At 40.2% G+C, this 57,488-nt stretch overlaps 10 protein-coding genes across 17 annotated transcripts; 7 read left to right on the plus strand and 3 right to left on the minus strand.

Annotated features, from left to right (window-relative positions):
• The first annotated feature begins 2,012 nt into the window (after nucleotides 1–2,012).
• On the plus strand, nucleotides 2,013–5,672 carry LOC103989097 (carboxyvinyl-carboxyphosphonate phosphorylmutase, chloroplastic). Its single transcript, XM_009407856.3, has 7 exons — nucleotides 2,013–2,323; nucleotides 2,415–2,488; nucleotides 3,913–3,995; nucleotides 4,094–4,118; nucleotides 4,250–4,269; nucleotides 4,370–4,519; nucleotides 5,104–5,672. The coding sequence occupies exons 1-7, from the start codon at nucleotides 2,094–2,096 to the stop codon at nucleotides 5,458–5,460; spliced, it is 939 nt and encodes a 312-aa protein (XP_009406131.1). The 5' UTR covers nucleotides 2,013–2,093; the 3' UTR covers nucleotides 5,461–5,672.
• Nucleotides 5,673–6,451: 779 nt separating this feature from the next.
• LOC103989098 (photosystem I reaction center subunit N, chloroplastic) lies at nucleotides 6,452–9,050 on the plus strand. Its single transcript, XM_009407857.3, has 3 exons — nucleotides 6,452–6,914; nucleotides 7,924–8,049; nucleotides 8,860–9,050. The coding sequence occupies exons 1-3, from the start codon at nucleotides 6,615–6,617 to the stop codon at nucleotides 8,953–8,955; spliced, it is 522 nt and encodes a 173-aa protein (XP_009406132.2). The 5' UTR covers nucleotides 6,452–6,614; the 3' UTR covers nucleotides 8,956–9,050.
• Nucleotides 9,051–10,831: 1,781 nt separating this feature from the next.
• Nucleotides 10,832–12,067, minus strand: LOC103989099 (NAC domain-containing protein 104). Its single transcript, XM_009407858.3, has 3 exons — nucleotides 11,761–12,067; nucleotides 11,360–11,640; nucleotides 10,832–11,272 (listed from the first exon to the last, which is right to left on the minus strand). The coding sequence occupies exons 1-3, from the start codon at nucleotides 11,921–11,923 to the stop codon at nucleotides 11,120–11,122; spliced, it is 597 nt and encodes a 198-aa protein (XP_009406133.2). The 5' UTR covers nucleotides 11,924–12,067; the 3' UTR covers nucleotides 10,832–11,119.
• An 881-nt stretch (nucleotides 12,068–12,948) lies between these two features.
• LOC135640259 (pentatricopeptide repeat-containing protein At2g13600-like) lies at nucleotides 12,949–18,819 on the minus strand. 2 transcript variants are annotated; one of them, XR_010497239.1, is made up of 4 exons: nucleotides 18,582–18,819; nucleotides 15,643–17,363; nucleotides 14,139–14,202; nucleotides 13,839–13,975 (listed from the first exon to the last, which is right to left on the minus strand). XR_010497239.1 is itself a non-coding variant. In XM_065154534.1 (3 exons), the coding sequence occupies exons 2-3, from the start codon at nucleotides 17,344–17,346 to the stop codon at nucleotides 13,838–13,840; spliced, it is 1,842 nt and encodes a 613-aa protein (XP_065010606.1). In that variant the 5' UTR covers nucleotides 17,347–17,363; nucleotides 18,582–18,819; the 3' UTR covers nucleotides 12,949–13,837. The 2 variants fall into 2 exon arrangements, 1 of the variants encoding a protein (XP_065010606.1); XM_065154534.1 differs by lacking the exon at nucleotides 14,139–14,202 and having other exon boundaries at nucleotides 12,949–13,975.
• Nucleotides 18,820–20,892: 2,073 nt separating this feature from the next.
• On the plus strand, nucleotides 20,893–23,084 carry LOC103989101 (U-box domain-containing protein 26). Of its 2 annotated transcripts, none has more exons than XM_065155292.1 (2): nucleotides 20,893–22,073; nucleotides 22,152–23,084. In XM_065155292.1, the coding sequence occupies exons 1-2, from the start codon at nucleotides 21,720–21,722 to the stop codon at nucleotides 22,911–22,913; spliced, it is 1,116 nt and encodes a 371-aa protein (XP_065011364.1). In that variant the 5' UTR covers nucleotides 20,893–21,719; the 3' UTR covers nucleotides 22,914–23,084. The 2 variants fall into 2 exon arrangements, with proteins under 2 accessions (XP_065011364.1, XP_009406135.2); XM_009407860.3 differs by having other exon boundaries at nucleotides 20,894–21,501; nucleotides 21,614–23,084.
• A 4,878-nt stretch (nucleotides 23,085–27,962) lies between these two features.
• LOC135639514 (uncharacterized) lies at nucleotides 27,963–33,303 on the minus strand. Its single transcript, XM_065153287.1, has 7 exons — nucleotides 33,067–33,303; nucleotides 32,279–32,989; nucleotides 31,121–31,476; nucleotides 29,399–29,607; nucleotides 28,927–29,183; nucleotides 28,661–28,839; nucleotides 27,963–28,552 (listed from the first exon to the last, which is right to left on the minus strand). Exons 1-7 carry the CDS (start codon nucleotides 33,275–33,277, stop codon nucleotides 28,481–28,483), a joined length of 1,995 nt encoding a protein of 664 aa, XP_065009359.1. The 5' UTR covers nucleotides 33,278–33,303; the 3' UTR covers nucleotides 27,963–28,480.
• Nucleotides 33,304–33,980: 677 nt separating this feature from the next.
• Nucleotides 33,981–34,593, plus strand: LOC135641086 (uncharacterized). The gene has a single exon (XM_065156120.1). It carries the CDS (start codon nucleotides 33,993–33,995, stop codon nucleotides 34,590–34,592), a length of 600 nt encoding a protein of 199 aa, XP_065012192.1. The 5' UTR covers nucleotides 33,981–33,992; the 3' UTR covers nucleotide 34,593.
• A 320-nt stretch (nucleotides 34,594–34,913) lies between these two features.
• LOC135640757 (uncharacterized) lies at nucleotides 34,914–35,593 on the plus strand. Its single transcript, XM_065155493.1, has one exon. It carries the CDS (start codon nucleotides 35,048–35,050, stop codon nucleotides 35,591–35,593), a length of 546 nt encoding a protein of 181 aa, XP_065011565.1. The 5' UTR covers nucleotides 34,914–35,047.
• Nucleotides 35,594–37,577: 1,984 nt separating this feature from the next.
• On the plus strand, nucleotides 37,578–41,557 carry LOC103989104 (glutathione S-transferase TCHQD). 5 transcript variants are annotated; one of them, XM_018827994.2, is made up of 4 exons: nucleotides 37,578–37,652; nucleotides 39,446–39,491; nucleotides 40,336–40,558; nucleotides 40,645–41,557. In XM_018827994.2, the coding sequence occupies exons 2-4, from the start codon at nucleotides 39,476–39,478 to the stop codon at nucleotides 41,231–41,233; spliced, it is 828 nt and encodes a 275-aa protein (XP_018683539.2). In that variant the 5' UTR covers nucleotides 37,578–37,652; nucleotides 39,446–39,475; the 3' UTR covers nucleotides 41,234–41,557. The 5 variants fall into 5 exon arrangements, with proteins under 5 accessions (XP_018683539.2, XP_018683540.2, XP_009406137.2 ...); XM_018827995.2 differs by having other exon boundaries at nucleotides 40,348–40,558; XM_009407862.3 differs by lacking the exon at nucleotides 39,446–39,491 and having other exon boundaries at nucleotides 37,584–37,652; nucleotides 40,348–40,558.
• Nucleotides 41,558–48,098: 6,541 nt separating this feature from the next.
• LOC103989106 (protein kinase STUNTED) lies at nucleotides 48,099–52,052 on the plus strand. 2 transcript variants are annotated; one of them, XM_018827857.2, is made up of 11 exons: nucleotides 48,099–48,659; nucleotides 48,731–48,831; nucleotides 48,919–49,040; nucleotides 49,112–49,236; nucleotides 49,333–50,004; nucleotides 50,087–50,335; nucleotides 50,416–50,585; nucleotides 50,675–50,754; nucleotides 50,834–50,981; nucleotides 51,264–51,413; nucleotides 51,502–52,052. In XM_018827857.2, exons 1-11 carry the CDS (start codon nucleotides 48,467–48,469, stop codon nucleotides 51,757–51,759), a joined length of 2,268 nt encoding a protein of 755 aa, XP_018683402.2. In that variant the 5' UTR covers nucleotides 48,099–48,466; the 3' UTR covers nucleotides 51,760–52,052. The 2 variants fall into 2 exon arrangements, with proteins under 2 accessions (XP_018683402.2, XP_018683403.2); XM_018827858.2 differs by having other exon boundaries at nucleotides 48,642–48,659; nucleotides 48,915–49,040.
• Nucleotides 52,053–57,488: the final 5,436 nt, after the last annotated feature.

The raw sequence follows: 57,488 nt of genomic DNA on the forward strand, positions 1-57,488 counted from the left end.
AATATAACCTCTCTAATTTGCCAACGTATAATGATGATAAGATCAAATCTAACAACGAGGCTCAAAATTAAATATGAGATTTTCAAGATTTTATCTACATTTTTTTTTGTAATAATTAAATAAAAAGAATTCTTTTTAAAATTTAATTATATGAATGATACTTCATTAATTCTTTTATTCTCCAAAAATCGGCATCCAAGTTGGATCCTACTGCTCCCATGTGGCATTCCTGACACGCCACGCCTCAAAGACCGTACGGACCAGCTCACACCCGGTCGTACCCACTTGCGGTAGAGTCGTGTTTGACGTACTCGCAGCCCACGTGGCTCACCGCTCCCTCCGGGCCCCACCTGTCAGGTAAGCTTTCGGGGCCATATTAAATCCAAGATCTATACATCATTCATTTGGTACATTGTACCTGGTCGCGTCCTTGCGAATTATTGGATCCGGTCCCACAAAGCACGTGCTCCACGAGGGAGGCAAGACACAGATCTATCTGATTTGGTGAGCTGGCACAACAATGGCGTCGAACATGATGTCTTTTGTCCATTATAATGATTGCATTGTGTGTATCTTCGCAATTATGCCTCCAAATTTAAGTGGCAATCGTAAATTTCCCACTTCGATTTCTCGATAGCCAAACGCCACACCACGCAATTTATTTTCCTATTTTAGAATTCATATTCTCCCGATTTATGTGATGAGTCATTCGTTCCCCGCAATAATTGACCGATGTGAAAGGTGATAGGCGGTCAATAATGATAGGACGTCGGACTTATCTGCACAGGTGGGGCTCGTCGTGGCATGTGAAGCAGCAGCAGAGTTGAGAGCGCAGCCCACTTATCTCCAACGAATTAGGCAAATCAAAAGCCATCTCCTGCCACAGACATTTAGTTCGTGACGGCTCTTCCAACCCACCCACAGGGATTAATCACCGTGCGCAATTCTTAAACGCCATGTGTCGCCAGACTGTGAGCACTCGTAGGAACGTGCGTTGACGACAATAGAGGGTTCAATTAAGATAAGGATGACACGTCGTCCACGCTGGCCGGCCAGATCACATCCTCCTGAATCAGCCCTTCCAATTATACCCTCCTTATCGACCGAAGTAACTCAACGATGGGGTTTTTAGATTTTGAGAGACAGGGAGGGAAATTATCTTTTATTGTGATCGCTCGTGGAATCTTGTGGCGGCGATTCGCCGGTCCACCGTTTCAATCGCTTATCAGCCACGGCGTCGATACACGCATTATCTTATTGGACGGACGAGACGTGACGACAAGATAAGGTGCGGTCAAGTGTGCCACCCGAGTTGGCGAGCTGGCGAGGCGCAATAATGGAGGTTCGTGTCTGCCGGATTTGCAACGATTCCTGGCACGACTCTCGTCATAGAAGGCATCATGTGCGTGGTCGTAAAGGGCGTCGTGAAAAAGTTGGGACGGGTGTGCGTCAGTGTCGGGCCCCTCCCCCATGTGTCTACCGCCTAATCATAGCTACGGAATTGAGACTGACACTCACGATGGGCCCCGCCGGGCTCCGGTGTTCTCTCTCATCAGAAGGTAGGTAGCTGAGCTGGTGGCTCATAAACGAGTATTAATATGCCTTTTCACGCCGGTAAACTCACGTCCACCGGCGGTAACTTTAGCAGAAGAGTATTGTGTATGTCCCATGAAGCTTTATTTTTGGAATTTTTATATAAAAAGGTAATAAAATGATCAATTGGTCGATTAAGTTTTGTAAAATCAACTAAATATGATCAATATTGATAGAGGGGATGTTTGTAATAGGTTAAATAGTCAATTACCTATTTTATATAGAGGAGAGATACACCTAACCAATGCCTTCCTTACGGGCTCTCTCTACTGCATCGGACGGCTACGATTAGATCCTCTTGGACAATGGAACGATCTCAGCCCTTGGCGTGGGGCCATAAGGAAGTTGACGGTCCTCCCCGGTGAGCTAACGCACACCTAATCTGAGCCTTGCGCGCGCTATATAATAACGTCTCTCCACTCCCTCTATTCTCCGTCTTCGCTCCCTCTTCTCCAAGTCTGAGTTCCGAGCCTCCTCCCCATTTGCGCGTGAGAAGAGAGATGGCCGACTCCTCCGTCGCCATTACGCTGAGGCCTCCCACCGCCGCCGCCGGGCCTAGGAAGACGCGCATGCACCGCCTCATCGAGGAGGAGGGCATCGTGCTGATGCCGGGGATCTACGACGCGCTCTCCGCGGCCGTCCTCCAGAGCTTGGGCTTCCGCGCCGGTTTCGTCTCCGGCTACGCCGTCTCCGCCTCCCGCCTCGGCATGCCAGACATCGGCCTCCTCACGTATCTCCCTCTTACCCCCATCTCCCCAGCCTCTCTCTTGCTCGGCTGGTTTCTTTCATCCATATATGACTCTTTTCTTCTGGAACGTTAGGCCGCCGGAGATGGCCGACGCAGCTCGAGCAATCTGTGCTGCTGCTCCTAATGTTGCATTCATCGTCGACGCTGGTAACGATCTTTTCCCACTGGGGTGTTAAATTGCTTGCTTCGATTGCATTGCTTCAGTTTTTTGTCAATCCATGGTCTGCTCTGTTAGTGTTGGAGTAGAATCGAACGCTTGTGGGTGTGAAGACCAGAATCACTCTTAAATGGAGTTGTTTTGTCTTTGAATTTGAAGACGATTGGCCATGATTTGAAGAGACCAGTAAGTATTCGATGTGATTGGGCATGATTTATGGTGCTCAATGAGAACTCCTAAATCAACAAGTTCAGCATAATGTCAAAATTCATGATTTTGACATGATAAACTTGTTTGGGGATATCGTGAAAGGTAGCTTTGATATGAGCAGAAATTTGTGGACAAATGCATCGAATGGTAAGTTTTATGTGCTATTCTATGCATCCTTCAGAGTGTTAGACTGCTCCACTTTAGCATGGAACAGCTTTAGGTTGGTCAATTGACTGCAGCTAATCTTTTGCCATTTTGTGGCTCTGAGTCAGGTTTTGATGTTTTCTGTTTGGATCATATTGAAAATTTTTAGAAAGTTGGAGAAAAGGAAGAATCAAGAGAAGGAAAGTTTAGCATTGGTAATAGGGAAACAATGTTAACTTCATAATTATGCTATTCATGTCCTTGAGGACCACATTAATCTCCATAGTACTATTTCAACTAGTTCTTCAATTGTTTATAGATAGATGGGACCAGTGCTAGGATGTGACAGATTATGGTCCAACAAGTGGCTGCAAAATATTAAATAAGATGGACAGAATGTATCTTGGGGATTACACTTTGTAGTTAATGTCCACCACAATTTATTCTCACTCCTCGAATTCCAGAGTGATGAGATCTTGTCAGGATTTAAATAGACCTACTGATCTGATAGATCCAATGCTACTTCAAGCTACTAATCCGTATTTCTATATGTTGCATAGAGCATGAATTTAAAAGATGAGAGTACGGTTCCACTATTCCCAAGCAACCTATGCCTGCAATGGATACTCACTGTAAAGTCAGAATGGAAAAGGGTTATGGTGCAATGGAAGAAGACAAGAAGGCTGTGTTTCAGGATATAAGGCATTCATGGTCCATTATCTGTGGTGGAATCCAATTTATCACAAGAAGAAATTGTTATGAGCCTCTTATCCTCATTTGAATGCAAACTTATCATATCTGACACATGTAATTGATTGTCATCCTCATGTTGAGAAATCCTTCATCTATCACAACTGCAACCTCTGATTATGTATATGTAATTAGCCATTTGAAAGCTCGATCATTCTGCTTCTGTCCAAATTTAACCTACACTAACTTGCTGAGAAACATTTCAATCAGATCGGCTATGTCATTGTCTTTTTCATATATTTTGCTCAGAAAATGTCTACTTGGTATATGCCACTTGGTTTATAATTTGTTTTCTAATGAAATATAACAGATACCGGAGGTGGCAATGCTCTCAATGTCCAAAGGACCGTCAAAGATATAATTGCTACTGGTGCTGCTGGCCTGTTTCTTGAGGTACCATGATGACTTGCCTTCATGCTTGGAATTGCAGTCTATTCTGATTTGGTCCTAACTTTGAGAGCTAACTTTTTCTTCTTCCACATTGATTCCAGGATCAAGTTTGGCCAAAGAAGTGTGGTAAGAGAACATTAACCTTTTCTTATAGATTGCAGTTGTATTCAACTTTGGTTTCTATATGCTACTCTTTCACAGTAGTTTCTTATGGAACCTCTCTGACGAGTTCTTCATTTTTTATCTTCGGCAACAAGGACACATGCAGGGTAAACAGGTAACAAGCTGGAACATACATATTTGTTTTCTTTCACCAACACTTATCGTGTAATGGAAATGAATGGGCACTGAACCTTGCTTTGTGTTGCTTGTCTTAGGTGATACCAGCTGAGGATCATGCTGCAAAAATAGCAGCTGCAAGAGAAGCCATTGGCGATGCCGACTTTTTTCTTATTGCTCGGACTGATGCTCGTGCAACCGCAGGTGGCCTACCTGACGCAATCGCTCGGGCTAACCTCTACATGGAGGTATCAGATCGATAAATTACTGGGTTTATGAAATCTTATTTGGCAACAAGAAATATCTCTGTTTTCCACCGTCGATCTTGCCTCACATATTAATCGAATGAAGTTACATTATAGTCCTACAGAAGTTTCATCTCTGTATGCTCGATAGGCTTAGAATTATATCATGCCTTGAGGCTTGGAAGCAGCTTCGAATGCTTTCCTTGTTTTCTGGGGACAAAAGTTAGTAGGCACAACATGTTAGTAGACCAGAAAGGAGGGTCACTGCACCTTGCTGAGCAAAACCTTAGATGCAGTAGCTAATTTCTGATAATTTCTCATTTATCATCGTCTTGATCTTTCACGTTGTAAAGATCAAAATTCATACTCTCATGCTTCCTTAGCAACATGAGTTGTAGAATCTTAACAACTTACCGACTAAAGCAGTCAGCGAGACTGTTAACACAGTGCCTTGATCAGTGTATGAATCAAGCAGCAAGGTACAAGATGAGTGAAATCTCTAGTACTTGATACGTGCACAGTCCACCCTGTTGATGTGTGTGTAGAGAAAGCGGCTACTTAGCCATTGGCTCTTTGACTTGATGCAGGCAGGAGCAGATGCCTGCTTCGTAGAGGCACCAAGGAGTGACGACGAGCTGAGAGAAGTCTGCAAGAAGACCAACGGGTTCAGAGCTGCCAACATGCTCGAAGGCGGGTTCACGCCCCTGCACACGCCGCAGGAGCTCAAAGAGTTGGGCTTCCATCTCATCGTGCACTCCACCACAGCCGTCTATGCATCTGCTCGTGCCTTGATCGACGTACTCAAAGTAATGAAGGAAGAGGGTACCAGCAGAGGCCAACTCGACAAGCTCACCACATTTGAGGAGTTCAACAGCTTGATCGGATTGAAGACTTACAATGAGACCGGAGCTCGATTTGAGAAGTTTCGAGTTCCCTCCAACTAAACATTGGAAGGAATTCGTCAGTGATGGATGTGATGTCATCATCTCCATGAAGCATAGCTATTAAGTAGGTTTATTGTGTCTGTGCTCTTGTTTAGCTTCTAGATTTGATATTCTTGTGAGGACTTGAGCTACTACTGTGAGCTTTCTCTTTCAATAAGATCGAATGAATATTAATAAGATGAGACAATAATTAAACCAGTTCTTCCTAAAAAGTCTGCTTGCTACTTTACTAGTTGATGGCCATTGCTCTCCATCTCCAATGAGTCGATTCCTCTTTTGTAGTTTTGCTATGAATAACTCAATGATCACTCAGGCTATGATTCTTTCCCCCTAAATCTGCAGAAATGATATGGTTGGATAATCTATATGAGGCACCTGTGAGATCAGCCAGAAGCAGGAGTTGCAATTGATCTCAGCATCTGTGCTATCTATATATGCAGCATGGTTCTTCTTATGTTTGATTTCATTGCCAGTGTCATGAGAAATCATTATTTGGTTTCCTTAACCTGAATCATGTCAGATTCTGGAGTAACAGTACACAGCCTGGATTACTTACTTGATGAGCTGATCCTTCTTGTGGATTACTTGACAAAGTATCAGGTCTGAGCATTTGGTGCCACAGAAGAAGAAGAAGATGATGAGAACAATATGTTGAGCATCACAGAAATTGGGGGCAAGAATCAGAAACCAATCAAACCTGACCAAAAGCAGAGGCACTAATTAATTCCCTCCCCGAAGTCATTTTTCTCTCACCATATCCAGCTGACAATATCTTATCCAGTAAAAGATTAATTTCTTCTGGTGATTGTTCATCAGAGTTCAGTGCATCTGATTGATTTAGTTTGTGGCCTTTCTATCCTTGTTTGTGAGGATGAGATGCTTCGAAGATTCAGAGGTCCACATCAGCGTGTGACCATTTTCCAGGGGCCCCACCATCCCTCCTCTCCACCAGCCAATCAAATTGGTGGGTCCGAGAGCGAGGAGATGTGCCAATAGGGCGCGAGGCAATCTCACCTTATCCACACTCCCACCACAATCCCCTCTTCCCTCCCATCTCCTCCTCCTACGCTCACCCGCCGCACCGACTCGGGCACACACCCTTAAAGCCACCGCCGCTTCCATCTCCTACGGTAGTTGCATCCCGACGAGCAGAGATGGCAGCCATCAACTCCAGCGTGCTGGCGTGCAACTATGCGCTCTCCGGCGCGTCTGATTCGAGCTCGAAGCTCATCTTCGCGCCGTCTTCGCGAGCGCAGGCTTCGGCTTCATCCCCCAAGATGCCGGTGATCAGAGCCCAGCATGCTCGTGCAGGCGAACGAGAGGAAGCGACGAGGGAGGGAAGGAGAGCTGCACTTGTTGGCCTCGCTGCTGCCCTCTTCGCTACGGCGGCTGCCACCTCACCGGCCGATGCTGGCATCATCGAGGAGTACCTCGAGAAGAGCAAAGCTAATAAGGTTTATTACTGATGCTTATGTTATGGTGTCTCTCTTTCGTGTTTTGGATGAAAGAAATAGGATTTGGTCATGCATTTAATGTTCTACAGTTTCAGGTAATCAAAAGTTGATATCGAAGCACAGAATTTGATTGCTCTTAGCACCAATAAGCATAAATAGATCTTCGATTAATGAATGTTAACAACAGCTAAGTGCAACTAGTGCATCTATCTACTGATCTTTAGAGAAACATCTTTTGTATGCTAATCCTAGTAAAATCATTTGTGTGAAACATCTTCGAACTTGTTGATGGAGGTAAAAGCATTGCGAGTTGCAAGATTTATGAACTACTTTGGGAAGTAGCATCTAAGATGGGGTAAATAACTAGGGGGTTGTAATTGGATCTTTCTGGATTAAAAAGGATCGGAGAGGAAATCATGCATGAGATATCTTTTTAGTAGCATGATGGTTCGGAATCTTCAATGCTGAACAGGCTTGATCCTGTCTCTCCCTCTCAAAAAGAGAAAGAAATTGAGAGTAGAAACTGATCACTCTGAAGTTTTGTCTGTTTGGAGTAGTCGCTATAAACAGTAATCAATGGATGAATTAATTTGTTATTTAATTCTTAGTAATTTGTATTCGAATAAGGATTTATAGCAGAATTCTGCAATCGAACTTAATGCATTATCATTCCATGTCTTCAAGTGAATGAGTTGTTAGAGAAAGCTTTTCTATGACATGGCAACCAAATGTTGGTTAAGACTATGTTTGTGTATGAATTGTTGCAGAGTATCATACTTCTTGACTATGATTGACTATCAAAATGAAATCAAGAAAAACATTTTTACGCCAAACTTGGAATCGTCGGCATTAAAGTCATAACTGCAATTTGTAGCTGGTTCTTTAATAAAGAGTATCATCCTGAATTTTACTAACTCTTAAAGTTTATCGTTCATGTCTTTTAAACAGAGCTTGGAATGCTCTTAGAAATTCAGTTTTGCCTTGAAGCCACTGATGAAATCTTCTGCAGGAGCTCAATGACAAGAAGAGGTTGGCTACTAGCGGTGCAAATTTTGCACGCGCATACACAGTGGAGTTCGGCACATGCAAGTTCCCTGAGAACTTCACTGGTTGCCAAGACTTGGCAAAGCAAAAGGTAGTGAGCACTTCTAACACTCTCAATTTGCCTATTTGCAACTTTCACTTGATTTTTCATGCAAGTAGAACATTTTGCCAGTGACAGAATCTGGAACGTTTAGACATTTATAAGGCTTGTTACCCCAGACTCTTTTATGATGTGTTATCTATATCAGGCACAAGTTATTAAGACCTTGTAATAATTATTTTCAGATTTTCTATCATCAACTATGTTAACCTTACCATTTCTTCTTTACTTATTCAAGGCTTACCTTACTTCCAGTATACTTATTTGCATATCATTCTGGTTTAGAATTGTGAGTATACATATAGACTAATTGAATCATTGTTTGCATAACGTGATCGCTTATGCCTGAACTTTTATGGCACTTCCATTAAGACTGCTGCTCTGTGTTCCATCATAGCTTATTCATTGATTTGATTTCTCCTTTTACTACAATAGGTGGCGAAGAAAACACTCGTCTATCTGAAACTTTTTTATTTTTATCTGCTAGATATATTCTTTTTTCTCTTTTCTTGATGCAAGATAGTGATCATTGTCTAACTAGGACAGTTCTTTGTTAGAAATCTTAATTTTAGTTCTCTAGCTGTCGGCGTGCCACTTAGACTTAATTAGCAGCTTCACGCGTGCCAAGATGAGACCACTTGACATCATGCAATTGCTTGAATATGAAAGCCAATTCTCTTTTATTCTTGGTGATGAATTTTCTTTTCGACATGGAAAGTCTGTGAAGCTAAAATTCTTTTACATCTTCTATTTTGTATTGTGTTTCTTATCATTCTATTCCTCTTGTTCTTGGAAATGCAGAAAGTGCCCTTTCTCAGTGATGATCTGGAGATCGAGTGTGAAGGCAAGGACAAGTTCAAGTGTGGATCCAATGTCTTCTGGAAATGGTCAAAATAGAAGAAAAAGTGCATGTAATCCTCGCTCTATGTACCTTAATGACTCTCTGAACAATTTATTTTTATTGTATCTCATCAATCTCTGTCCGTTCTCTCTGCCGTTTTTCTCCAACTTTGTGTCCTTGTTTAAATTTTTTTTCTAGCACTTTCAAGTTCTTTATGAACTATTGTCATAGATCAAATTTCAGAAACAATTAACATGGAACATTGGGATGGCTAAGTACTTCAATAAACACTATATATGGGAGGAGAGCCAACAATGATTCATGCTTAAGGCCTTGAACATGATTCTACAAAAGCTGCCATGATGTGTTGTTGGAATTGTAAGGACATGTTATCATCATCCAATTGTACTATTACAAGTATTTTCATCCCTTTTTGTTGCTGGTTTAATCTAAATGTCAATTATGCATGCAGCTAGCAAATAAGGATGTAAATACTTTGCAACTTTGATGTTAAATGAAGATTAGATTTTTGACTTTGATCCGATCTTACATGGCATCATCATACAAACTAGACCTTTAGTTGTTGTGCAAAGCCAAATCCCCAAATCATCTCAAGTACTTTTCAACCTAATGTTTGCTCTTCAGAGGGAGACCCTTTCTAACTCTTTGCATTGGCTGATCCACATCATGTTGGACATGAGTTTAGGACATAAATCCTAATTAGTTACGTAGCTTGTCTTTCTGTGATGGAATGTTGTCTCCCACTAATCACTCTCATTGCTCGCGTAATCCGCATCTTAGAATGATTAGGCGCAAAGTCGAAAAGAAGATCCTCAAGTGTCATTCTCCTTCCTTGCTTTGTAATCCACATTGTTAGAATGATTAAACACAAAGAAGATACTTAATCGTCACTCACACTTTTTGCAATCCACATCATTAGCAGGATAATTAGATGCCAACCTAAAAGAAGTTTCCTTGTGTCGATCTCAAGCCCATAGCTTTCATGAACACACACATTGCTCTCATGAAAGCTAAAGCGAGAGCAGCAAGGCCCCATGCCAATCATCACGGCAACAAACCCTACTCCGGAACTCTCATGTCCATGTCTAACCCAAACCTAATTCTCTGATCTTAAGTGAGACCAAGAAAATATTTTACGGTATGAAAATTATTATACACAGCATATTATGCGATTGGGTCGCGTTAGGATTAGACTAGGTTAGGTCACGAGATGGTTAGACTCAAAGTTGGATTTGAATTATAACATGATCAGTTTAGTCGTCAATCCAAATCATGACTTTGATCATACTCGACCCATTTTTCGCATGTAGGTCATATATAAGAAGGAGAATTTTAAGAAAGATAATATTTATATCTCATAAATTATATATCATTCCACCTTGTTCCTTAGAAAAAGATTATATTACAATGCATCTAATGAGACCCCTTTGATGGTTATGTCAACTTTGACTTCTTTATATGGGTGACAAATACTTAGTAAATAGTTTAATAGCTGATGGTCAACATAGTTGACAAATGTTCATAAGCAGTTTAAGAAGCTAAAATAGTTTTAGGAAGCTAAAATAGCATATACAGTAATTTAGTGAAGATCAAACTCCATATACTATCTAGTCTCGATTGATCGAAAATAATAATCATATAAAATCTATTTGTTAGGTATGATCTCGTCAAGATAGCCTTCTATTTTGGTGCGCCGTCACAAACAATTCTACTATTTTATCCCATCCAACGCGAATCTTTCCCTCACACTAATTATTGGGAAATCTAACACTTGGATTGGATGAACTCAAGTCCAATCATACTGGTGTGTGTGTTTGGTTCCATCCATGTATACGTAGGAGTTTGGTAGTCCAAAGCTTATCACATTGACGACATAGACAGCGACATGCTTGCGTGAGCTCCACCCTCCTCTCACAACAATAAGCGAAGCCAACTCCATTGCTTTTGTCGCACAAGATTGCCATCATACACTTTAAAGTCTACAAACGTATCATGAATGCCAAGGAAACACCATTGACGATCGATACACAGTGCAGTAGAGTTAGAGGAAATGGGGGAAGAGCGCCTCATCATCACTTGGGCGAGCTCTGTGTTATTGGAAGCGACAGATGTGAGAAGAGTGAGTACGGCATATACGTGCATGGTGTGGTGGCGTGGTTTCGAGGACTCTCTGGTCGGCCTTTGGGGGTTGCCATGATCTCAGTTCGGCAAGCTCACTTCGTCGAGATCATCCAGGGATAAGAACACCTCGTCGAGGCACGACAGCTCGGTGCCGCCGCCGCCGCCGTCGTCGTGCGCGCTCGCCTGCGAGCAGCACTCCTGTACGCGGCATATCACCCATTTGTTGAACTCCTGGGTGGTGTAATGGAAGAAGCTCGTGTTAGCTACGAGAGCCGAAGAAGAAGAGGGGGAGGAGGAGGAGGAAGAAGAAATGGTTACTGGTTGTCCTCTCTTCCTTCTGGTGCTGCTGCAGGTTGAGCTCCCACCATGAACAGTATCATTCAGCAAACGGTACTCATGCATGAGCCAGTTGGTTCTGATGCCGTCGGGAGGTTGGCCGATGTAGTATTTGAGCGTCGTCTTCACACCGACATCCTTATTGCCGCTGGTTACGACCTCGTCGGTGCCCACTGGATTCCAGTATCCACTGACCGATGCTCTGTCTTCGCTTCTGCTCGTGAAGAAGTACCAACACCTGTTACCTCCTTGAAACGCTTTACCTAACAGGACACACACCACGTACATCAGAGAGAGAGAGAGAGAGAGAAAGAGCGACAGAGAGAGAGAGAGAGAGAGAGAGAGAGAGGGGGGGGGGGGGGGGGGGGGGGGTGGGGGATCACCATGGAAGTTCGATGGATCACAACGATGGAGATCGAGAGTGGGGATGATGTCGGGATGGAAAGGGAGGAGAGCGGTCTTGGGGTAGAGGAAATGGACGACGAGCTCTTCGTCGGAGGGGAAGAAACGGAAACCAGGCGGGAGATCCACAGCTCCTTCTCCCATGGCTGGTCTGGTACAAGAGAGAGCAAGGAAAAGCAGTGAGCAGGAGAACGAAGAGAAGATGCGGAGGCAAGCATTTATAGGCGATCGAGCAATTGGCGTTTGGCAGTCGGTGTGATTCTAATGGCGTTGGAGAGACGTGCAAGCGAAGAAGACCACATCACAGCAATGGAAAGCATTTTTATGGTTTATTGCAAAGTTGAAGCTTATTAGAAACCCAAAAAATATTATATATATATATATATATATATATATATATATATATATATATATATATATATAATTATATATATATATATATATATATAAGGATAATTTTCTTCTTTAGGTTGTAAATATGGATGTACAATAATTAAGTATCAAAAGATAAATGAAATATATTTTCAAATCTCGAGACACTCAAAACATAAAAATACTCATAATTAATCAATCATTTTTACAAATAAAAGCTAAAGGACATTTTACTCATATTAACTGACATTTAGATATATGTCGTCTTACTTTGTCTTTGCCAATATGGTCTCTTTGTCTTAATCTTTCCGATGTTTACTCACCACTAACCTTTTTTTTCATTATTTATATATATATATATGTTATTATTAATCGAGGATTAGGTAATTAACACAATTCATTTATTGGTCTCACATTTATGTGCCATCAAATGGCATTACGACAAGTCACAAACAAACTTCAATGCACTTCGCTTTCTTCAGATGGATACAGTTCGTCGTGTTCATCTCTCTCTCTCTCTCTCTCTCTCTCAAACTCCATTCTATATCAGCTTTAATGTCAGCTGTGTGATCGATGATGCACCGGAGATTTTATACACGAGTGTCGGCACTCGAAGCCAATGAAAGCTAGTGAGATGTGCACTCAACAAGGAACAAGAGCGAGAGCACCATGAAGCTGGTGAGACGTCGCTTCCAGATGTTACTAGTTACTACCACACGAACAAGGAGACATGAGAAAGGACGGTAGAGATGGGGATGTAACTCAACTACACTGGAACAGACCGAACCCGTTTCGGCATCCGATAACCGACCGACAAATATAATATTTTCAATCCAATGCAATTTCGATAGATTAGACCTCTCTCTCTCTCTCTCTCTCTCTCTCTCTCTCTCTCTCTCTTTCAATCCAATGACATAGAGAGAGAAGCAAGTTATGAACTCCAAATAAATCTCACTCGGTAACTACTAACATCAACATATGCTGGTATGACCAGAAGAGGATGCCCATGTCATGCCACCCCAACAAGCACGTCACCACTTTCCCCGTCACTTTCCACTCTTTTCACCATGAACAGCATTGCTGAGATGGTGACCAATGTTGAGAGCATCACTTGAAAAAGAAACCACCATCTTTGCCCATTCATATATATAATACACCCTACAGAATAGTGTGTACCTCTTTGTTGCTTCTGCTTCGTGTCCCAAAACCAGGCAATGATTGCCAGGGCTACATACTTTGTGCTCCTCTACGCCGTGCTCTCCTCATTAGGAAATGTGCTGCTTCTTTTATCACCACCACGGAAGAAGGGATGGCATCAAAGATAAAAAGCTCGAGTCCACCACCCTTTTAGTGGTTGGTTGGTACACCATTGCACGTTCGCACCAAAATCTCAGGCCACAGAAGACTCGGGAGAGCTCTTCTTCCTCCTCCGGTGACGTCGTAATGATGGGATGTTGCCATCCCAAAGTGATCCTCCCCTCGCAAACAACAACCCTATCATGGTGGGAGGTGACCAAGTCTTGCAGCATGGAGAGGACGTGGTTGCTCGATGCTTTCTGAGGGAAGATGAGGTTGGGTTCTTGCAGGAGAGCATGATGTTTGCACCAATTAAAGGGGGTTGTGAGACCTTCACTTTGATCCGGTTCAGGCTATTTTTGGCGTGTCATCTGAGACCTTGTGAGGAAACTAGAATGGTTGAGCAATGGGTGGCACTGCCATGCCATTAGGACTCGGTGGTGGTCGTGGTTGGAGGCTGCACTCTTGGAACTTGATGATGCAAGGGTGGCAACTCTTGTCACTCTCTTCGTTCACCTGCTCCCAAAGCTGTCATTTGGCAAAGACAATATTAGCTCACATCAAGAGAAGACGTGAATAATAGTGATCGCATGATAACTGGGGAAGTAATTAGCATATGACAAATCAGTTTACTGAGAGGTGACAAATAATCAGTAATCATATGATAGCATAGTTGCTTAGATTGGCTCACATGCTTTGAGAAACACTCGAGTTGCTTTTGAGTCATGAGGCCCATGCTTTATGGATCACAGTATCTAACAGTCACAAAACAATATATTTAAAAGTTTAATATCACTAGAATAAGGATTTAAGATATACACAGGAGGTTAATAGAAAAGATGGAAAAAAAAATAACATTAAATTTTTAAAAGAATATTTATATTCATGAATATCTCATAAATTAGAAGTAACTTCTGAAGAATAAATTACTGTATATGGATTGCACATATCCATACGAATCCATAAATATGCTGATTAGATGGATGAGACAACTTGGATTAGTGATACGAGGACGAAAAAGTTAACAGAACTACAGAAGAGAACTTGAAGAAGATAATAAGTTTCTAACAAAATGGAGTATCCAATCTTGTAGTAGACAAAACAAATAAGAGAATCGTCCAAAGAAGCCGAATCTTACTTGAGAAATGCACCATGAGCAATAAGTTTATAGTTTAATTCCGCAATCAAGGAATACACGAATCCAACTTTCATGATGTAACAATTTAAACCTAAACCTGAAAACTTAATTCTTAAGTTTCATCCTTAACAGAGAACAAAGTACTAGGCAACCTGGTATAGAAATGCTAGAGATATTCTCATAAATCATATTTACTTTATCGCCTCATGCCAAAACATTGTCAAAAAAGTATCAAAGTGATATCCTGCAACCACTTATGGGCACAATATATTGAATTTCTTTGCCAAGAATAAATCAAGTTAATTCATTATGGAAGTAAACCGATCAATATGTGAAATCTCAGACAAGGATATTTATTTAGTGATAAGTTCCTAACAAGTTCCTGCTTTGTCGTTTGCCATTTACAAACAAACCAATGATAGATAAAGTGATCTGTGTGAGTTAAACTGGTGGAGATATTGGCAAAAGGCATAGCTGAAAACTCTAGGACAACTAGAACGAAAGAAGTAATCAAAAGTTAAAAAGTTGATTGTTGTTAACAATAGTTTAGCAATTTGGAAAAAAGAGAAAGAAGCCTCATATATGGCAAAGAAAAAAAATAATAAAAACTATTTGGTTGCTAGGAGGAGGCTATCAGAGGAGCTTTAAGAACTTGCAGCATAGGTACATGTCACATTGACTTACTAAGCATCAACCCTCATAAATTTTTCTTACCATTCTTGGACAGAAAGCAACATCTTTTTTACCATCTTCAGTTGATGTTTTCACAGGACTAGTCAGTCAAACCATTAACTTTGACATTTTAACCTTCTGACAACACAAGAAGACCTCCAGTTTTTCAATTGAGAAAGTTTTTGATGAATGAATAAGTTAAGTGATTGGAAAACCAGATTGATACTGTCAGTGCAAAAGCTGATGACTCTTCAGATGGCCTCAATTCATATAGCAGTCCAGGATATAAATGTGACTACCAATTGCTATTGCAAAAATTAATGCAAAGTTTCCTTTCACAAACATCAAGATGATCTATTCCTTAATAATTATCATTGACACTAACCTGACACTGCTTGTATTCTACACTATCTCTTGCATCAATCATGTGATCCACCAGAGTAGCAAGCAAGCTATAGATCTCCTCTGCTTGATAATGTGACTTGTCGTACGCTACAAACATATGTTTTGCACTCCTCACCTCCAACCAACTGTAACCTGGGTCCTTCTGCAATCTTTTTTCCTTCATAAGCAACCTGACGCGTCGAACATCATCCCACAAGCCAGCTGCAGCATAAATGTTGGACAACATAGTATATCTCGCCCCATTTTTAGGATCTAATTTAAATAGGGACTCAGCAGCTATATTAGCAATCTCTAAGTTCCCATGCACCCGGCATGCACCAAGGAGTGCTCCCCATATCCCTACGCTAGCCAAATCTCCTCCAGAAGCCAAACACTCTATAAACTGCATGGCTTCTTTAAGCTGATGTTTCCGCCCAAGGGTATCAATTAATGCACCATAATGCTCAGCCCTAGGGCATATTCCATGTTCTTTCTCCATCACACTAAGCATCCTGCATCCCTCAGAGGCCAGACCTGCATGGCTGCAGGCAGAAAGCACCCCTAAGAATGTGACATGATTTGGTTTGACGCCTGCTTTCACCATCCTTTCAAAGACGTCAAGTGATTGCTTTCCATGTCCATTCTGTGCAAACCCAGAAACAACTGAATTCCAAGACACAAGATCCCGTTCAGGCATTCTATCGAACACTGTAGAAGCGGAGACCATATTGCCACATTTTGCATACATGTCAATCAAGGCATTAAAAATGAAGACATTGAAAGAATCCGAACCAATGAACCTCCTAAAAGTAAACCCGTGCACTTGTTTCCCTCTTTCAATTAGTCCTAAACTTGCACAAGCACTTAAAATGGACACTAATGTGAATGGAGTTGGAATGACTCCTTCAGCCATCATCTGTGTGAAGAGCTCCAGCGCCGCTTCCTCCTCCCCATTCTGCTCATACCCAGAAATCAATGCTGTCCAAGACACAACATTACGCTCGGGCATGCTAGCAAACACCGCTCGAGCTTCTTCAAGTCTACAAGCTGATGCATATGCGCTGACCATTGAGGTCCAAGAAACAACATCTCTCCTTTTCATCCTATTAAATAAGCAACGGGAAGCATCGACATCACCACACTTCCCGTAAGCATCAATCATGACATTGGACATTATTAGATTCAGCTCAAGTCCAGAAACAATGACCGACGCATGTAACTGACGAAGACATCTCAAGGCCAACAAGCTAGCGCAAGCAACTGAAATACCAACTACTGTGAATTTATCCATGATGATGATGTCCTTTCGCATTTGGGAAAAGAGATCAAGTGCTTCCTCATGATGGCCATGGTGTGTGAGACTTGAGATCATGGTGTTATAACTAACAAGGTTTCGACCAGAGATTTGATCAAAAAATCTGTATGCTACGTCAAGACTGCCAGCGCGACAATAGGCAGCAAGCATGGTGTTATGAGATTGGTCATTCTTGAATCGAAGGTCATTGAAGGTTGATTTAGCGCAAGGTAAGGAGCCACACCTGGAGTAGATGTCAATGAGGCAGTTGGCAATGAGGGTGTGTTGGGTGAGCGCAGTCTTGGTGAGGCAAGCATGCAGGCAATGACCAAGCTTAAGATTCTTGGTGGCAAGGCACTGTTCAATGTGGGAGAGGAAGAAAGCGATGGTGTCAGTGGCAGCGATGCACATGGGGCTGGTGGTGATTTCTGCAAGAGCAAGATGTGTCACCGGTTGGCATAGTGCTTATAAAGGTTAAGAAAGCTATGTGAGGATAAAAAAAGTTCTAAGTTTAGAGAGACACTGGAATTAAAAAACTAATCCATCGAAACAAATCATTCATGGGAGAAGAAAACCCATTTATTATGGTGCATAACTGCATATCAATACAGTAGGTCAATAAAGGTAAAAAGGGGAAAGATCATATAACTCCAATTATACAACATTGTTTGTGGAATCTGTCATTCATCTAAAGATCTCTTTGAAACTATGCCGTGATTCATCCATATGAATGTACAGACTATTAAGCTAGTGAAGTCAAAGCAGAATTATGCTTAATGGAGCTGCAGTTAAAAGGCAGATAGCCTATAATAAATTTTCATATGCAGATTCATTATGTATCCGCAAAGATTTGGATCAAGACGAGAGTAATTAATTTTCTCCAAGCTGACAATCATTAGCTGCAACAATGAACAGGGTTCCAATAAGCCAACGCAAACTATTACCGATGGACTAAATATTAGCAAACAACAATACGTATGTGCAAATGTGCAAACATGGCGATAACTAGTCCAATGAGGCATCAATTCACCTAAATGGAAAAGAAAGGCAAGATCTGCAAGCAAGCAATCTCTTACGGCTGTGGATATTTTCATAATGGATTAAAATCTAACTCGTAACAATTATACCATTATGCGAAGGCTCACCCATTCAGTGTTATTTAATACATTAATTAAAAGTTTTGTCATTATTAGTTAATCTTTACAAAAGATGAAAGGCCGAAAAATTTCAAGTCATAATTATCATAATCAGCCGTAAGTGTCATCTATAGGATCTAAACCTCAATGTCGGCTACAAAGGCCACCTTCAGGTCTGTCACTAACTATAAATCACGGCAAACTCATCTTCCTCAAACAAAATACTAGTGATCTTTCAGAAATTAATCAAGCAACTGCATTCGAGTGCTTCTAAAGTTTTTGAGCGTTGTGAACAGTTTAATCGCATATCTAATCAACCCAACGGGACCCCCAATCCAAGCAATTGCTTAAAGCAATAAATTTGACATTGAAGAACCCTAAGTCATAAGTCAAACCAAACAGGATAAACTACCGGCCATTCAACCATTATTCCCAGGCGATTCTCGACAAAGAACATACTTTCAATCGGTCCATTAAAGGGGAAAAAGGGAGGGAAAATAATGATCTTACCACGACGTCGTGGGTGGTGGTAATAACAATGAACTTGCCACCGGGAAGGAAACCGGCGAAGGATACTGCGAGGGTTTTTATCATCTATGAGCAAGTTCCGGCGCAGGAGGCGGCGGCGGCGGCGATGCGGAGGATCCGAAAGCAGGCGATGGCGGACGGGGCTCGGGCGGATTATTCGCCCCAATGGAATCCGAATTGCGCGGAGGTGCGCTCGTTTTGGATCGAACGGTTCACTCGGTTCGATCACCGTTTTCCCATTTCTTAATTACCCGACACGTGCCCTAAAAAGATAAATATGAAGACCATTGGAATACATCACTCAATTATAAAATAAAATATAATGTAATTTATTTTCGTCTTAATAATATAATCGGGCATAATATAATTTATTTATTAGTATAATACCATCAAATTCGATATATTTTTATATTAATTTTATAATTGAATGTAACACACTTCATTTACACATTAGAGATCAATCAAAAGATTGGCCATACTATGATGCTCGAATAGTCCGATGAGCGGAGAATATGATATATATTGAAGAAAGAAGAAACTTTGTTCTGATACTCGCAGCTCAAATCGAAGAAGATGCAGATTCCAATCGAAGACAAGTTTATCATGATGTTTGCTTGCATGTTGGTCCTGAAAGATGCTCTTCTAGAAGAGAAGAGTTCTCATTACATCAAATATCTCTCTCTCTCTCTCTTTCTCCTACACACAAAATGGGATCCAGAAAGACATGGAATTCAACTACCATCACATCAGTCTTTGAAGTATATCTAAAGCAGACGACCATAAATGGTGCTCATACCCACAGGAATTCCAGGCCAGTAAAGAGAGACATGCAGTCAAATGACCAAAGGATGTGAACATGATGCAATGGACGAAAACTCCAACTGCGACACCGGTAAGAATGAGGGTAAGGATTCAGTGACTGTGGACAACCTTTGAACACTACCTTGTCTGCTAATGGAACTCAAGTTCTAGAGAGGATGATGATGGTATTGCCAGTCAAAAGAGTACACTAAATTCTCCTGTCAATAGCATTTGATGCCATGTTGACCAGTCCATTCTTCTCCGGCGCCGGCACTGCAATTTGAAGGCCATGGATTGACTTCCACTTGTAATTTAATGCTCTTCGATTATCATTGATCAAGGCACTTCATTCCATTAATTCTTCACATGCTATGGATCTACTTGCTGCCATGGAATGTGGTCATCCAAAGAACTCTGTTGCAGCCACAGCAGAGTAGGAGCAGGGCATCCAACTTCAATGAATGATGATACCTAGATCACATCCACTACATGCAGTGTTGACTGTTTTCAGGAAATATAATGGAGTCTCCTATTTTTGTATCCTACTGAAAGGTATTAATTATAATCTCTGGTTTTGTTGATCAGACAACTCAAGAAAATATATTCCATAGAAGAATGAACACTTTCAAAAGTGCATGACAACAGCTGTGTAATTTCATTTATCATCTTTGACCTTGTAAATGGGAATGCAGCTGATTAGGGAAAACCAAAATGTTCAGTAGCAATCTCTGACATCACTAAGCTTCCAACTTGTCAACTAAACTTGCATGATTATTAGAAAAGAAAATTTTCATGACTGAGACATGGAATTATTAAGAAGAGATAATGTGTTGCCTTACCATAGTGCTGACAGGGGTTGTGTAGAAGACATGAGATTCTGAACAAGTCAGTAGAAGAATGCATAATTCTTGACAAAAATGCCCATTCTTCCTCACATTTGTTAATTTAATTTATGCTATCATATTATATTCCCATGCTAGAATTGTCCAACCTAACATTCAATCTGCAAGAGTTCCTTAATTCATAGAGGATTTTACCAGCTGCTACTATCTTTTCTGAATTATATAGCCTTTACATCCAACACAAGTTTTGATTTAAATCTAAAATATTTAAGTTTTTGGGCTCCAAGTTAGTAATCACTGGTATAACTGTAGTCTTAACATGTCTAAGAATTCATGAGAGGCATCCTGATAGTATACCTGAGTGGATAGTGCACCTCCAATTGTCTGTTCTTCTGGCTTCTAGGCATTGACTGTCCCACTTGTGAACCCTGTGACCATCATGTAGAAAGAAGAAACAATAGACCAGGGCTGATGGGATCAAAGTCCTTGTTGCAGTAGTCCAAATCTGTGGGTTTGACACTTGGACCAGCTAATGTGGAAGATTGGCAGATTTGAATGTCCATATATCCTGTCATTCAGCACTGTTATAATCTCATATGCCTACTGTCATTCAGCAGTCTAATTATGCAAGTTAGACACTTGGACCAGCTAATGTGGAACTTTGCAAGGTTTGAATGTCCATTTATTATTCAGCACAATTATAATCTCATGTCTTTTTCATTCCAAGAAAAGGGCATCCACTGCATCCAAGTTGGTCACTTTGGACTCTCTCATCTTTGCACCTCTGATGTAAAAGAACATGGATTTCCTCTTCTATTTCATCTTATCATGCAAGGTTTATCTTCCATTATTTCTAGACTTCTGACATAAAGACTTATCTATATCTATTACTAGTGCTATTGCCTCTTCACCAATCTCTTTTGCTTCTGGTCCTATCAGAAGCTTTGCTTTTTTCTGACTGGAAACCAGCCAAAAGTGTCCTGCACTTAAGGCCTACCTCAGCTTCTTGTTTCCTTTGACAGCTCCATTCCCATTTCCCCCAATCCCTGTATGGTGCACTCCAAATCTCTCTGAGACTGTTGTACCAGCTCAGAGGATTTCATGCAAGCAATCAGACTTGCGCCATTGCCTTGCCGTTGTGGTTCTATAGGTTCAGTACTTCTCTCTTCTCTCTCTCTGGTTGGTCTGAGATGTCATCAGAGCTTTGGATTCTGTACCTGAGGAAGAGCCACAATCCTCCATTGCTATACCACATGCGAGTGAGTGCCACTGAACACCAAATTCTCCTTCCCCGCGCACTTTGATTTCAGTGTCAAAGTAGCTGCGCCTTGTCCCTCTCAATCTTGGTAACCTTATCTATCTTTTTTGAAGCTTTTAAGAGGTCAGAGACATAAAAGCAATAGACTTCACCATCTGTTGCTTGTTTATGCCGGGATTCTGGTTTCTCTGATCCTTGAATGTGTTAGAGAAGAAGCAAATGAGCATTCCTTACTTGTTCAGATGCCCGATAAGCCTCGATCTCTTCACTGATCCAGTCACTCTGAGCACAGGTCAAACCTATGACCGGCCGAGCATCGAGAAATGGCTTGCCGATGGCAATTTGACGTGCCCGGTAACAATGCAGAGGCTCACCGACACGACGTTAATCCCCAACCACACCCTTCGCCACCTTATCCACCGGTGGCTCCTCGCCGACCCGGGCGTGAATTGCCGGCACAGGCCCGTGCAGTCTGCCGGCCACATCGACGCTGGCTTCTCGCTCCTCGCACTCAAACAGAAACTTCAGTCGTCGAACACCTCCCGCGCCGACAAGCTTGACTGCCTCGAGAAGGTCAGAGTTCTGTCTGTGGAGTCTGACATAGGACGAGCGTGTTTGATCGAGTTAGGCTTCTTCCCGCTGCTGCTGCAGCTGCTGTTCCAATTCTCGGTGGTGGTCGATTCGGCACTCGCCGAGGCGATGCTCGACTGCGTCCTGAGCTTGTTAGCCTCCGCCCAACTGGATTCTCTCGACATGCTCAAGGAGCACGCCAGGTTGACCTCGTTGGAGCTCCTGTTAGACCAAGGCAACACGAAGACGAAGACGAGCTTATGCCATCTCTTGAAAGTCATAGCTGCTTCTTCAGCAACTCGAGAGCTGTGCCTCGTAGTAGGAGAGTCGCGGCGGGTCTTGCAAGCGCTCGTCTCTCTTCTACATGATAAGTCCAGCATCCGAGCATCGGAGGCAGCAGTTCGAGCGATCTCAGGTATGTGCTCGTTAGAACCCAATCGAAGCCATGCGATCAGAGGAGGTGTGGTGGACGGCCTCGTCTCGCACCTGTCGAGTCCGAACCCAAGAACTGCTGCGCCTGCGCTGGCGACGCTGGAGCTGCTGCTGACACTGGAGGCCGGCAAGAAGGCTCTCGTCGAACATTCCGACGCGATCAAGGTCCTGGTGAAGATGGTGTTCAGGATGTCGACGGCCGATCACGAGGGGAGCGAGCACGCTCTGGGTTCGCTGCTCGCGGTGTGCTGCGAGTCGGAGAAGGCGCGGTCGGAGGCGATGGACGCCGGGGTGATGACGCAGCTGCTGCTGCTGCTCCAGAGCCAGTGCAGCTCCATGGCCAAGGCCAAAGCCAGGGACTTGCTCAAATTAATGAGGTCTCTGTGGACTGAAGAAACCAGGAGGTTGTAATCTCCTGTGCCTCTCATCGTTCTCGACTCAATCTTCTCCATGCAAATAGCCACTGTGTGATGGCTTTACTTTGTTGCACGACTGAAGCCATGCACATTCTTCAAGTTATTTGGCCATTGCATGTCTATTGGAACCTAAGAAGATTAACAACTCCCACTTCTGCATTCACAAGCATTTAGATTAACCTTCTTTGGGGTGCATAAAGGAGTATTTTCTGGTTTCCTGTTCACAAATGTCAGAAGAGAATAACATAAGAATGCTCAAAAGATCAACGTAAAAGCCTCTGATGCATGCATGGCCTCTTTAGGCAAAGCCATCATCACCTATAAAGTTTTATTTTCTGGTCTGATAACTCACGCTAAATAAATATATGATTTGGAAAGGTGGAGATCATCATCATCACCTTTCAAGTAGAATAATTCTTGATAGAAGATTCCAAGAGGCACGATTCAGAGGTTTGAGACAAAATGGGATTGTGAGGAGAATAAGTTTGGGTACACTCCACTGCCTTCATGTCTAAAGCAACTTTGTCATTCCAGAAGCTACAACACTGTTGAAGTAGTGAAGCAGCCAAGAAAAGAATATTTCTAGCCCTTCTAGACTGCACCATCACTGAGGTGGGAGCTCCAACCAATTCATTCTTTCCACTGAATTGAGAGAATAGAGAATGTCTTTATGAAAAAGTATTAAGCTAGAACTGCATGATTATAGCAAACACTCAGATACTAACTGATTTGGAGTAATGTCTCAAAAGAAAAGAAAAAATACTTCCATCAATATAAATGTGAAGATCTCGTCTTATCGACGGAGAGACTATTTCCGTGAGTCGAACATGAGATTTCCAGATGATTTGACTACCATGCAAAATGATATTTTCTCTAGACTAATATACATTCAAAGATAATTAGTCCTGAGAGTGTGGACCTGTTGATGAGCACAGCAGGTAGGACATCATAAAGCAATTAGTGCCATGGACCTTTCAAACCCAAGCTATGAGTTGCATCTTTTCCAGTAATGTCAAAAGCCAAACTTTTCTAGGGTACAGAACCAGTCAATCATGTGTTTGTTGATAAAGCACTTGCTAAAACATTATCCAGAACATCCTACTCAGATGATGTAATTAGACACCATGCAGAGGCATGCTATTTAATATGCTTGTTCAAATCATGCAGATGTAGCATGGTTGATGTAAAAATATGACCATTATATCTTTTTTCCTAGATCAAGTTATAAAGGCACCTATCAACCACCAACCATGATGCCAAGTTGCCACATTCAATAAACAAGGCTTCTAGTGTTTGAACAACCATGCTAAAAGGCACCTTTCAATCACAAAATATGGAAAATGTCAGTCATCTTCACATAAGGGGAAAATAAGTTTTAGTAGAACTCTAGGAACAGAAAATAAAATTATAATAATCACAAATAGTTCTTAGAAGAAATTACTTGGATAATAAAAATACTCTCTTATGTCAGTCTTTGTCCTTCAAAACAATTAGATGATGGAAAGCTTGTGTGTCAAGCTCCCATAGCAGGTAGACTTTCAACAGTCTATGTTGATGAAACGAAAGGAAAACCAAACCATCGTTTATTGTCCAAAAAATACATATACACCCTAATATTCATCATCCTTTGCACCATAAGTTCCAAAAAGGTAACTCTCAAGTCCAATATTGGGGTCACTGCTCCCAACACTAAGTCAACAGAACTGAAGGCTAAGATACATAAAGAAGAGTGTGATTAAAGATGCCCAGGAAATGATCCTACTAGAGACCCAGAAAATGGCTGTGGAACATGCTGTATGTGATACTGGGGTCACAAGGTCATTTATTGAGCCCCATGATGTCAGTCATCAGGAAAAAATGATAGTACAAGGTAGAGCCCCTTGACTGGGGACAATTTTCCACTTCATCTAGTGCTCCATAATACTGGTCAGAGCATATTGCATCCGGTCACAGACATCACACAAATAAATGTCGGCTGAGGACATATGAAAGTCTAGATCAGGATTTGTTTGGACCACATCCAGTCAAAGCAGTATTAAATCAGTCTTTATTCAGTTCACAGTGCAGAGTAAAATAAGTAACACATGTATGGCATGGAATTGACAAACATGCAATTATCTTTGCCAGACCTAAAAAGATCAAAGTAGATGTGCCTGCAAGTAGCTTAATGAACAACACAAATTAGGGTAGATCTTGATCAACACATATCCAACTCAGGGATTAGGTTCTAGCTGCAGGCCTAACTACATGAAATCTGAAAAAACCAACACAAGTAGGTTCTGAAATAACAAGATGAACTTTATTAAAGAAATTAAGGTGCATAAGGAATTAGGTTATAGGTACTCATAAATACCAAAAGGATACCAAAGCAAATGAAAGTGGGGTATGACACGTATATTGCTTAAGGGCCATAATAATGAAAATGAAACAAAATGAAATTTTAACATCATGGATAATTCACAAGGAACCTTGAGTAAATAGTAGAGTATATTACAGGTTATTCACTGAGCAGTCATGGAAAGCTTCCCAGTCCATGTTAATTTCTTGATCAACTAAAAGATGCCACTGAAACTGTCATACAAAGTTCAGGATAGCAACCCAAAACAAATAACCACCTACTTGATAAACATGAAAAGTAATCAGGTCAAGTTGTAAATACATGCAATACAAGCTTCCAAAAATAAAACTTTACAAATTGCTTACAAGTGTAAGGCAACATTAATGTTCCAAGTAAAGAAATTTGAGATCAATGATCAGAAACCAAGCATTTCAAAAAAAAAAATACTGAATATGCTTGATGTTCCTCAGAAGCCCATCTTTTGTTAAGATAACTGAAGGATGAGTTTCGTTTTTCTTTTTCATATCACAGGAAACCGGTAAATAACATACAGCGAATACAATGTTACCGCAGCAGATATATTTGATCTCATTAGATCCAACACTACAAAGTCTGTCATGGGCAATTATAATAAACTCAAGGATTTCAGTATCTTCCTCCTAAACATATAAATGAAATATATCTGTAGATATTTTACATCATTGTCATTATTTAAGGGCAAAAAAAGAAGAAAAATAGAAATGTGAAAAACGAAGAATTTCCAGACTACAAAATCATATAAACATGAATGAATAACCACATATGGATGATAACAAAGAGATTCTTAGAGTTCATTTTTTTTACCACTATTCAATGTCAGATCTAGTAGAAGTCTTTCAATCAGCACACAAAGTAAGCCTTGATTCCATATGAGGACAATTACAAAGGGTATGGTTGGATGTATCCATGTTCACTTAGCTGCAGAGGTCTTTAGATCAGTAACCAAAGTAAGACTGGATTCCATACAAGGACAATTATTAAGGGTATGGTTGGATGTATCCATGTTCATTTAGCACAAAAAGAAAGCACAACAGCACCAACAAATGCAGAGTAGCATAAGTATCATATAATATATGTATGTATAGGTTTAAGCAGCAATGGTTTAATAGGTCGACATGAATTATTCTAGATACAAAAGTGAGGATCCATCACATAGGGTGGTCAATCAGGAAGATCTATTTCTGAATTTCTTGTCTACGAGACTTATGAAAGCATAATAAGATCAAATGACTCCTGGCTGCTGCTTTTGGGCCTAATCTAGATCCAACTGATTTGGTCAAACTTTGGGCTTCGCCAGATTTATGAGCTGGACTTAAAAGGGCAAAACTTTGGCATCATAGTAAGGTTGCCCCTAGAACATAGGTGGCAAGTTCGAGTCTCAAAAATTACCTAGCTTCTTGTTGGTGACAAGAGCCTTGTATACTAGGCCACCACCTTTTGCCTAACATTTCAAACATATGTATGTAGTCATATAGTGATATTTGACTAATTCGAGGCTGAAAGCAAGATTTATCTCATCTCCAAGAATTTATTGCTAATATGTGCATCAAGGGCAATAAATACACCATATATGTACTATACTAAGCACAATCTCCCTTTTCTTCCCTGAAAAGGTGCTTTGATGTTAGCTGGTTGTTTATGAAAACATCTCTAGGTTGCTAACAGCTCAATATTTGTTTTCTCTGCTTGTAGTTGATAAAAGGAGATCATATTAGTTACCTAAATATCTGGATTAGCAACAACAAATGGCTTAAACAATTTATCTCTGAAATCATGAAATACAGCAAAAATACCACCAACCCACCAAATACCTGAATGATTTAATTGCAATTTATTTTATTTCAAATAAATGTGAAACTGCCAAATGAAAAGACAAGCCACAAATACTTTACCTGCCCATGTAATGAATCTTCCTGCATTTTCATTTCTTTGATGCTCATCAGGCCAGTCAGATTTGTGGTCAATAGACAAAGGGATTGCTTCACCATAAAACGATGGTCACAATTTGACAAATAAAAAGCAAGACAGGTTAATGTTTGATACACATCATGGTAAGAATCTACTGAACATATCATACATTATCATAAACAAGCAATTTCAAAGCAAGTTATTAGAATAACTTGCCATAATTGCAATCTAAATTTTTTTAGAAGTATATAAAAGTAAATCAACAAAAAGACTTTGACTTCATTAATTATGACCAAAATGAAACTAATATTATTTCAAAGAGAACTAACATCAACCAGGCAGTCCAATTAGACAGATCTTCATAGCTTACAATGTTTGTTGAACAAGAAAAAGTAATCAAGCATAACCAGAAGAATCATATTGGTGTATGTTAAAGTTGTTTTAATCCTGTTTCTGCAGTTATGAGAAGGATGACAGCTTCCACACTCCAGGTTACTACTGAATCATTCTAAAATTTATTTAAGTACTCACCTGACACAGAAGTTTAGCGTAAAAATTGAAACCAAATGGAGTACCTTATTTGCCACTGCTGAAGATGAAGTTGGGATCTGATGGACCATCACATGCTCGACATCACCACCCGGCACGAAGGATGCAGATGCAAGGGACACACTTTTTGGTTTAACTTTTGCTGAGAGAACTAGTTCTAAATAGGAAAAAGGAAGAGGGTCTTACAGTATTTTTGGCTGAGCTATAGTGTTGGTACAGAAACTAAATTGTAAGGCATTCTTTCATCATACATAACTTATTATTTAATACAAATAATATTTACAGCTCAACAAAAATTAAATAAATCCTGCAGTACATGTATAACAGTATCATCAATGCGGCATGGTGTGACCCGGAAATAAATTAATTGGGTGGTCATACAGAAACTGCCACAATGTGCAGACAAAAATTTGGGCCCACATGAAACCCTAGGGCCCAAAAATTACTGACAATTATAACACACATATCACATGATTAGGAGCTTCAAATCTTCTCCAGCAAATTAGAAATGAAGTCGTCGATGCATAATGGTACAAGGAAAAATGGATACATCTGTGACCTTGGAGAACTTGAGCATAAACTTCGTGTGGAGCAGTCATTTATATCCATGATCACACCATCTTCCTGCACTGCCTGATCTGTCATGCACCAATGAGATGATAAAAGCAGTATGAGCAGCCTCAAATTTGTTTTCCTTCTTTGTTCAAGAAAAACAGTTATCTTGCTGATTATGTCGGATTTTTCCTCTTCTCTTCCGCTCTGTGATGAAAAAGCTTTGCCATAGAACGCCTCTCACAATCCTGGCAATCGAGAATTTTCAGATCTAATAAAAGAAATATAAGAAGAAAAGCCTAATGAAAAATGCTTAATTCATATACTTCTTGGTTTAAGGTAGTGATGGCATGTACCTTGAACATATTTAAGTGAAAAGGTTTTGCAGGATTGGTCCTTCTAAGTTTCAGATATGTGTATGCAAAACTCAGCTGATCTCGGGGAGTAAATCTGTCAACTTCATTGAACCATATACAGGAAAACAAGTTGGACATCGGAGTATGCGCTCTTACGATAAAAGAGCCTTCTGGGACATCTGTTTAAAAGATTTTAAAAGTTAAAACAATAAAACTGAAGACAGCATGTAAAGACAGTCACTGAAAGGTAGAAAAATATTCCATACAGCTAGGAAGCAACTTGTTGGGATCTGAAGGGTCAAATCTCTTCAATCCATCAGACTGGTAAAATTCAAATTGTTGATCAATGACGGTGTGGTTATACTTGTTCAGTTTTTTGTTCTGCAGCACCTCTTCCCAAACACAGTGCCGATCATAGTGATTAGAAATAGCATACTCATAACCTCGTCGCCAAAGAAAATATTCTAAGATGAGGTAAGGATCACTCTGAAGTCGCAACTTGCTGTCAAGCCAAATTGAGTACCTGATCATGCAAATTACAATATTACACAGCAATGACAGACTGACAAGCATATGATTCACATAACCAATGTGAAAAGCTACGTGAAGGGGGCATTAGAATTGAATAGAAAGCATCTCACGAGATGAGAGAGAGAAAATGTCACCTAGAACAAAGACTACCATTTTATTCTCAGTATTAACCAAGCCAAAGTACAATTTAGCTAGTTGCATTCTCACCTGGCAGAAGGGAAGAGCCTATGTGTCAACAACTTGGGAATCTTCCCAACTCTCCGCATGTCTGTATATGGTAAATTTTTTACCACCACTATCTTCCACAGACCAATGACCCCATTTTCCATCTTTTGTCCTTCTGACAACAAAGTCTTAAGCGTGATTTCATCCATGAACATAACAAAGCAAACATTTTTCCTTGACAAAGGTGTGATCTGCAAGTATTAAATTACATCTTTTGAATCATTGTCAGAAGTACGATTGTTCTGCTAAAGATTGTATAACAATAGGCAGTTATACTACTCATTGCACTATTGCAATTCGGTCTAAGCTAGAATCTAGACAACTGTCAAAACACGTATCGTTACAGGAACCAAATAGAATATGTCATGTCAAATTATTATCTCATGTTACAAAATATAAGTTTAGAGCTGTGAACAGAAGAAAATTTCTTGATTTGGCACCAACGTATTTGATGACAGGAAGTGTTATCACTATGATCATCAACTAATATAAAAACTGGCAGAAGCGAAAGCCTCTGAACACCAAACGATATTAAAAACAAATTTTTTTTGTGGCTCAAATAATCAATTCACATGTCTACTAGGCACCTTTACAATGTACTTAATTTTGTTGAGTATGAAGATATTATATATTTTTTTCTTACACTATATCACGATTATTTCTAACCAGTGGAATCAAAGGCAGATACAGCCCTCAAGTACCACTGCGATGCTGGCTATTGGCTACAAAATAGTTCATACAAGTCAAAAGTAACATGATGATAGTATTAGCAAGAATACATTTTCGTGATATTTATCTCATGGTTTATCTTAGGTAATATTGTATATCAACAGGAGGACCTACAGATAATTCAGTATCGACAGAAAAAATATTAGCAAAATCATTTCAAATTACAATCCTGCAATCGTTAGAACATATGTCAAATGATATACCCTTGGATAATGAACTACAATATGCAATTATTTCAATTTAGCAATATCTATTATTTTATAAAAAAAATAAATTCAAAGTAGAGATTAGATTATTAGCCTCATTGCCAAACTTCAACGCAAAGCTGCAACATCCCAAATATGTATAGAACATGAAGAATGCATAAAATAAACAATTATTTTCAATCAAATTATTGCTGAAAGTGTAATAGTTAGGGTTCCAAAAGGAGACATGATCATCCATGCTCTTTCCAAAAATAGGGAATTGGCAATATAACACAACACCAATAAGTTCTCAAGGAAAATTAAATAGATTTTTATAAATGGCTATTAAATTTATGTCAACCCTCCTAAATTAAATAATCTTCCTAACAAAACAGGAGGAGAACAGTGTTTGAAATAAACGAAAAACTAGTTAATTACAGAATTATCTTATCAAGTGTAGATTAAAATTGACCAATCACAGTGCAACTGATTAAAGTTCACTAGACCTTGTATATCTCCATGAAATGTGGACAAGTGACAAACTTTGTTATGTAGACTGCTAGTTCATATTAAATCCAAGATATGCCTAAGAGCCAATGAATCACAGCCATTGAGAGGAGTCATTTTCTAAACATATACACAACCAGCTGAAAGCATGTCCTTGGATCATAGGAGCAAGAACTATCTGAATAATTACAAATCACAGGAATCAAATGAATTAACATGATATGTTGGGTTACAGTTGAATGCGTACATGTCTCTTTATAAACATGAAAGATAAAGCTAGTACCGTTTTGCTAAAAGGTGTTCTCAGACGATCTGAGTTTCCAAAGATGCAAGAAGATACAGCTACATGGCAACTGCTCATAAATTTAACATCATCTTCTGTAATATCAAATCCAGTACTTGGGGAACCAGTGGGGCCTCTAACAAATCCACAGTTTATTGTTTGGTCTTGGGCAATAAACGACATTTCCCTTTCTTCTAAAGTCTGATGACCAGCAAACCTCGGCTCCCAGTTCTCTAATCCATTTGGCCTGTTTTCAATATGTGTATACTGCAAAGAGAAACTTGCAATTTTCTTTCCATGTAAAGGCTCTACGATTTGAGCCGTAGAGTTCAAGAATTTGATCTCACACGATGAACCTGATCGACAGAGAACATTTAGATCAATGATCAGCAAATAAATAATTTAAGGAATAGAGTTGCATAGTGCAATATATACACAGTATCATTGATTCAATTTCATTGGTGACAGAACTTATCTCTTCTTCACGACAAAATAGAAAAAGATTAAGAAACCAAAAAAGTGTTTGTCAAAATTTGTTTTTTTATCTCATTAGAAACTATATCCTTTTGCAGTTTTGACAATATAACCTGACAAATTTGCTGTACAGGTAACTTTACCAATACAATCTCATTCCATGCCAACTTGACACATATAATTAGGGCATTTCTGGTTCTCTGCATCTTTATAATGATAGTTACATATTTATGTATAAATCAAACTATACCTGCACCTAAATGCAAGCTCACTTGTTTGGTTCACCTGCATCAATTGACGCAGCATGTTAAATCCAGTCATTACAATCATGATTCAAACGATCAGTTAAGACAATTTATGTTGGAGTAATAGAAGGATGAAATATTTTAGTAAGCATCTACATTATCTAGTGTTCTCAATTGTGGGGAAGGATCCACATAGATAGGAACAAATAGTTGGCATGATTCCTCTTTCATATCTTTTGCGATCACAGTTTGAATCAAGCAGGCATTTTGTTGGTTGTTTAGAATTACAATAGAGATACTCATTTGTTCTCTTCTTGGGGAATCTGCATTAAGAATAAGCAAAGCAGTAAGTACTGCTATGCTTTAGGCACAGCCACTATCCAAAGGATACGATGACAAATATGAAATTGAAGAAATACATAAAATATCGATAACTCACTAGAAAATTTGTGGTGTTTTGGTTTTCTTTTTGAGCCTGACTTCTTCTCTGAGCTGGAATGTCTCATTGTCTCACCACCCACACGAGCCTGACCCTTCTTTGAGTTTAAGCTGCCACCAGCACCACCCTGTGTCTTGCCAGAATCTTTCTCACGCATACCCAATGATGCATCTTTCTTGACTTCGCCTCCATCACCCTCACCTAGTTCCCGTATCCTATCAGCATTATCGATTTCATTATGCGTGTCCTGCATATCAGTGGCATCATTGTACTCGTCATCAAGATCATCCTCCTTGACCTCAGTATCCTGCTTCAGCTCCTCATCATCTTCTACGGAAACCTCGTTTTTCTCTTCATGAGAATACAGCTCCGCCCGCCCACCCTCATTGGACAATTTGTCCTCGGTCTTCCCACCTCCCTTCTCCTCAACTTTATCCAGGCGATCTTTCATGGACACCTGCTCTTTTCCGCTCGTTCCACTCTCCGAGAACCCTTTTTTTTCCACGCCGTGTTGGTCCTTCGACAAACCCTCCTTGTTGAAATCGTTGTCCCTCCTCCTATCATCCCCATCCCAGTACCTCGAATCGCGGCCGATCTTGCCCGAGCCGCGCCCGAACTTGAGCTCCGTCGAGTGCGCCGACCGATTCACCCGCGGATGGAACTCCAATTCGTCATTCTCGTCGCCATCCTTGGCCAAATCTCTTCGAACATCTGCGAAGATTAAAACTCTGAGGCAACAACCAGATCAATGAAAGTGAGAAGAGTAGGATTCGGGGAAAGCGCCGCACCCTTGCGAGAGGAGGAGAGTCGACCGGAGGTGGCAAAGGTGACGAGGAGGACGACTGCGAGGGCCACGGCGAGGACAGCGGCAGAGGGGCGTCGGTGGGCCTTGCCCAGGCGGCGGATCCGGGCGGGGCGTAGGGGGATCCGGTCGACGGGGTCGTTGTGGACACGAACGGCGAGCCTCTCCGTGCCCGATGGCCGATACTGAGCCATCATCACATTCTGTTTTCTGCGCTCTTCAAAGACAAGATTTTATACTTTCGTCTCCAACACTTCTTTTCTTTATCATATCTTTCCCTTTTTTTTTTTTCTAGGGTTAGGAAGGGGAAGGTATAATTTATTATGCGTTTAATTAATTATTACAATTGATTTATTAATTTTATAAATATAAATCACTCAATCAAAATATTTAAATTCAATTTAAATTATTAATTTGATATTTTTTTTCTTGATTTATTAACTTTATAAATATATCAATTTGAAATATATTGTCAAAGTATAATGGATGGCTATCCCTCTCACCAAATATAATGATATTAAACTTATATATGTCCAGACTCTTCAAAAGATATTTTTATTGAGATAACAGTATTACATATATATATATATATATATATGTATATTTATATATATATATATGTATATATATATATATATTAGCAATTAAAAGTTCGTGTTCTCCTGCGTTGTCTTCTTCAACGACAGGACCACATGTGGAGACTTGATTGCAGAGTTCTCCTCACTCAGCTGGACAACTTATTTTCCTTGAAACATATGCAGCATTTTGCAGGGATGAGAATGAAGTAGAAGCAAAGCAATCAAACTCATCATCACACTAACATAACATGCTTGCATTTATCTCCTTTGCCTGAGGACTTCACCATTGTCGCCCATGTCAGAAACCATGGAAGGCCAAGCATCCTCTGTTCCTATGCGAGGAGAGGTGGAGACGACTCGCCCCTTCCGGTCGGTGAAGGATGCTGTCGCAGTTCTCGACGAGCGCTTTCTTTCCGGCCATGCTCGATCTCCGAAGGCCAACACACGACCAATAAGATCACATCCAGCGCCAAAGGCAGTCTTCTCAGCCTCCACTTCGCCACCTTCCTACACCTCTTCTGCAGCGCTCTCAGTGTTCAGCTCTCTGAGAAACGTGGAGGCAGAACTAGAGAAGATGAAGCGAGAACTGATGCTCCTGAAGGAGAGAGAATCCGACACGGCAAGAACAATTGCCACTCTCAATTTCCAGTTCCGTAAAAGCATGTGTAAAGCGGCAGAGATCGACGCAGCCGCCACCGCAGCAGATAGCAGTGTGTCAATGGAACTGCCTAATAAAACTCGGAGCGAGCCATGGCGAGATGACGGACCAAGAAACGTCGAGAAGGAAAATGACTTCGGTGGGAGGAGAAGGATCAAATTGCACAAGAGGAAGCCTGTCATTCCACTGATCGGAGATCTTCTCTCCAGGAAAGCAGAATCCACTGATCTCAACATCTCTCTCTACCCTCGTTCCACAATCTACAGCTTCAGCTAGTCTTCTCCCTGCAATTGTTTGTTTCCCTTTCTTTTCTGTGTGCTGTGCACTATCGATGCTGTAAGCTTTATATATATATATATATATATATATACGATGACTACAAATATATATGATTCAAAGGATGGTCGAAATATTGATGATGCCAGCCAGCTGAGTGCTCTACGTCAGGACATTTCATACAACAGCATCAACTCTATATAGAATGCTGTTGAAGGCTAAATATATCCCTTCCCCGCTCTTTCCTCTCTCTCTCAGAGCCTGGCCCTCGTTTTACGTGAGCCTCTGTAGAAGGCTTCAACCTCCTTCCAATGGCGACCGGCTTCTCTCTCCTCCCACCACCCGGGAACAGCTGGAGAACATAGCACATCAGAGAGAAGCATCGACGCAGATGTGATCGAAGTGCACCCGCAGACCGGAACGATCGTCTCGGCGGCAGCCTCTTCTTGGCACCAATGCCGCCCAGCGAGGGAAGGGGCCGTAACTTGTGCATCTGGTTTATCTCCTGCCTCTTCTTTCTCGTCCTCCTCGCTGGCGGAGCTTTCCTCGTGCTCTACATCACCTTGCCCGAAACCAAAGACACGGCCTGGTTCCCGATCGCCGGGATGACCCTGGTGACCGTTCCGTGGATGTTCTGGTTCACGACGTGCATCTACCGGTTCGTCGCGACGGGGAAGGAAGGAGGAGCGAGACCGGTGCCGACCAGAGCTGCTTCGATGTCCCCATCTGGCGGCGGTGCGGCCGCCACCGGTGCAGCAGCCACCGCCACAGTCGACTCACCTGTTAATTCCCCGGGCGACGCGAGGAGGGTGAGGTTCGGCAACGCCACCGTCATGGGCACACAGAACGACGCCGACGGGGATGGAGGGCCGGCAGGCGCTAGTGGGCCGCCGCCGGGAGAAGAGGCCGAGGAGGATTCGGATGCCACACTCGCGTCGAGCGATGGTTCGTCTCTCAACTCGCACGAGAGCGAAGTGCCTCTGGCTTTCTCCATGTCTTGATCATGGTTCATCAGCATCAGTTTTTGCAAGAACTGAACTCCTTCCTGCGTTATCTTTCATCTCTGCTCAGAGCTCCCATCCATTGATTCGAATTCTCCATGAAAGGAGGCAACTGTAGAACATGAGCATAGGTCCTTTGTTCATACAATCGTTGAGCATTTGTTCGTTTAGATTCTCCTCTCTCTTCCACCACATCTGCCTCATTTCAATCTTTACCCTGTGGTTCAACTCATCACTTGTGATCGTTCCAGCTTTCTTCTTCGATTCATTGATTTCTCCTCCTGACACCAATAGAAGTAGGTTGGGTTCATCTGTTGGAATTTGCTGTTCTACTTGTTATCTATCCATGGTGAATCTGCTGCTCCACAAATACTATCCATGTATATATTGTAATATTGGACGTCATATCGAGCTAACTGATGCTATTATTGCATTTTAGATCACAAGTGTCTGCTGTATCTTGTGATCTTGATTCAACCAGTTCTACCTGCTTCCTAAATGCACGTGATATTCATAAAATCAAATAAGTTGATACCAGGAAACTTAGCAGAAATATATGGGCTAATTATATATTACCTCTTATTAATTATCTTTAACATTTTGATCCTTAATTTTTAAAAAATATATTGATATTCTTATAATTATGAAAGTGAAACAGGATAAAAAAATAATTTTAATGTTTTAATTAATAGCTCTCACCTCTCACCATCGCTCTCTTCACTCATAACAGTCACCCACAACCCCCAACTGTTTGTCACCATTGACGTCATCACGTCATCATCAATTGAAATATTAAAATTATTTTTTTATTTTTTGTTTTCATATTTCTATTGAAAAAAACTGATGTCGCTAAGATAAATAGATTCAAATATTTTATTTTCGTAATAATAAGGATGTGAATGTAACTTTTTAAAATGTAGTGAATGATATGCTAAAAATTACTGACTTAATTTTTCGTTTTGATTTGTCTTAATTTTTATAAAATTTGGAATCGATTCCAAACCATCTATTTTAATTTTATTTTTTAAATATCCATATGATTAGTTGTTTATTAAGCTATTTGAAGGTGCCAATTTATCATTTGGAGGATAATTCATCATTTAAGATTTTTATATTTTTTTAGTTGGTTCAGAACCCGATTCTAAATTCTAAAACCTTTCATATATATCATTTGGAGAATATATATGAGCATATATATATTCTTATAAATTATAAAAGCTTTCATATATATCATTTTGGTTAATCTCATTTAATTAAGACCTTTATTGATAACAATGAACTTCAATTGTTTAATGATAATAGGGACATTAAATTATTTTACGTAATTAAGTATTTTTACTAAAAATTAATCAGTATTAACGACAGTTACTCTTGAAAATGGAAACATATTACGAAATCGAAATTAAGGGCGTATACGTTATTTCGTAACTTAGAAAGGGAAGTATATTACGTATACATATCACAAGCTTACTTGTACAGCGGACAGCAAATCCAGCCGCATCGTGGAACGCCACGTGTTCTTCGGAATTTTGGGGCTAGAATTACTATCCCCACTCTCTCTAAGTCGTGACATTGACCGCCTCGCGTCGACGTAGTTTGGTCGTGGTCGTATACAATATATAATGACATATTTACCCCTAAGGAAATCCCATACGGCAAAAATGTAAAAGAACTGTGCTTATAACATATAAGAAATCATAATGCACAATATCTGAGCCAAAATTTACAGCACTATATCTTAATTTGGGAATGATAAAATGATGCTTAAATAAATCAAGATAAAAATGGATATATATATATATATATATAATATTTGATTTCAATTTCATTAGGGGTAAAAAAAATGTAACTCGAATTACGTAGGGGTATATGAGTAAAAGCACGATGTTGAACGCGAAGCGGCAGGCAACGAGAAAGGGGGGACCCACGGAGAGCATAAAATAATATATATATTCCAGGTTCGTATTCCCGCAGGGCAAAGGGCGTCGCCACCAAGCGAACGAAGCTTCACGAACTCGCGAAGCTACTCGTCATTCTTCCGATCTCTGCCGAGTTCAAGGTCCCGCGCCCTCTTCTCCTCCTCGTCCTGTTCTCTCTTCTTCTTCTGTTTTTCATTTTAAATGCTATTATTCTATTAGTAATTTTGAAGCGATGGTCTGTAGAGTCTGCGATTTCCACAAAAAAAAAGATCCTTTTTTTTTTAGTTGCAAGAACCATATGATGTGGAAATAAACCATAGGTTACCGTAGGAATACTCTCTTTATCCTCCCATGAATAGCTAATCCCCAGAGGAACCGAGTATTGGATGCTAATTTTGAGAAGTCAAGGAACTGTGTCGATTGCAGAGTTTAATTGCTGATATTAATTTTTAGTAAGTAAAAGTTATTAAGTTGGTAATTATGGTAACAAAGATAAGATAGTATGAATTGTGGTTGCTTTCTGATTCTTTCGATGATTTACATCGAGGCTTTAAACAATTATGGATACCTCTTGCTTATACTCCCGGTTTATTTATTTGACATATATAAAAGTTGTGAACTTTATTACTGAGTAATGTTTCAGAAACCTTCTAAGAAAAGTTTAGGAATCATACATAAAAGAATTCGGTTTTTTTTTTTTAAAGGAATCAATATTTAATCGTTTACTTATTGGATTAACAATGTTATCTGTTAGAATTTGAGAGATGTACTGGAGTATCAATGTAAAGCAGATATTCCTTTTTTGTTGACTGAGGTCCATTTGATATTTGATATTTGACCTCTGTCAAGGAGAGTTAAAATAGAATAGAAACTGCCGAATGTTCTACAATGAAGGTAGCCATACATTGAGAGGTGAGGAGAATAGAGCAATTTTGATCTGAATGTATATTTCGGTGCTTTTTGGCATAACATCGGTGACTGCCTTTCTTTTCCTTGGGACCTTTGATTACATTACTTTTTCAACTCAATTATTATATGCTTGCTTTGTTTCTCAGGTTCCTATGCTTCATTTGGTCTCCAATATTGGGGACAAGAGTTACATCTTCAATTTAACTTCAAGGACAAGCTTGCTTGATGCCTTTACACTGCTTAAGGATCTATCTGTCTCTCATGTCGCTAATTAACATACTCTAAAGAAATGTGACAAATAATTTATCTTTATGGTTTTTCTAACATATATTAGGCCCAACTGATATTTAATATTTTTTTTATAATGTATGTCATCATAAGCAAAAAAAATTATCACCTTCAAGGTGATAGACATGTCCCTATTTCTTACCTCAATCATATCTCCTAGTACAATTTTACCACTGTTAAATTTGTAAGGGATTGAAAAAGTTAATTTTGTGATAGAAATAAATCTTTAGCTCTATATATATGGCTATATTACATTCAATTACGATGGTTTTCATATATTTCCTCGAAAAGCAATTGGGGGATACATGTCCGCTCTTCTTTTAATAAAAAACTTTGACAAGTTGAAAGTATCTTCATGCATCAACTACAGCCAATAACCTCTCATTCATTATAAATAGACTTTGAGGATGTTTCTGTAAACAAAGTGTTGTACATGAAATATCTCGAAAGGTTTTATGAACGAACAGTCTCTGAGGTTTTTTACTTGATATCTCTGTAATATTTGTTGTTTATATCTTAGTTGCTCTTTTTGTTTGCTAGAGTGCCTTCTCTCTTTGTTGTTTTATTTATATTTTTTGTATCTTCTGTAGTTTTGTTTTTTGGAACTTATTGTATTGAGAAATTATTGACACTTAATAGATCAAGTGCTTCTAAATTTAAAATTTTTCTATATTTGTTTCATAGCAATCATCAAACTTTTGAACATTCTTGTGAATTACATTGTTGATTTTGCTAGTGATGATGCATCTGTGCTACCTATTTGGTGATGGCTAACACATTTGGTACGAAAAATTTCAGATCCTGTCTTCTTTAATCCGTTTGTTACTTGATTATCTAATGATTTCACATGGCAAAGAAGAATCGAACTTCAGCCTCTCTGAATTTGGTTGCTAGAAATCACTTATCAAATCTAAGTAGCATTTGATGGTCTTGATTATGGAACTTAGTTTTTTACCATCGTGAAATCGAAGCTGTCAAACTGTTATATTTACTAATTCTCGTGAAAATTTAATGTTGTAATCATATTTGCAATGGTTTCTTGATGTTTATTCTGGCAGCCTTTTTGATACAGCTTATTCTGGTTAATTTTGTTCTCAGCATCATCATCGAAGTCCAAAACTTTTAAGCAAGTAATTAAGTCATCATAGTATCTTACCTGTCTGAAAAGACTGAAATTATTATGTATCACAAGGTATTTTTCTCATTTCATGAAAGGGAATAGTATCTTGCATATTATGCATTGCTAAAAGAGCAGCTTGATGCAGAAGTCTTCTGCTAATACAGGGTTTGGGAAGGATCAATCTATGAATTAGAGTCTCTGTTTGCTAAAACATAAAAACTGATCGTTCAATTGTTGCATTGTTGCTTATGGTGGCCTAGCTCCAATACTAAAAATCACACTATCACTAGAAAACGTTTTGGAATATTGCGTCATCACTGAAAAACAAGATTTGGCACCGATGTATATATTTCAACATTCAACTTTGGTATAAAACATGAGCAGTTTTTGGACCCTGCTAGATGTTTGAGATTTATGTCATGATTATGTAAGTATTCATATGATGCAAGCTTATTTTATTTTTGGCATCAAAACTATTTGGGAGTTGAAATTGATTGGATATGTAGCTCTTGGTGCAGTCATGCAGCTGTATCATCATCCTTATTCAATGGACAGCCAGAAAGTGCGCATAGCACTGGAAGAGAAGGGGATTGATTATACATCGTATCATGTTAATCCTTTAACTGGGAAGAACATGGATGTTCCATTCTTCCGCATTAATCCAACTGCAAAGCTTCCAGTCTTCCAAAATGGTTCTCATATCATTTTCCATGCCATTGATATTATCCAGTAAGTTTCTTATCTATTGATTATATACTTTTAGGTGTTTTATCTGGTTATTTACTTTATGGCATCTTGCATCTGACTCTAATGAGGTACATAGAGAGGCTCTCAGTATCTCTTAATGGGGAGGAGAACCCCATTAGTAGCAAAGTCATGGAATGGGTGGAGAGAATCGAAAGTTGGAATCCTAAAATATTCACTCTCACCCATATTCCAGACAAGTATCGGCTGTTTGTTTCCAAATTTATCCGGCGTGTAGTGATTAGTCGGATGGTCGAAGCCCCAGATTTAGCTTGTCTCTACCATGTAAAGCTTCGAGAAGCCTATGAAACAGAAGACAATTTGAAGGGCCCAATGAATTTGCAGCAGAGTGAGGAAAAACTATCTAGTCTTCTTGATGATGCAGAAATACAACTGAGTGCGACAACATATTTGGTTGGTGAAGATTTTACCACGGCAGATTCCATGTTTGTTCCAATTCTGGCACGAATAACTCTGCTAGATCTAGAAGAAAAGTATATCAGTTGCAGGCCCAAAATAACAGCTTATTATGACCTGGTAAAGCGGAGGCCAAGCTACAAAAAAGTGATTGGGAAGTATTTCGGTGGATGGAGAAAGTATCGAACACTTCTTAAAACAATGTGCTTTCTTTGCATCAGAAGCATGTTTGGGAAGTACTAGAAAATTGAGGGTGTCCAAGGTAGTTTGAAGATATCAGTTTGTGCAGCATGCAAATAAAACTGATATACTTGGGATCTGCTTCATCATTGCCGGCATATTTCATACAAAATCTTCTGAAAAATACAAGCAAATAGTGAAGTTTTTTTTATAAGGGTCAGTGAACACTTGGGTGAAGTTGCTAGCTCTTCTTCTTGTAGCTTTGGTAGCCTCTCTTCCTTTTACATCTGCCATTAGCAAAAGATATTCTTCTGTGAAATAATGTTTTTCTTTTCAGTTTTATTAGCATTTCCTTCATTTCAAAAAGTGGAGGTGAAGTTGCATGTATTATTCTCTGCCTTCTTGTAATATACCAAAATTTCTTACACACAAAGTTGAATTGAGATTTTAAAAAAGCATATACTATTTTCACATATCGAGCATTATAGGATGAAACCTTCTTTCTGTGTCTCATGGTGTTTTTTTTTTTTTAATAGCACCAAACAGATTCCTTCAATTCTTCAGATTGATATTTAATCTCTCTGTTCACAACTACACAATGTTGTCCACCACTGAATGTAAATGGAACTACAACTGAGTTCTGTTCAGAGAAGATAGTAATTCTCTGTTCTTTTACCTGGATTCTCTCAATTAATAAACTAACACAACAATTTGTTGTTCAGTGTTCTTTCAACACCATGCAGGTTTAAGCCTTTCCTCCCCAGCTATATTAAGCACAATGTCTAGGTTTCAGTTCAATCAGACTACTAGTGATTGGTATCTCATGGAACTTAACAGTATGGCCCAAAATGTTTAAATTGGGGTTCTTGTATGCCATCTAAACTTGTCTGTTGATCCAACTCACAACTGTATCTTGCATTGAGGCATCACATGTTTGCTGGGAGGTTTATGGCTGCACAAGTATCCTTTTTCTTTTTCACCAGGGAAGAAGAAGAAGAGTTCTCTTAGGTACAAATTCTTTGTTTCATCTAAAGCATTAGCTTCTTATTATAGGATTTTATAACATTGCTACTCTTCTATTAGTGATGGAGGAAGGAAGATACAAAATTGATTATGTAGGTAAGACAGTCATGCATAAATCAACTATATGGACTAATTGGTCTATCAATTTTGTTTAGCATAAATCATCGATAGTAACACACTCATCAAACTTTCCTTAAATTAATCTTAGTCTTGCTCATTTCGAATGTGAAACTAAATGGAATGTTAATCTTCATAAGTTATCTATGATACCAAATGTTACGTCTGATGGATTATCTGACTTATCAATTTCGTTTGATTAAAATTACTGGTCAAAATGTTTAGATTAAAATTAATAATAATATATTCATCACATCATATCCTTGTAAGTTAGTTTTAATTTTGCTCATTTTTTTATGTTGGACTAATCAGGGTGATACAATTCTTTTTCACTTATGGGCTTTACGTCTAAGTCTAAACATAGTTCAAATCAAATTTTACTATGATGCATGTGATACGTAGCTAGTGGTAGTTTCACGCTAATTCCTTTAACTCCATTCATGAATAGTTTTTTCGTATTCGGGTTCTCTCATCATGTCCGAATACAATTTCGATATCATATGTTATCGAGTTTGATGGGCTAATTGATCCATCAACCAAAGAATTAGTCTTTAGCATCAATATTGTATGCGTTGTGTCAATGGTTGCATCAAAACCCAGTGGTTGAAAACGGTTGTTGCCCCATCGGAAGGGACAGTGGGAGCAGTACTCCCACACCTCTCTCATGGCGCTATCATGGAAGGCTGGAAGCAACCAGCGGAACTACTTTCCACCTCCCTTTGGGCCAGGCGATGACACGGTCCACTCCATGGGAAGTGGGGATAAGACCCCACCCATCGACTGAAACCGATGCTTTCTTCTTCTTGGAGCTCAGCGGGCGTTTACTCCGAGTGTCAGTGGAAGAAGACTTGGCAGTGTGGGATGGGACTGCTCGAGTTGGCCTCAAGCAAATCCATTCCGAATCGCCAAGAATCGTCTACTCGTCGACAAGTGTGGAAAAGATGCAAGCAACTCTCTCTCTCTCAAGAGACATTGGTTATTGACTGCGTCCAACTATGCTGGTTTTGCCACATGAGTCAAACAGCTCGAGTGACCCACTGCAGCTCTCTCTCTCTCTCTCTCTCTCTCTCTCTCTCTGTCTGTGGAAAGAATCAAAGAGAGTAGAAGAACTGACTTCTCTCTTTGTCATCGACTGGGTCACTGGCACTAGATGAAATGTTTCTCTCTCTTAAGAGAGACCGTAGTGAGAAGAAGAACTGTGGGTGCTACTGTCGATGAGGCATTGACCATCGGTTGATGCTTCCTTCTACATCTCGAGTTGACACGCAGCCAACGACGCCATTGCCATCGAAAGTGTGAGAGTTGACATGCTATACGTCAAATAGTAATGGCATGTCCCACACGTTACGTGTTAAAATGATTCTATATTGGATGAGACTCTCACAGAATCTTCTCACTACGACACAATAAAGATCACAAAAATAGGGTGTTATGTATCAAAATCTCCATTTTTTGGCCGTAGAAGAATGTTTCCTGTCGTCCATAATTTTCTCTTATTAGTGATGACCGAGTCAACATTACACCATCACCAATGCGAATTTTCATTAACTTTTAGTTGGTTACTTCTCGGCTAATAAATAAGTAAATAAATATTATAAGAATATCAATTTTTCATTTTCTGCATTAAGTCTTTGGATTCTTATTATTTGTATGAAAATTTTGGATGAATTCCCAGTAAAAAAAATATATTTTTTTTTTGAATTTTTTTCCGAGAAATTTTAGAATTCCTTAACAGTATTTTTTAAATCTAATACTTGAAATATTAGCCATCTATTATTTTTTTCTCCTTTTTTTTTCTTATGGATCGATTCATGAGAAAATAAAGAAAAAAGGGGCAGGTGGCTGGTAATTCTATATATTAGGGAAAAAAAAAGGTAGTCGATCAAAAATTCTGAAAATGAAAAAAGCCAAAAGAACAATTTTATTAATAATTCGTCCAAAAATTTTACAATATTCCAAGTGTATTCCATGAAAAAGTATTAATTAGGCTGCATGTCTATCCTTCAAAGATATTTTGATTTTTTTTATTTATGCAAAATAATCATGTTTATTCCTCATATATTTATCCTCTTTATATATATATATATATATATATATATATATATATATATATATATATATATATATATATACTCGAATTGACATATCTCAAGAAGTAATATGAGAAGATCCATCGAACGTTTTCTACTGTAGAGTTCTCTAAATCATGTGACCAAGTATAATTAGTGTCTACCAAATAATAATTAAGTAACAAAGATGCAAACATATTAAAGGAGGGCTAATTATATATTACCCTTTTATGTTTTGACCCTATTAATATCGTAATCACTGTACTAAAAAAATTTAAATTGGGATCTCTATAATTTAAAAATAAAATAAATAATTTTATTTATCATAATACGTAATACCATGTGCTCAATCGTACGTGAAAATGATAGGCAAAAATATAATTTCAATATCTCTTTCGTTTCTAATAATTTTATCGATAAAAAATAAAATAATAAAGATATTAAAAATTTTTATGCTGATTGTGATGTTACTTATTATATTTTTTATCAATATAATTAACGATATTAGGATAAATAAAATTATTCATTTTATTTTTAGAATTATAATGATTAAATATAAATTTTTTAGGCATAGATATCAAAGTATTAATAAGATTCAAAATATAAAAGACAATAAAGAGAATATGAAAGAGAAGGGAGGATGGATCGGCTGTCATGCATCGTAAAGAGAAGGGAGGATGGAGACTATGAAAGCATTGAATACATGGGAGGCGGAAAAGAAGCCGCGTGGCGAGCGGGCGGTGGCCCTCCTGGTAGGGCAGCTTGTGGGCCCCCTACCCCCAAGCATCTCATCCTTGTGACCACTACCAAAGGTGTGTGGGGTTCCCCTACGGAACACACAGATCCTGCCGTGATGCGGACGAGAAGAGAAGAAGCCATCTCTGACCTCCGAGTACAAGAGCCGATGCATTGATTGCTTGCAACCGCAAATGACTCTTAAGCATGAGTGGTTGCCATCTCGTAGTTGTTTTAAGGGTTAAGGTTTTAGTTCCTCTCATTTTATGTAGTTTTAAATTGTTTTAGTTTTTATGATCGTGTCTAAAATAATTTATATATTTTAAAAATATAATATATAAGTTTCTTCCGTTTAACATATGTTAGAATATATTTACGTAAAAATAAATTATTAATATAATAATATATATAATTTTAAGTAAAAATATATTAAATAATTTTGATCATGAACCATTTAAGTTATGATTTTGTTTATGTCTAGAATAACCCATATATTTTTTAAAATATAGTGTATAAGTCATTCCTATCAAGTCTGAGTTTACAGAGTCTACTTACGTGTTATGTTGAATCACAATAAATCATTAATATAATGATATATATAATTTAAGTTTAAAAAATATCTATCTTATCGAGGAAGAAGAAGCGATGGAAACCATAGCGACGGATGAAGGTAGAGAGACAAAAGTAGGAGAGGCCGGAGATGAAGATAAAGGAGAGCTTGACCACCACATCATAAGCGCGACAAATGAGGGCACAGGAGAAGACTAAGTGAGAGACAGTGAGGACAAATACTCCCGAAAGGAGGAAGAGGGATCAAAAGACCATTGTATGCCTAGTGTCGAACTGGTCAACGCACATCCACTTGAGACAAGATCGAAAGCTCCTGAGCTTGTCATTAGCACGAGAGAGGCTGCGTGCATAGGACGCCCTACTAGGCAGCAGTGATTTAGTGCTATTGCTAGTGGTCACTTCTATGGCAATGCCTTCTATCGCCATTGATAGTAGTCTCATTTTTTTTATTTAAATTATATATGTTATCATATTAATGATTTATTTTGAATCAGCATGTCATGTAAACAGACTATAACGTCTATTAATTTAAACTTGATAGGAGAGGCTTATATAATATATTTTTAAAAATATAAGGCTTATTTTAGATATGAGCAAAATTATAAGTGCTTAAGTGGTCAATGACCAAAATCACAAATACTAAAATGAATTTTTTTTAACTTAAATTATATACATTATTATATTAATAATTTATTAAGAGTTAGCATGCTAGTAAGCAGACTCTAATGTCTGTTAACTTAAACTTGATGGGAGGGGTTTATATGTTACGTTTTTGAAAATATATGAATTATTTTAGACACGAGTAAACCATAAGAGTTTTAAGTAATCCACGACCAAAACCACAAGGGCTAAAATTGATCTTAACTCTAAAAATAATATCATTAATAAGGGTTAGAATCTCATATACATAATAATATTAATTAAAAATATAACATCATTTTTTTACTAATCAAATAATTTACGCTTTGATTTTGGTAGGGAGACATCTCTCGCTAAATTCAAATGCTTTATCAGATCATCGTGCAATCTAAGGCTCCCATTTTTCATTTACTCTTTATAAAAAGATAAATATAAAAAATACTAATTTTGAATGTACATGCATTGCTCAGAAAAATATCCCTTTTTTTTTTAACCTTACAGTAGAATGATATGCTAATAGAGTATGTAATATGTACTTTTGTCTTACTCATTAATGCCATATATATATATATTATTTTGAAGTATTTTTTTCTTGAACATATTATTTCGTGAATAATTAAATTATAAAGACATCGTATTAGTTTTAGTATAATAATTATCAATTGCCTATATATATATATACTTTACGAAGTATGAAATCATAATGACATAAGAATAAATAGACCCCATAAAATTATGTACATTCTGTCATTGCGCGCATATGGTCACTTCGGACTGCGGACAAACGACCATTTACGTGCCATAGAATGTGACAACCCGAGCACTTAATTCTGTTCAATGCACTCCGAGAAACCAATTAATTGCCCCCCAAATGTCATCCTCTGCAGCACATGCAATGCCTCAATCTTTGATGGATATCTCCTCCCGGTGACATCAAGGAAAAGCATGTTCCCAGTAACATGGCTCACGAAGGCTTTCGTTTCGGCACGGCATATTAACAAACAGTTGGCGTGCTGCTGGTCTCTGTCTCTGTCACGTATGGGTGGCCGCCACGCCACCCGGTTCCTTTTCTGCCCCGCCTTTGGTGCGGGAGGTCGATGTCACCGGGGTCACATGATGGAGCGGCCGTCGAGGGGAGACTGAAGGAAGGCGTAGGTCCGACTCTCACGTGAACAGGCGTGGGATTCGGCGGAGAAGCCAACGGGAGCGGAGATCGAGGCCTAGCCAGGGAAGAAGACTTGGCGGAAAAAAGGGCTGCTCCTTGCGGCCGCGGCGCTCGTCATTGCACTTCCCGAGGCAACTCAATCCAATGGAAGACGACAACTTGACACATCTCATGTTTCATTATTGTGAGGAATATTGAATCGAAGCGCGGGGTGGAAATTTAAAGCACTTGGCGTCACTCTTCCTCGACCTCCTCTCTCTCTCTCTCTCTGCAAGAAAGGCGATAGCTTTCAGATGTCAGGGAGCTGTCTCTTACGCTTTCCGACTCGCTCGTAGCCGTCTGATTCCAGATGGGTCAACTATGATGAAATAGAAAGCCAGCATAGCAGCCACGCCGCACAATATCTTAACATCAAAACGAGATCCAAGTTGCGGTGAATCCCCAAGTTTACGTAGTGATGTGACCATGCATTTGTATTATATATTGCTTGAAGCATATCGCACTGCACTGCTTTCGAGCAATGACGGACTGTATTCTTCTTTTCTTCTTCCTGAAGACCGAAGAGAGTTTATTATTTTAATTAAAATGCACAGGAAAATAAGCTTATTGCTAAAATCGAAATCCTATCCTGTCCTGTCCAATTACTGCAGAGCGATCACATCTAAATCGGGGATGATCACACGAGTGAACGGACGGGATGAGAGAACAGATGCTTCACTTAGAATTAGGCTTGGATGCGATCGAACCAAAAATATGGTATATCTAATCTATTCACGCAGCGCATCCCTCCCGTCCCTACCTTCCCCCCTCGCCGACGAGCCCACCCGAGATCTCTCAGACCTCGCGAAGCAGAGCAAGTCCTCGATGCAGCTCAATCGCTGACATCAGGTAAGCAGATCAGAAAACAGGGTGACAAGGTAAGAGAGGTGAAGATCGAGGAGGAAGAGAAGAAGAAGAAGAAGAAGGGACACCTCGGTGATGCAGGAAAGAGGAGGAAGAGAGTTGCAGGAGAAGAAGAAGGAGAACGAAGATGAGGGAGGAGGGAAGACGGTGTTGGTGGGCATCAAGATGGACGCCGACAGCCGTGAGCTACTCACCTGGTCCCTCGTGAAGATCGCCGACGCCGGCGATCGCGTCTTCGCCCTCCACGTCCTCCCCTCCACCCCTTCCGGTACCACTCGCTGCTCCGATTGGTTCTCTTCATGGCTTCTCCTGCTCCTTCTGACCACCTCACTTCTGTAGACTCGTCGGATGCGTCCCTCGGCTGCTCTTCCCTGCTGTCCATCGTCAAAGCGTTCGAAGCCATGCTCGCCGTCTACGAGGGATTCTGCAACCTGAAACAGGTCGCCTTCTGCTGCTCCTTCTCACGATCGATCCTTTCTCTGGTGCATCTTCTTCCTGATGAATCACATCGTGGCGGTGCTAGATAGGTTGATTTGAAGATGAAGATAGCCCGAGGCTCCTCCATCCGCAAGGTCTTGGTCAGCGAAGCCATCGCCTACGGAGCCAGCAGCCTGGTTGTGGGCGTAGCCAAGAACAGTCACGGCATCGGGTAATCTGCTTCTTTGTTCTGCTCCTCCCATTTGTTTCATCCTCGTTTACACAAGCAATCGATTCGGTTAGGTACTCATCTACCTCGATCGCGAAGTACTGTGCGAGGAATCTGCCTCGAGCTTGCTCGGTTTTCGCGGTGAGCAACGGCAAGACTCTCTTCAAACGAGAAGCCCTGCCGGCTTCTCAGCCCTCAGGTTGGTTCGATTCTCGAAACAATCGGGTGGGCTGTGCTCAATTTTGTGTTGATCTCCCGATGAAGTTAAATCAAATTGCGTTTCCATCGATTACAGCCCAAAACAGAGCCAAGAATGCGGCGGCTGTGGTGTCTGCAGGCCAACAAGCCTTGACCAGAAGCTACACAAAGCTCCTGAACAGAAGACCTGTGAAGTCGGCAGTGGCGAAGGGGCAACGACCAGGAACAACAGCCAACACTTCGAGTTCGTCGCCTCGATGCTTGTCTAATCTAAAGAGAAGCAAATCAGATTGCGACAATCATATCAGGAAAGACAGGGGTTCTCTTCAGAGAAATCAATCCGTGGCCTTGGTTCCTGCAAAGAAACCTGAGGCTCCTGCCAGTCGCATTTGTCTTCTCTCTGCGGACTCGTCGGAAGCGAGACCCGGTTGGCCACTTCTCAGAAAAGCCATGCTATCCAACAGGCGAACTGCTTCAGCTGATGGATCGTCGGTGGTTCAGTGGGCGATGCGGCTGCCGAGCCGGTTCTCAGCGACTTCCGCAGTTCATCCTGACCACCGGCCTGTGAATTCTGATGCAAGAGCCTATCACAGACGCGATGCAGAAAGCGGCGCAGTAGTTCCTGCAGAAGACACTTCTTCGCCTCTCCTTCACAAGGAAGAACACAAGATTCCAAAGGAACTGGAACATCTTCGTGAGAAGTACTCATCGATTTGCAGATTGTTCAGCTACAAGGAACTCGGTCGCATGACGTCCGACTTCTCACCAGGTTCAGTTCCACCCTTCTTTGGTCATCTCTCTGTTAATGTTGTCATCCTTTGACCTGATTGCTGATATAACACACACTACAGAGCAACTGATAGGTAAGGGAGGCAGCAGCCGTGTTTACAAGGGCTGTCTTCCTGATGGCAAGGAATTGGCAGTGAAGATTCTGAAGCACTCTGAAGATGTAATGAATGAATTCATATCAGAAATTGAGATCATCACAGCCTTGCATCACAAGAACATCATTTCGCTGTTTGGATTCTGCTTCGAGAACAAAGACCTTGTGTTGGTCTATGATTTCCTGTCAAGAGGCAGCTTAGAGGACAACCTTCATGGTAGGTTTACATCCATTACCAGTTCAATTTGCAGGGTCTTGCCACTGTGTCTTGAACTCGGAATCATTGATCGATATCAGGTGAGAGTTCCAACAAGCATACTTTGAGTTGGGCTGAGAGGTTCAAGGTGGCAGCGGGCACTGCCGAGGCACTGGATTACCTGCACGGTGGTGCCGGCAATATGCAGCCCGTGATCCACCGAGATGTGAAGTCCTCCAACATCCTCCTTTCTGAAGACTTCGAACCGCAGGTATCCTGCTCTTCTATGTTTCAATCCCATATTGAGATATGTATGGGTGATTGTTCACAGTGTTGTTTTGTTGTCTCACCATCCTGCAGTTGGCTGATTTCGGCCTGGCGAAATGGGCATCAGCTTCAGCATCACAACTGATATGCAATGATGTTGCAGGAACATTTGGGTTAGTCATGGATGAAGAATTCTCATGAGATTTCTTTAGGCATCTGATCAGCTAACAAGTAGGAACCATTCGTGTGCAGGTATTTGGCTCCAGAATATTTCATGTATGGAAAAGTCAACGAAAAGATCGATGTCTATGCGTTTGGGGTGGTGCTTCTTGAGCTCATTTCGGGAAGGAAGCCTGTCACCACAGGGTGCTCCAAGGGCCCCGAGAGCTTGGTTATGTGGGTATGTCCTCTAATCTTTAAGCGATCATGGATTTAACTAGCTTTGTCCGAGTTGTGTGGCATCCAATACATGAACCATAGGAGGATCTTACAATGTAGTGAATTGGAGATGTCTCACATTCTATCTTCTACAAAATCCTATGGCTCCATTCATACCAGCGCTAACGGACTGGATGCCGTTAGTTCTAGGATGGGTGACCCCTCAAAGGTTCTTGTGTTGCACCCATTCTAAGTATAAAGACCTTATAGAAACATAAACAAGAATATGGTACCTTGATTGCAGGCAACACGAATTCTTCAAGCTGGAGAAGTCAAGGAGCTTGTGGATCCATGTTTAGGAACTTGCTATGACAAAGCTGAGTTGGAGCGGATGATGCTTGCTGCTTCCCTTTGCATCAAACGAGCTCCTCGTTCTCGACCCCAAATAGCACTTGTAAGACCTCCTCATGATCCGGTTTTACCGATCGAGACATCTTGTGCTTATGTTGCAACAACAGGGATTCAAATGCTGTTTGACTCAGGTGTCGAAGCTGCTGCAAGGTGACAATGATGATGTGCTGCGGTGGGCGAGATCACAGGTCAGCACTTCAGAGGAGTTGGAGGGATTGGACGATGAAGCAGCCGTGTTCCAAAGCAACAGCAACATCCAGTCTCATATTAATCTTGCGCTGCAGGATATAGACGATGATTCGATGTCGATCAGCAGCACAGAGCGACCGAACATGTCCTGGGAGGAGTATCTACAGGGGAGATGGAGTCGCTCCTCGAGCTTTGATTGATTGGCTGGTTGATGATTGATCCCATTCTATCCTCTAATTTGATGTTCTTGTTGGATTATAGGAAAAGGGATTGGATGAGAGGTGATATACGTACCCTCCTCCTCCCATGTGTAATGTTCTGAATGGACCAGCTGCTTTCCTCAACCAAAGGATGAGGAACACATGCACAGTGTTCAGGGCTTACAGGGGCATTTACTGTTTCTACGGCTGCTGTAAATCTTCGAACTTTCTTTTGAACTCACGATTTGTGTCTGAAGAAGAGAATTAAACATACTGCATCAGTTCATCCTTCATCTGGGGTCAATGTTTCATTGATGGATCCCTGGTTATACAAAAGATATTTAATGAGAGAACAGACTACAAAAGCTTATATCAAAACTACAATACGAGTAGCAGCTTGAACAAACGTTACAAAGAATGTGTGAGGTAGAGGTGCTAAATTGCACAACTCAAACTCATCAAAAGCATGTAACTTGGATGAAACAACATCTTCAAATCTCCAATACAATACATGGCAAAAGATCATACATTTAGCAGAGATGCAGAATGACAATGCTAATTGCAACCACGCAACTGGAGTCAATAAGATACTGCCCCTCAGATACATCTTGAAGCAACTGAGAGTCCAAATCAGAAAGCAATCTGCTAGCAATCAAGGAGTAACGACTTACCTGTTGGTTTGAACAAAGTTCCCCACATGGGCAGGTTCTTCTGAGACGTTCTTCGTTAAGCATCCAATTCAAATACTGATCACTGCAGCCCAAACTGGCATCTGAAGGACGCTTACGGTGGCAAAACCATTGTCTATTCAGAAATAACAAGTGAAAACTAATGTCAAGAGAAAAAGAATCAAGAAAAACTGGGATGAGCATCTAAAAGAATAGAAGAACCAGGATCATGTGATGTAGCTAGACAGCATAAGAACTCAAAAAGAAAAATAAAAAGAATACGATTAAGAGTGTTGACTGCAGAATTCATTGACATTGAAAGTGAATTAAGAGTGTTGAATTAGCAATGTACTCAGAGAACCATGTTCTTGTCCATTGAAAGTGAAATCATGTATAAAAAAATTGACAAATAGAGAGCACTCATGGAGATCACATGCTTGTCCGCTAGACATCAATCCTTAAGTTACTAAAACACATGCAGTGAACATTAAAGCTTGTAATTAATCCTTGTGACAATCTAAATACCTGCCAACTTATCCATTACATAGACATTTCATGCAAAAGCTTTTCTAAACGAATTTAGAGAGGATAAAACATTATGTTTTATATAAATACAAATATGAAAATGATGTCTGAAATCTTTTTTCATCTACGGTTGGTTTCCTCAATAATACCTGCAAATGCAGTTGGTATGCAACGCCACTTATGATAGTCATCACAAAGAACCCATGCTCACCTTTGTGGTAAAGATTGACCTTCCAAATCCACAAAGACTTTCCTTAGGTTCCAGCGCATTACCTACAGGTACCATAACAAGCTTGAAAAAACTGTTTTGTCCAGCAATTACTGCATGTGTAGAGGCTAAGATCATAAGGGAGTTGCATGTGATACAATATCAAACAAATATTCACGTACTTGAGGCTAAGAAAAAGAATCACTTGAATTTTATAACATTTTTGTTCACTTGACTCAGTTAATGCTGACTTACAAGACCTCCCTGGAGAACCTCCACATGCTTCCTGACCAGAATGAAGCCACTTGTGTTTTTCCTTCTTTCTGCACTATTCTGACTTTTGTGTGGTGTGGTTCTTTTGACCACAAGATTTCAGTCTCTGGTGTCTGGCAGGACCAGTTGGACTTGATTTATCTTTACCCACCATACCAACCCTTGTTTTGAAATTTATAGAAAGTTTATGCCCTTTAGTTTTATCAGTCGTCAATGATCCACACTCTTCTGGTTGTATATTGTCTATATCCTGCTCGGTCAATGCCCAGGTTTCCAGACCAAGATCTGCTTTCCCAGAATTTTCACTGGAGTCCAACTCTGCCATTCCAAATATGGTAGACTTGCCAGGAAAGGCCTTACTTCTATATCCTTTTCTGCTGGACCTTCTCTGGGAGTCTGAACACAAGACTCTTTACCTTAAAGCCATTATGTCTCTGCCTAACACACTTCAAAGGCTCCATAGTTGTGTTCTGAATCTCCGAATCATGCAACTTTTCCTTCATTACATGTTCTGATGAGGCATATGCTTTTTGGCTGGCCTTACAATTTTATTTGTTATCAGTTTGCAGCTGCAGTAAATTTAAGGATGAAGCAGATTCGGGACTTATAATTAGCTTCAGAGTAATGTGAAAATTTAGCTTATATGTCACCTAAAACAGTCATTTCAGGAACAGTTGTACTCTGAATCAATCCAGAATACTGGATTGTCAAACTGCCAGCCTCAACAGGACTGACAACAACATCAACAATTGGATTATATACATCAGAATCGGGTGATGATTCTGGATCAAGCGAACGCCTGTCAGTGACTGTTTTCACAAAGGTTTTAGAACCGACACAAGATGAGACCCCAGGGTACTCGTCCAGCATGTTATCAGAAGATGCATCTTGTGTTAAATAACTTTCCACATCCTTATCACCCTTCTGTCCATCCCGTTGAAGAGACTTCTCACTGGAAGTGGGCACACATGTCAATGGTTTGCAATCAATTTCACCAGACTTACTCAGCAGGGCAACTCAAATTGGCCAGGGCATCATTACCGAGTTCTATAGAATGATGTGAATCAACCACATTAGTAAACTTTGGATGCAGACATTTGATCCTTTAGGCGCATGGAATGAGATGAGAAAGAACATTGAGTTTTTGGTGATCTCGTATTCCTGTCTCCATGAACCATTTGTGTTTGCCTTCTAGCTCTACAACAATGACTCATCTTCAAAATTTTCTGAATCTGAGCACGATGAAAATCGGATGCTACAGGCTCATTATTTTTCTTGAAATGCATTACTAAGCTGCCAGTTCCCCCCAAGCAGATTCCCATGTCATTCTGTCAAAGCAGCTTCTTTTCCTTCTGACTTTATTCATCTTACCGGTAATGTTTGAAAATGAAGTAATGACATCAACTGCCTTATTATATTTACTCACACTATTCCTTTTTCTGGCTAAGCAATTAGGCCTCGTATCAGTTTGATTATTCCTTGAGGCAGCAGCACGCTTTGGATTGGTTCGCCTTAAGACAATCAAAGGAACAGAACTTGAATCGGAAATTCCTCCATCACTCACCTGAGCACAAGAATCCTTTACATTGCTACAGCAAGTAGACACTGCGCTAACAATATTTGCGAATTTTCTCTCGCAATCTGTTGTCAGCAAGGGGTCAGAAGCATGATCCACTGCAGCTCTAAATAAGGCAGATGATTGCAGATAGGAAGATCCTTCCACTGAGAAGCATGACATGACTTCCTTGAGTGAACCTCCACTTAGTCCTCTAGGTATGCATGATATCTGGCAACCATCTCTAACAGCAGCCTGTTCACGTGAGGGTTAATTTTTCTCTGAATGATCACAAACACCACCTTTCCGACATCTCATACAACTTGGAGTTAGCCCCTTACCATTTTCTGAATCAAATGGCTTATGTTTTTCACGGTTGTCATTGTTTAAGCAAAGGATGTCATCTTTGCAAGCACTACTATCCATTTTCTCTAAATTTGAGAGGAGTGCATTATCAAAATTTTCTTCCACCAATGTTCTTTCACAACACATAGAAGAACCCAAGGACTTACCAGGAAGAGAAGAGTAAGACACATCCACTTCTTTGGTGGTTTTCTCATCAGTACTTATCAAGAGACAATTGGCAGTCAATTCAGAAGAAACAAGAGGGACACTCTCACATCTGTTGCAAACCTTATATTCATAAAAATGTCCAGTAGCATCCCTAACTTCTATAACAGTATGAATCCGCAAGTGGTTCTCAAAATCATCTCCTAAAGTTGACAACAGTGATGGGATGTAATTTCATTTGCTCTTCTTCATCAGCCATCTTGCAACACTGGATAAAATGTTTGTCTTCTAAGCCAACATGCCAACTTTTTTCGATGGTCCCAACAGAGCCCTTGCACATTTCCTCAGCCTCCTCCCTCTCCCCAACACTAAAAGAGGTACCATTGCCATCAAGATGTAAACAAGTTTTTTTCCAAAAATTCTCTAGCCCCTAACCCAGCATCCTCAACCCCCTTCCTCTCCCGGCTATTAGAAGTATCACATCATTATGAGAACAAGTTGCCTCCAAAAATTCTCTAGCACAGGTCCCTGCATCCTCAAACGTAGTCACTTCATCTTCAGCCATATCTGGTGTCTTAAAAAATGGCTCTTTCTGTAGGACAACATGTCCAGTCTCTTCCTGAGCAAGCACAAACTTGTCACAGCCTTTATCAACTGCCTTCATATCCGAAAGCTTTATTTCCAGAGTCAGCAAAAGTACCAATGTGGTAACACGATTTACAGAGAGGCAAGGCCACCTGCTCAATTATCCCAAAACCCACGCAAGTAACACTGGAATCTTCGGCTCCAACTGCCTTTGAGTTCTCAGTACAGATTCTTTGTTCCGGGGCAACATGATTACTCTCTCTCTCAGCATCAACAAAGTCCCCATTTTCTTCCTCCATTTCCTTTGTCTCCTTCACCAATACTTCATGCTAACTATCAACGTCCAAAAAAGAGTTGCTGTCATCGCAAGGACAAGAGACCCTATTAACATTTTCTAATCCCTGATCACCAGCATCAGCATCACCATCTCCTAACATGCTGCCCTCGACACTGGAATTTTCTGCTGCAATTTCCTATGAATTCTCAACTGAGACTCTTGGTTCTAAGACAAGATCATGACTATCTTTGGCAGCTACAACGACCCCTCGAGAGACTTCCCCCACTTCCCTAATCCCAACCAATACTTCATGCTCGTTTCCAACATCCAAAAAAGAGCTACTATCACATCACAGGAACAAGAACCTCCGCTCACCATTTCCAAAGTCTTACTACCTGCACCAGCATTGCCATCTATAAACACGCATCCTCACCATCAACAATTACATATCGACTCACCTCAAGAATTCCTTCATCAATTCCTCCAGGTAGTCCATGCATGTCATCTGGATCGCCGTAGCACGCCGTAGCACCCCCTCATCCCCACACCATACCCAGATAACTTGACAGGTAATCGAGCACCCTGAAACAGGGAACAAAAAAAGAGAAAGAAAACGGTCAATGCATCATCTCACAAAACCAAATCTTTTTCCGAAAAACTCTGCAAAAATCAAAATCATACAAAAATAAACGAATCAAAGAAAACCCCACGAAAACGTAAACCGAAACAACCGCCCAAACAATCCAAGAAAATTAAAAACCCTAATCGTAGCAACAGCAGCAATCAACCCGACAGGCTTCAGAAAGCAATCCAATCATCATCGTTAAAAGACCAAAAAAACAAAATTAACGCAAGAAAGGAAAATGGCGGCGGAGCGCCGCCGCTTCGACGCCCGAAGCGGACGAGAGAAGGAGTAGATTGAGCTCACGATCTCTTCTTCGTCGGCGTTGAAGAGACATCTTCTTCTCTCTTTCGGTTGGTGAATAAAAGCAGGAAAAACAGGTGGGAACACGATACCTCCTCCACTCGCCCGGAGTCTTACCTGCTCGAGCAAAAACAGGGGCCCCACTGCGGATCCCACCGGGGCTTAGCGTTTGCCTCCAGTGATTAGTCCCCACGTCAGGCGTG

Source organism: Musa acuminata, chromosome BXJ3-6 (assembly GCF_036884655.1).
Source record: "Musa acuminata AAA Group cultivar baxijiao chromosome BXJ3-6, Cavendish_Baxijiao_AAA, whole genome shotgun sequence".
NCBI classification, from domain to species: domain Eukaryota; kingdom Viridiplantae; phylum Streptophyta; class Magnoliopsida; order Zingiberales; family Musaceae; genus Musa; species Musa acuminata.

What these genes read in the sequence shown, in the direction of transcription:
- LOC103989097 (XM_009407856.3), top strand. Translation starts at nt 2,094, where the DNA reads ATGGCCGACTCCTCCGTCGCCATTACGCTGAGGCCTCCCACCGCCGCC. An exon ending in CCAGACATCGGCCTCCTCAC is followed by an intron (nt 2,324 to 2,414) that starts GTATCTCCCTCT and finishes CTGGAACGTTAG; the next exon opens with GCCGCCGGAGATGGCCGACG. An exon ending in GGGCTAACCTCTACATGGAG is followed by an intron (nt 4,520 to 5,103) that starts GTATCAGATCGA and finishes GACTTGATGCAG; the next exon opens with GCAGGAGCAGATGCCTGCTT.
- LOC103989098 (XM_009407857.3), top strand. Translation starts at nt 6,615, where the DNA reads ATGGCAGCCATCAACTCCAGCGTGCTGGCGTGCAACTATGCGCTCTCC. An exon ending in AGAAGAGCAAAGCTAATAAG is followed by an intron (nt 6,915 to 7,923) that starts GTTTATTACTGA and finishes AATCTTCTGCAG; the next exon opens with GAGCTCAATGACAAGAAGAG. An exon ending in AAGACTTGGCAAAGCAAAAG is followed by an intron (nt 8,050 to 8,859) that starts GTAGTGAGCACT and finishes TTGGAAATGCAG; the next exon opens with AAAGTGCCCTTTCTCAGTGA.
- LOC103989099 (XM_009407858.3), bottom strand. Translation starts at nt 11,923, where the DNA reads ATGGGAGAAGGAGCTGTGGATCTCCCGCCTGGTTTCCGTTTCTTCCCC. An exon ending in TGATCCATCGAACTTCCATG is followed by an intron (nt 11,641 to 11,760) that starts GTGATCCCCCAC and finishes GTGTCCTGTTAG; the next exon opens with GTAAAGCGTTTCAAGGAGGT. An exon ending in GAAGGAAGAGAGGACAACCA is followed by an intron (nt 11,273 to 11,359) that starts GTAACCATTTCT and finishes TACACCACCCAG; the next exon opens with GAGTTCAACAAATGGGTGAT.
- LOC135640259 (XM_065154534.1), bottom strand. Translation starts at nt 17,346, where the DNA reads ATGTGCATCGCTGCCACTGACACCATCGCTTTCTTCCTCTCCCACATT. An exon ending in TAGAATACAAGCAGTGTCAG is followed by an intron (nt 13,976 to 15,642) that starts GTTAGTGTCAAT and finishes GCCAAATGACAG; the next exon opens with CTTTGGGAGCAGGTGAACGA.
- LOC103989101 (XM_009407860.3), top strand. Translation starts at nt 21,720, where the DNA reads ATGAGCATTCCTTACTTGTTCAGATGCCCGATAAGCCTCGATCTCTTC.
- LOC135639514 (XM_065153287.1), bottom strand. Translation starts at nt 33,277, where the DNA reads ATGATGGCTCAGTATCGGCCATCGGGCACGGAGAGGCTCGCCGTTCGT. An exon ending in ACTCTCCTCCTCTCGCAAGG is followed by an intron (nt 32,990 to 33,066) that starts GTGCGGCGCTTT and finishes TAATCTTCGCAG; the next exon opens with ATGTTCGAAGAGATTTGGCC. An exon ending in GAACACCTTTTAGCAAAACG is followed by an intron (nt 29,608 to 31,120) that starts GTACTAGCTTTA and finishes TAATACTTGCAG; the next exon opens with ATCACACCTTTGTCAAGGAA.
- LOC135641086 (XM_065156120.1), top strand. Translation starts at nt 33,993, where the DNA reads ATGCGAGGAGAGGTGGAGACGACTCGCCCCTTCCGGTCGGTGAAGGAT.
- LOC135640757 (XM_065155493.1), top strand. Translation starts at nt 35,048, where the DNA reads ATGCCGCCCAGCGAGGGAAGGGGCCGTAACTTGTGCATCTGGTTTATC.
- LOC103989104 (XM_018827993.2), top strand. Translation starts at nt 40,269, where the DNA reads ATGATGCAAGCTTATTTTATTTTTGGCATCAAAACTATTTGGGAGTTG. An exon ending in CATGCCATTGATATTATCCA is followed by an intron (nt 40,559 to 40,644) that starts GTAAGTTTCTTA and finishes GACTCTAATGAG; the next exon opens with GTACATAGAGAGGCTCTCAG.
- LOC103989106 (XM_018827857.2), top strand. Translation starts at nt 48,467, where the DNA reads ATGCAGGAAAGAGGAGGAAGAGAGTTGCAGGAGAAGAAGAAGGAGAAC. An exon ending in CCGAGAGCTTGGTTATGTGG is followed by an intron (nt 50,982 to 51,263) that starts GTATGTCCTCTA and finishes CCTTGATTGCAG; the next exon opens with GCAACACGAATTCTTCAAGC. An exon ending in CTCGACCCCAAATAGCACTT is followed by an intron (nt 51,414 to 51,501) that starts GTAAGACCTCCT and finishes TGTTTGACTCAG; the next exon opens with GTGTCGAAGCTGCTGCAAGG.